The sequence below is a fragment of the Mustela erminea genome, chromosome X, assembly GCF_009829155.1.
Source record: "Mustela erminea isolate mMusErm1 chromosome X, mMusErm1.Pri, whole genome shotgun sequence".
Classification (NCBI taxonomy): Eukaryota; Metazoa; Chordata; class Mammalia; order Carnivora; family Mustelidae; genus Mustela; species Mustela erminea.
In genome coordinates, this window is record NC_045635.1 from 56723271 (window position 1) to 56784218 (window position 60948).

The following is a 60948-nucleotide window of genomic DNA, read 5'->3' on the forward strand; positions in this document are numbered from 1 at the left end:
GCCCTTATCACTACCTGGCATTTTATCTTACCTTTATTGCATATATACTTGTTTATTTATTATTTATCTTCCTCACTAGAAGATAAACTTCAGGAAGGCAGGGACTATAGTCATCTCATTCACTGTTGAAGTTCCAGTGGTTAGAAAAGTGTTTGGCAATATGATGACCCCCAAGTAAATATTTGTTTAATTAATAAATGAAATCTATAAATGGGGAAATCAAGCTCCACAAAAGGGAACAGCTTTGTCCCAAATCACACAGCTGGTCCCTGTTTCACAGAGAACAAGATACCATGTCCTTCTTTCTCTTGACTCTCAGGACAGTGCTCTCTCTATTCCCATGGAGTCATAACTGCTGCACAGTGCTTTGCTCTAAAAGCACTCTGTTGGTTTGGTGGCTAGGGCACTAGAAGAGGGACACTGAACTTGGTGGTCAGGACCAATGATAACCACTACAGTCTTGAAAATGGTCATTTGCCTTATAAGAAGGAAAGCTCTGGCATTAGCCATAAGCTAAGCCCCTGAGCCTGGCCAGATAGCATCCCCTCAGTGGTCCAGGGAACTGAGTAAGAATATGGATAACTATTTCCATACCCACTGTTGAAGGCACTCCTACCAACTGTGGATGGGCTAGCAGGGGTGGCTGGGAGTTGTTTTTCATTATTCCCCTTTTTGTGGAAGGCTGATGAGTGTGAGAGTTATTTATACAGGCTGAGAGGCCAGCCTGCCAAGATTAGGAAGCTGGTTCTACCACTTACCAAGTATATGAATTCTGGCAAACATCTCCTAACCACCTCCGTTTCCTCATCTCTACCTACCAGATAGAGTTACTGTGAGAGTTAAATGAAGTAATCCGTGAAAAGTATTTGGAGGGGTATCTGGCACAGAATAAGTACTTGATACATGTTAGCCATGATTGTCGTTATTTTGCTAGAAGGCATTATTTTACTTTCTTCTTGTTCTATTATTTATTTTATTTCACCATCCTCATTATTGTTATCATTTCTTTTATTTTGCCTTATTTTTTGTTCCATATATTCTATGTACTTTTCTTCCTCCAGCCCTACAGATTGATGGTAGATGGGGAAATGGAGGCGCAGAAGCTCCGCAGTGGTTTGTCCCAGGTTTCATAGTTTACCAAGTCACCAAGAAGGCCACACTTTCCCAGATGAGGGCTTGATTTTGATGAGTTTGGGCCTCTTGGGAAATCTTCTTGCCACTAAGTTAGGATCTGAGTCATGCTATGCAAAATGAATGATATCAAGCACAAGGAGACAGATGCTTCTGGGCTGGACTTAGCACTATGGAGGTCTATTATCCAAATGTTGCCTGAGACCCAGCCACTGTTGGTATCCATCTCCTATAGTTGAGACTTTTGATCCCAGCTGTAGGCCCAGCAGAATTCTTGGCAGCCATCCTGTTACTGGGCAACCCTAGTCTCACCTATCAGCTTCAAACATCAGAGCCTTGCTATGGCTTGGTCCTGAACCTGTGCCCTAGTTTGAGTCACTGGGCTCTTACTGATAATATGACAAAGTCTCCACTTTGCCCACCCCAGTTCTGATCCCCAGTTCCATCCTTGATGATTTGAAAACTGAACCCTGCCTTGCCTTTGCTGGTCCCCTCACAGACTGAAATCTGAGACTTTTCCTCTGCTGGAATCCTGCTGTGTGTAGACAGACACCCTCCACCTGTAACATCCCAGTTGCCCCCTAGGGTGTTTGGCATCATCTACCCCCAGACTTGTTATCAGTTGCCATGTTTTCTGCTGAGAAAGTCTGTATGAGACTGAAGACCTCCACTGCCCCCATAGATGTCCCATTTCCAACTGTTACCCAGCTCTCCAGAGAGCCTGTTCTTCCTGCCTTACTGCAGGGGTAGGAAGGCCTATTTCACACGGCCTGTCCAGGTCTTGTCTTCTGTCAGGGCATCCAGGTTTGCTTCAGCAAACTGAGTCCATGAGCCCATGACAAGGAATTTGCACCTACTAAGTCTGTTAAAGAAGTTCTCAAGTATCAGATGCTACTACCCAAGGGTCTCCCTGAGTTCCTGAGACAAGCCCATGGGCCATCCTGTGGTCTAAGGAGACATTGTCTGCTGTTTGGACTAGACTTTGTTCTCCTCCCTTGCTTGCTGCATTAACTGGGCCAGGCTTTATCTGACTCATGAGAACCAAGGCAGCAGTCATTCTGCCAGAACATTTGGAGCCACCACTTCATGCAGAAAATTGTTCATGTGCTGGACTGATAATGACCAATAATTCTGCTGATAATCAGATCCTCATGGGATTCAGCCCTCAGTTATTATCACTTCTTGTGAGGCCCTGCCAAGCCAGCTGTGGCCCTTGGGGCCATCAACCTTCAGAATGGAACCCAAGACCAAAAATAATAAAATACCTAGGTAAACTTAAGCAAGAAGGCAAAACACCTGTACTCTGAAAACTATAAAATGCTGATGAAAGAATTTGAAGACCGCACTAACAAATGGAAAAATACTCCATGATCACGGATTAGAAGAACCAATATTGTTAAAATGTCTATGCTACCCAAGGAACTTACAGATTTAATGCAGTTCCTATCAAAGTACCAACAACATATTTCACAGAAGTAGAGCAAACAGTACTAAATTTATATGGAACCACAGAAGACTCCAAATAGCCAAAACAATCTTGTGAAAGAGAACAAAGCTAGAGGTATAACAATTCCAGATTTGAAAATACACTAGAAAGTTGTAGTAATCAAAATAGTATGATGATGATGAAAAAAATAAGACATAGATCAATGGAACAGAAATAAACCCATTCTTATATGGTCAAATTATTCTATGACAAAGGAAGCAAGAATATACAATGGGGAAAAAACAGTCTCTTCAACAAACAGTGCTGGGAGAACGGGACAGCTACATGCAAAAGAATGAAACTGTACCACTTTCTTAGACCACATACAAAATGGATTAAATGGATGAAAGACCAAAATGAGAGACCTGAAATCATCAAATTCCTAGAAGAAAACATAGACAATAATTTCTTCAAAGTTGGCTGTCATAATATTTTTGCTACATATGTCTCCTGAGACAGGGAAAGCAAAACCAAAAACTATTGGGACTACACCAAGATAAAAAGCTTCTGCACAGTGAAGAAAATCATTAACAAAACAAGAAGGCAACCTACTGAATGGGAGAAGATATTTGCAAATAAATATCTGATAAAAGGTTAGTATCCAAAATATATAAAGAATTTATACTAATCAACACCAAAACCCCCCAAATAATCTTATCAAAATGGGAAGAAGACATGAATGGACATTTTCCCAAAGAAGACATACAGATGGTCAACAGGCCAACAGGCTCATGAAAAGATGCTCAACATCACTAATCATCAGAGAAAAGAAAAATAAAACCATAATGAGATATTACTTCACACCTGTCATAATGGCTAAAATCAAAGACAGGAGATAACAAATGTTGCTAATGTTGTGGAGGAAAAGGAATCTTTTTTGCACTGTTGGTGAGAGTGCAAATTGTTGGTGCAGCCACAGTGAAAAGAAGTATGGGAGTTCCTCAGAAAATTAAATGCAAGTTAAAAATAAAATTACCATATGATCCAGTAATTCCACTACTAGGTATTTACCCAAAGAAAACAGAAACACCAGTTCAAAAAGATATATGCACTCCTGTGTTTATTGCAGTAGTTAAGATATGGAAACAACCCAGGTGTCCATTGATGGATGAATGGATGGATGAATGGAGATATATATATATATATTTTCTTCATATATTTATAATCTTCATATATAGTACTTTATATATATATATATATATATATATATATATATATATATATATATTACTTCATTACTCAGCCATAAAGAAGAATGAGATCTTGCCATCTACAATGACATGGATGGACCTGGAAGGTATAATGTTAAGTAAAATAGAGAAAGAAAAGTACCATATGATTTCACTCATACGTGGAATTTAAAAAATAAAACAAATGAATAAACAAAGAAAATAAGAGAAAAACAAAACAGCAGACTCCTAAATATAGAGAATAGCTGGTGGCTCCCAGAGGGGAGGTGGGAAGGGGAATAAGTAAAATAGATGAAGGAAATTAAGAGTACATTTATCTTGATGAAATGCATAGATTTTTAAATCATATTGTATACATGAAACAAATGTAACACTGTATGTTAACCATACTTGGGGAAAAAAAAAAAGAAAGGAGTCCAAGGCTTCCCCAGAAAGGCAGAGTAGAGTGGCCCAATTTGTAGGCTGCTGGGCCTGGCTAGGTCACTGAGCTTGGTCCTTAGGGATCATGTTCCCTGCCCTTCTTCTAACTCTCAGCCTACCAGGCTGGTTGAGGTAGGGGCAACAGGAGCTAGGAGGTGCTGAGCTGACCTCTTATGGGCAGAGCCACTGTGGCAGTGTGCAGGGACACTGTGTTCCTGAGCTAGAAAGTCAATATTTCCCACCCCAGAGTTTCACTTCTCCAAGGGTCATTTAATGCCTTTTCTGGGCATCACCTTTTGCCCTGCCTCAGTCTCTGGCTGCCTACACTGATGGTCCTGTGACACAGAGAGCTCCAGTCTACATCTCATCTTCCAGCCATCCCTGGTTCCCTGCCTTGGGCAGTAAGAAATTCCTGCCAAGGCAAGGGTCATCTTTCAGCAAAGAAATGATTGGCTCCTTCCCATCTGCCAGAACTCCTCATAGTGTGGGCATTTGAAATGGGAGTCTTCTGCCACAGGGAGAATAGAAGGGGAATTCTGAAGTCTTTTGTGGTAGGCCTCCCTGGTGAGGAAACCTGGGGGACAGCCGGGGCTTAGGGATTTAAAAGCATAAAGGTATATCCTGCTTCTCCAGTATAATCAATTCTTGGGTTGGTCACAAAGAACATGGGAGGTAGAAGGACCCTTAGAACCACCCGGCCCATTGGTTTCCAAACTGAGATATTCATCAGAATCACCACAGATCCAGGCCCTCCCCCTTAAGGTTCTGACACATAATATCCAAAGAGGGGCCTGACAATCTATATTTTTAAATATAGATGTGCAGCTAGGTTCAGGAAGCATTGGTCTAATCCAGTGCACTCACGTTACAGATGGGGGAACTGAGGCTCAGAGAGGCATATTTTCCAGGTCATATGGCAACAACCTAACCTGATGTCGAAGGCCCTCCATGATCAGTTTCAATTTATCTTTTCTCATTCTAGCATTTCATTTATGCACCCTTATGGTTGCTATATAATATTCAGGATGCTAGTTAAATTTTAATTTCAGACATACTTATACTGAAAAGATTATTCATTGTTTATCTGAAATTTAAATTTAATTTAACTGAACATCCTGTACTCAAACTCACTCAATCGGGCAACTCTAAGCGTCCTATACCACAGACCACCTGAATGAACTTTGTCATATGTGCCAGATATAATTTCTGAATTTTTTCTTCTAGGCCTTTGCTTATGCTGTTCTCTCTGTCTGGAATACTCATCCCATTATTTCCCCCAAACCCTGCCCGTTCTTCAACCTTAATGCCACATCCTCTCTTAAGCTTTCTTGTTTTTTGAGCTGATCTTAATCTAGCTTTCTTGTCTCTCTACTTCTGCATCCTCATGCTCTATCTTGAATGTGAGTTCTTTATCTACTTGTCTTAACTCTCCTGTGGATCATAGATCAGCCTGCCGTCACAGCAGGGACCATATTTGAGTACAGAGTAATGTGTAAACACATAAGCTCTGGAGTCAAATGGGTTTTTCTTGAATTTCAGCTCTGACACTTACCAACTGTATGAACTTGGGCAAGATTTTTTTTTTATCTTTTTGGTACTCAGTTTCTTCATCTGTAAATGGGAATTTTAAGAGTAATTTCTACATAGTGTTGCTGTGAAAACTAAAGGAGATGAAGCTTTGAGAGCACTTAAAAGAGAGCTAGTATACAGAAACTGCTCAGTGTATGTTAGCTATTGTTATAAATCATCTCTGTAACCTCAAGGTATAGCTCAGAGTAGTTATCAGTAGAGTCTTCTCAATGAATAAATGAATACATGAATACATGAATAAAAGTAGAAGGCCTGGATATAAGATCCTGTGCCTACTGACAATGCTAGACACCAATGTGAACAGCTTTGCATTGAAAATACATGTACATTAGAAAACCATGTTCCCTCAGGAGAAAGTTTCTGCCCTTGAGGAGCTGTATATAATATCATATTCCTCTGTGGGAATAGAGATTGTTACAGTTTGTCTCTTCTATAGTACTACTAGAAGAGACAAATTTCTAGTTTGTCTCTTCCAGTGTACAGTTAATTATTGGAAATGAAAATCTAGACTTGTGCCTTTCACTCTATCTTTACCTTCCTATGAATTGCCAAGAAACTTTATTTCCATTGGGCTTTGCTCTCTCCCTTTGTTACACTGAAAATCATTGATTGGAATATTGGCAAATACTTGGAATTCTCAAGGGGGAAAAAGATGAGATAAATGCCATGTTCTGTTCAGGTTCACTTTTCTGATTCCTCACCATTGCCGACCCCAACAAATACAGTATTTGAGGGTTCATTGATTCTATGGCATTTATTAAAATGAGCATAAAATGAACAGGTAGAACTTGAAACAAAAGGAAGTGAGGTAGGTGGTTTTCTAGTGCAGTGGTATATATTATTATCATCTGAAATCACAATGACTTTTGTTAGAAGACACTGAGTATATTGCTTGATATATAGTAGGTGCCTATCACATTCCTAGTTCAACCTGGAAAAGTGACTGATCAGGCTCTGCCACAGGAACACTGCCTGAACTTTGGTGCAAGTACCATTTATAGTCACCTCCGGTAGGCTCTTGAGGCCAATAAGAACGTGGGAAGTTAGTTGGGCTAAATTTTCCTTTGTTTATGTCTAGTGATGGGGGCTCACTACTTTATAATTGTTGCTATGTTCTTATCTATGCTATTATCTTTGAGTGCTCTAGAAAGGTCTGACTGTGGCATCAATGACAGATCTGGTACTAGAACCCAAACCTCTCTATAAGTCAGACTAGGGTACTCTCCATTGTACTACCCTTGGAATTATAAAGCTATATTTATTCAGAGGTGTTGGGAAAAGAACTTTCCTAAGCAGGAGGTGACCTGGGTCCAAGTCTGAGCTCTGCCACTGACTTGCTGTGTATACTTGCGTAATCTCTTTCCTTATATGGCTCTCATATTCCCTTTCTGCACAATGACAGGTTCAAACTGGCTGATCTGTAAGACTCCTCCAGCTCACATGTTCTAGGATCCTGTAATGAGGTCTAATCAAGATCTCATAATACAGTGTATCTCAAAGTGTGGCCCCAGAATCCCTATGGATACCTGACACCATTTCCAAGGTTCAGTGAGGTCTCCCTTTTCAAACTACATAGCTGTGGAAGGAAGTATTCTTTTCATATACTTCAACCAAAACAGCATATTACAGCAGACTGAATGCAGAAGCATCTACGAGAATGCAGTTCTCTTCTATTAAGGCAGACGTTAAAGATAGTATCAAAAATGCGAAACCATATCCCTCTTCTCAGTAAATTTATTTTATCTATAGAAAATATTGTTGTTATTTATAAACTATATTAAAAGCATGTTCTAGAGATAGGGAGGAAGTTTGTGGTGGAGTAGGAGGAACCTAGGCTTGCCTCATCCCATGAATACAGCTAGATAGCTGACAAATCATCCTAAATTACCCCAAAAATCGACCTGAAGACTGACAGAACAAACTCCACAACTAGAGAGAGAGAAGAAACCACACCTAAGAAGGCAGGAACTGTGGAGATGTGATTTAGGGGAAAAATGGATCCTGGATACTACAGAGGAGCGGGAGGTGGTGGAGAAGGGCAATTGAGAAAGTGGAGCACACAGGGTATCCCACAAAGAGAACATTTCCTCATAGCCACTGGTTTGAAAAAGGAGAGTGGCTGAATCTTGTAAGTTCTTGCAGCTAGCAGGGCTTAAAGCCTGGAGCTTTAAAAAGTCAGTGGGCTTGACTTGGATAGAAATCATTGTGCTGCTCTTGGAGAGAAGGCAGGCAAACAAACCAGGACAGACAGTGTGGAAACAGTGATCTGAAGACTGCCTGGGGTACACAGTGGGGAGAGCATTTGCTCTTCTCAGAGGGAGTCCATGAGAGTCAGCATTCACAGGACACCACTCCAGGAACAAAGGAGCTGGCTGGCAACAGTTCCATTCCCCCCCTCTCAACATAAACACAGACCCACCTGCAGGAAGCAGCTTAGTGTGGACAATGGCAGCCTAACTTGCTTGCACTAATCTCCACCCCTCCCTGCACTCTAGCAGGTCTCCCCCTCTCAGTCAAACTTGATTCAGTTTCAGTGAGGTGGTCCCTACCAGAGAAGACCAACACAAACCCTTAGTCATACCACATCTCCCCAAAACAGAGTTTTGGAGGACATACTTCCAGTGGAGATGGTCACAGGTCTCATTTCACAAGCAGACCTGAGCACACCTTGTTAAAACTCAACCACATTCAGGCCAGGGACCAAACACTGCTCATTGTAGGCAAGGAGAGCCTCTTGGCCTCAGTATCCAAGAGTATCATGGAGTATCCAAAACACAACAGCAGAGCACACATAGCCACACTGGATGCACTTACTGAAGCATCAAGCCCTGGGCACTACATGACCTTTCCTTCTCAGGACAGTACTTTCAGGAGAAGGAGACACAACAGGCTTTTCTAAAACAGAGAAGGCAGAGACTTAGACAAAACGTGAAGATGGAGGAATTTATCCTAAATGAAAGAACAAGATAAGGCCACAGCCAGAGATCTAAGTGAAACAGATATATAAAAAAATGCCTAATGGACATATAAAGCAGCAATCATAAGGATACACACAGGGGTTGAGAAAAGAATTGAAGAGTGGAGACCCTTACCAAAGAAATAAAAGAATTAAAAAGAATCAAAGATAAAGAGTGCAATTAAGGAGATTAGAAACATGCTCCATGGAATGAATAGCAGGTGGGAAGAAATAAAGGAACAAATTAATGACCTGGGAGACACAGTAACAGAAAGCAATTGAGCTGAACAAAAGAGAGAAAGAATTGTAGAACACAAGAATAGACTGAGGGAACTCAGTGGCTCCATCAACTATAGTAATATTTATATTATAAGAGTCCCAGAGTCCCAGAGAGAGAAAAGAGGGAAGAAAATTTATTTGAGGAAATAATAGTTGAAAACTTCCCTAATTTGGGGAAGGAAACAGACATCCAGATCCAGAAGGCATGGAGAATTTCCATCAAAACCAACAAAAAGTAGATCCACCTAAAGACATATTGCCATTAAATTGGCAAAATACAGTGATAAAGACAGTCGTAAAAGCAGCAAGACAAAATAAGTCATTAACTTATAAGAGAAACCCCAGAAAGCTAGCAGAGGATTTTTCAGCAGAAACTTCCCAACATAGACGAGAGTGGCATGATATATTCAAAATGCTGAAAAGAAAAAAAATTGCAGCCAGGAATACGCTATCCAGCAAAGCTATCATTTAGAATAGGAGATAGAGAGTTTCCCAAACAAAAACTAAAGGAGTTTATTACCACTAAAACGGCCCTGCAACAAATATTAAAAGGGGCACTTTAAGTGCTAAGAAGAGAGAGTATAAAGGCAGGAAACATAAAAGCAGTAAAATAAATATTTCTGTAAAATATCAGTCAAGGAACTCATAAAAAAACAAAATATAATAACATATACCTAAAACATGGGGAGGAGAGGCATAAAGAATGTATTCAAACTTAATTGACCATCAACTTAATAGACCACTATTTGCAGAAGAGGTTAAATACTAACCTAATGATAACCATATATCAAAAACCACTAATAAACATGAAACGAATAAAGAGAAAGAAATCCAAATATATCACTAAAGAAAATCACCAAAACATTAAAGAAAGAAAGACAAGAAAAGATCAGAGAAAATATCTAGAAACAACAACAGAACAATAAAATGGCACTAAATACAAATATATGAATAAATTGACTAAATGCTCCAATCAAAAGTCATAGGGTGGCAGAATAGATTTTTTTTTTTTAAAAAAACCTACAAGAGACTCATTTTAGACAAAAAGAAACCTGAAGATGGAAAGTGAGGGGATGGTGAAACATTTATCATGCAAATGGATATCAAAAGAAAACTGGAGTAGCAATACTTATCTCAGATAAACTAGACTTTAAAACAAAAATGGTGGCAAAAGACAAAGAAGAGCAGTATATTAAATAGTAAAGGGGACAATCCAACAAGAAGATACAACAACTCTAAATATTTATGTACCCAATATTGAAGCACCCAAATATATAAAAATGATTAATAAAAAACATAAAAGAACTAATTGATAACAGAACAATAACTGTAGGGGACTTTAAGATGCCACTCAAACCAATGGACAAATCATCTAAATAGAAAATCAAGAAGGAAGCAAAGGATTTGAATGACACACTGGAACATGAGCTTAACAAATATATTCAGAACATTTCATCCTAAAACAGCAGAATACACATTCTTTTCAAGTACACATGAAACATTCTCCCATATAGATCACATATTAGGCCACAAAGAAGGCCTCAACAAACAGAAAAGACTAAAGTCATACCATGCATCTTTTCTGACCATAACGCTATGAAACTAGGAGTCAATCAAAAGAAAAAATATGGAAAGACCACAGATACATGCAGGTTAAATAACATGCTACTAAACAATGAATACATCAACCAGGAAATATAGGAATAAATTAAAAAAAACATAGAAATAAATGGAAATGAAAACACAATTGTCCAAAACCTCTGGGATGTAGCAAAAGTGGTCCTAAGAGGGAAGTATATAACAATACATGTGGACCTCAAGAAGCAAGAAAAAAATCTCAAATAAAAAACCTAACCTTACACCTAAAGGAGAAAAACAAGAACAAATGAAGCCTACAGCCTGCAGAAGGAAGGAAATAGTAAAGATTAGAGCAGAAACGATATAGACACTAAAAAACAAACAAAACAGCAGAACAGATCAATGAAACCGGGAGCTGGTTTTTTGAAAAAAATTAAGAAAATTGATAAACCTCTAACCAGACATACCAAAAAGAAAAGAGAAATGATGCTAATAAAGAAAATCATAAATGAGAGAGGAGAAATAACAACCAAAACCATGGAAATACAAATGATTTTAAGAGAATATTATGAAAAACATATGCTAACAAATTGGACAACCTGGAAGAAATGGATAAATCCCCAGAAAATATAACTACCAAATCCCAAACCAGAAGAAATAGAAAACTTGAACAGACTGATAACCAGCAAAGAAATTGAATCAGTAATCAAAAATCTCCCAACGAACCAAAGTCCAGGACCAGATGGCTTCACAGGCCAGTTCTACCAAACATTTAGAGAATAGCTAATACCTATACTTCTCAAATTATTCCAAAAACTAAAAAAGGAGGAGAAACTCATTTGATGAGGCCAACATTACCATGACGCCAAAACCAGATAAAGACACCACAATAAAAGGGATGATAGGCCAATATTTCTGATGAACATAGGTTCAAAAGTCCTCAACAGAATGCCACCAACTTAATCCAACAGCACATTAAAAAATATTCACCAGAATTGAGTGGGATTTATTCCTAGGTTGCAAGCATCTTTCAATATTTGCAAATCAATCAATGTGATACATCACATTAATGAAAGAAAGGATAAAAACTGTATGATCACTTCAATATATGCAGAAAAAGCACTTGATAAAGTACAACATCCATTCACGATAAAAACTCTTTAAAAAGTAGGTTTAGAGGGCACATACTACAACATAATAAAGGCCATCTATGAAAAACCCACACCTAACATCAGGTCAGGAACAAAACAAGGATGTCTACTCTTACCACATTTATTCAATAGAGTACTGGAAGTTCTAGTCACAGCAAGCATACAATAAAAAGAAATAAAAGGCATCCAAATTAACAAGGAAGAAGTGAAACTCACTATTTGCAGATGACATGATACTATATTTAGAAAACCCAAAAAACTTCATCAAAAAATTACTAGAACTGATACACAAATTCAGTAACATCACAGGATACAAAATTATGTACAGAAATCTGTTGCATTTCCATACACCTATAATTAAGAAGCAGAAAGAGTAATTAAGGATTCAATCCCATTTACAGTTATACCAAAAACAATAAGATAGCTGGGAATAAACCTAACTAAAGAGCTGAAAGATCTGTACTTTGGTAATTATAAAACACTAATGAAAGACATTGAAGATGACAAAGAAATGGAACAGCATTCCATGCTCATGATTTGCAGGAACAAATAAGTTTAAAATGTCTATACTACCCAAGGCAATCTACATACTGAATGCAGTCCTTATCAAAGTACCAACAACATTTTTCACAGCGCTAGAACAAACAATCCTAAAAATTCTATGGAAACACAAAAGACCCTGAGTAACCAAAGCAATCTTGAAAAAGAAGAGCAGAGCAGGAGACATTATAATCCTGGACTTCAAGTCATATTGCAAAGCTGTAGTAATTAAAACAGTATGGTTCTAGCATAAAAAACAGACACATAGATCAATAGAACATAATTTCAAAAACCCAGAAATAGACCTACAATTCTATGATCAATTAATCTTCAACAGAACAGGAAAGAATATCCAGTGGGAAAAAGATAGTTTCTTCAACAAATGGTGTTGGGAAAACTGGACAGCAACCTGCAAAAGAATGAAGCTAGATAGCTTTCTTACACCATATATAAAAATATATTCAAAGTCGGTTAAAGACCTAAATGTGAGACCTGAAAACATAAAAATCCTAGAGAGAGCATAGGCAGTAAGGTTTCTGACATCAGCCAGAGCAGCATTATTTTTTTTAGATATGTCTCTTGAGCAAGGGGAATAAAAGCAAAAATAAATTGCACAGCAAAGAAAACAATCATCAGAACTTTTAGGCAACCTGAAGAATGAAAGAAGATACTTGCAAATGGCATATCCAATAATAAAATGTTAATATCCAAAATATATAAGGAACCTATACAAATCAAAACCCAGAAAACAAATAATCCAATTAAAATGGGCAGAAGAAATGAATAGACATTTCCCAAAGAGGACATCCAGATGGCCAAAAGTCAAATGAAACAATGCTCAAGATCACTCAACATCAGGGAAATGCAAATCAAAACTACAATGAGATATCACCTCACACCTGTCAGAATGGGCAAACGATGCAAGAAACAACAGGTATTGGTGAGGATGTGGAGAAAGAGGAACACTCTTGTACTGTTAATGGGAATGCAAAGTGGTGTAGCCACTCTGGAAAACAGTATGGAGGTTCCTTAAAAGGTGAAAAATAGAACTACCCTATGATGAAGCAATCACACCCCTGGATATTTACCCAAAGAATACAAAAACACTAATTCAAAGAGATACCTGAACCCCTGTTCATAGCAGCATTATTTATAATAATCAAGATGTGGAAGCAGTTCAAATGTCTGTTAATTGATGAATGGATAATAACAAAATCAAAGAAACACATCAACAATAATACAATAATAGTAGGGGACTTTAACACTCCCCTCACAGAAATGGACAGATGATCCAAGCAAAAGATCAACAAGGAAATAAAGGCCTTAAATGACACACTGGACCAGAAGGTCATCACAGATATATTCAGAACATTTCACCCCAAAGCAACAGAATACACATTCTTCTCTAGTGCACATGGAACATTCTCCAGAATAGATCACATCCTCGGTCCTAAATCAGGACTCAGCCGGTATCAAAAGATTGGGATCATTCCCTGCATATTTTCAGACCACAATGCTCTGAAGCTAGAACTCAACCAAAAGAGGAAGTTTGGAAAGAACCCAAATAAATGGAGACTAAACAGCATCCTTCTAAAGAATGAATGGGTCAACCGGGAAATTAAAGAAGAATTGAAAAAAATCATGGAAACAAATGATAATGAAAATACAACGGTTCAAAATCTGTGGGATAAAACAAAGGCAGTCCTGAGAGGAGAATATATAGCGTTATAAGCCTTTCTCAAGAAATAAGAAAGGTCTCAGATACACAACCTAACCCTACACCTAAAGGAGCTGGAGAAAGAACAAGAAAGAAACCCTAAGCCCAGCAGGAGAAGAGAAATCATAAAGATCAGAGCAGAAATCAATGAAATAGAAACAACAACAACAAAAAATAGAACAAATCAACAAAACTAGGAGCTGGTTTTTTGAAAGAATTAATAAAATTGATCAACCCCTGGCCAAACTTATCAAAAAGAAAAGAGAAAGGACCCAAATAAATAAAATCATGAATGAAAGAGGAGAGATCACAACTAGCACCAAAGAAATACAAACTATTATAAGAACATACTATGAGCAACTCTACGCCAACAAATTTGACAATCTGGAAGAAATGGATGCATTCCTAGAAACATATAAACTACCACAACTGAACCAGGAAGAAATAGAAAGCCTGAACAGACCCATAACCAGTAAGGAGATTGAAACAGTCATTAAATCTCCAAACAAACAAAAGCCCAGGGCCAGACAGCTTCCCGGGGGAATTCTACCAAACATTTAAAGAAGAACTAATTCCTATTCTCCTGAAACTGTTCCAAAAAATAGAAATGGAAGGAAAACTTCCAAACTCATTTTATGAGGCCAGCGTCACCTTGATCCCAAAACCAGACAAGGATCCCATCAAAAAAGAGAGCTATAGACCAATATCCTTGATGAACACAGATGCAAAAATTCTCACCAAAATATTAGCCAATAGGATTCAACAGTACATTAAAAGGATTATTCACCACGACCAAGTGGGATTTATTCCAGGGCTTCAAGGTTGGTTCAACATCTGCAAATCAGTCAATGTGGTACAACACATCAATAAAAGAAAGAACAAGAACCATATGATACTCTCAATAGGTGTTGAAAAAACATTTGACACAGTACAACATCCCTTCCTGATCAAAACTCTTCAAAGTGTAGGGATAGAGGGCACATACCTCAATATCATCAAAGCCATCTATGAAAAACCCACCGCAAATATCATTCTCAATGGAGAAAAACTGAAAGCTTTTCCGCTAAGGTCAGGAACATGGCAGGGATGTCCATTATCACCACTGCTATTCAACATAGTATTAGAGGCCCTAGCCTCAGCAATCAGACAACAAAAGGAAATTAAAGGCATCCAAATTGGCAAAGAAGAAGTCAAATTATCACTCTTCGCAGATGATATGATACTATATGTGGAAAACCCAAAAGACTCCACTCCAAAACTGCTAGAACTTGTGTAGGAGTTCAGTAAAGTGTCAGGATATAAAATCAATGCACAGAAATCAGTTGCATTTCTCTACACCAACAACAAGACAGAAGAAAGAGAAATTAAGGAGTCCATCCCATTTACAATTGCACCCCAAACCATAAGATACCTAGGAATAAACCTAACCAAAGAGGCACAGAATCTATACTCAGAAAACTATAAAGTACTCATGAAAGAAATTGAGGAAGACACAAAAAATGGAAAAATGTTCCATGCTCCTGGATTGGAAGAATAAATATTGTGAAAATGTCTATGCTACCTAAAGCAATATACACGTTTAATGCAATTCCTATCAAAGTACCATCCATCTTTTTCAAAGAAATGGAACAAATAATCTTAAAATTTATATGGAACCAGAAAAGACCTCAAATAGCCAAAGGGATATTGAAAAAGAAAGCCAAAGTTGGTGGCATCACAATTCCGGACTTCAAGCTCTATTATAAAGCTGTCATCATCAAGACAGCATGGTACTGGCACAAAAATAGACACATAGATCAATGGAACATTATAGAGAGCCCAGAAATAGACCCTCAACTCTATGGTCAACTAATCTTCGACAAAGCAGGAAAGACTGTCCAATGGAAAAAAGACAGCCTCTTCAATAAATGGTGCTGGGAAAATTGGACAGCCACATGCAGAAAAATGAAATTGGACCATTTCCTTACACCACACACGAAAATAGACTCAAAATGGATGAAGGACCTCAATGTGAGAAAGGAATCCATCAAAATCCTTGAGGAGAACACAGGCAGCAACCTCTTCGACCTCAGCCGCAGCAACATCTTCCTAGGAACATCGCCAAAGGCAAGGGAAGCAAGGGCAAAAATAAACTATTAGGATTTCATCAAGATCAAAAGCTTTTGCACAGCAAAGGAAACAGTTAACAAAATCAAAAGACAACTGACAGAATGGGAGAAGATATTTGCAAACGACATATCAGATAAAGGACTAGTGTCTAGAATCTATAAAGAACTTAGCAAACTCAACACCCAAAGAACAAATAATCCAATCAAGAAATGGGCAGAGTACATGAACAGACATTTCTGCAAAGAAGACATCCAGATGGCCAACAGACACAGGAAATACAAATCAAAACCACAATGAGATATCACCTCACACCAGTCAGAATGGCTAAAATCAACAAGTCAGGAAATGATAGATGCTGATGAGGATGCGGAGAAAGGGGAACCCTCCTACACTGTTGGTGGGAATGCAAGCTGGTGCAGCCACTCTGGAAAACAGCATGGAGGTTCCTCAAAATGTTGAAAATAGAACTGCCCTATGACCCAGCAATTGCACTACTGGGTATTTACCCTAAAGACACAAACGTAGTGATCCGAAGGGGCACGTGCACCCGAATGTTTACAGCAGCAATGTCCACAATAGCCAAACTATGGAAAGAACCTAGATGTCCATCAACAGATGAATGGATCAAGAAGATGAGGTATATATACACAATGGAATACTATGCAGCCATCAAAAGAAATGAAATCTTGCTATTTGCGACGATGTGTATGGAACTAGAGCGTATCATGCTTAGCGAAATAAGTCAAGCAGGGAAAGGCAACTATCATATGATCTCCCTGATATGACGAAGTGGTGATGCAACATGGGGGCTTAAGTGGGTAGGAGAAGAATAAATGAAAGAAGATGGGATTGGGAGGGAGACAAACCATAAGTGACTCTTAATCTCACAAAACAAACTGAGGGGCCTTGGGAGAAGGGGGAGTGGGGTTATGGACATTGGGGGGGGTGTGTGCTGTGGGGTGTGTGGACCTGGCGATTCAAGGACCTGTACCCCTGGGGATAAAAATATATGTTTATAAAAAATTTAAAAATTAAAAAAAAATTGATGAATGGATAAGGAAGAAGGGATGTGTGTGCGTGTGTGTGTGTGTGTGTGTGTGTGTAAGTATATACATATATATGTATATGTATATATACATATAATGAAATATTATTCAGCCATTAAAAATAATGAAATATTGCTATATATAAGGACATGGAGAGACCTATAGCATAATGCTAAGCAAAACAAGTCAGTCAGAGAAAGAAAAATGCCAAATGATTTCACTCATATGTGGAATTTAAGAAATGAACAAATGAACAAAAGGGAAAAATGAAGAGAGAGATAGACAAACCAAGAAACAGACTCTTAACTATAGAGAAAAAACTGATCCTTACCAGACGGAAGGGGATGGGGGGATAGGTTTAGTAGGTAATCGGGATTAAGGAGCACATTTGTGATGAGCACATGGTGATGTATGGAATTGTTGAGTCACTGTATTATACACTTGAAACTAATATAGCACTCAATGTTATCTAACTGGAGTTAAATTAAAATGAAATGAAGTAAAATACAGACATGTTCTAACATATGTCATTTATGTTAACATGTCTAAATTCTAAATATGTTTTTTTTTAATTTTTAAGGATTTTATTTATTTGTCAGAGAGAGAGAGAGAGTGCTCACAAGCAGGGAGAGTGGCAGGCAGAGTGAGAAGCATGCTCCCCACTGAACAAGGACACCCATTGTGGGACTTGATCCCAGGACCCCGGGATCATGACCTGAGCCGAAGGCAGATGCTCAACAGACAGAGCCATCCAGGTGTCCCTTAAGTATGTTTTTTAAATGAATAAATCAATCAATAAATATTCTTTAAATGTCTCAGTTTTAATTTCTTTTTTTTAAATTATTTTTATTTATTTATTTTTTTTAAAATTTTTTATTTTTTATAAACATATATTTTTATCCCCAGGGGTACAGGTCTGTGAATCACCAGGTTTACACACTTCACAGCACTCACCAAAGCACATACCCTCCCCAATGTCCATAATCCCACCCCCTTCTCCCAACCCCCCTCCCCCCAGCAAACCTCAGTTTGTTTTGTGAGATTAAGAGTCACTTATGGTTTGTCTCCCTCCCAATTCCATCTCTTTCATTTATTATTCTTCTACCCACTTAAGCCCCCATGTTGCATCACCACTTCGTCATATCAGGGAGATCATATGATAGTTGTCTTTCTCCGCTTGACTTATTTCGCTAAGCATGATACGCTCTAGTTCCATACACGTTGTCGCAAATAGCAAGATTTCATTTCTTTTGATGGCTGCATAGTATTCCATTGTGAATATATACCTCATCTTCTTGATCCACTCATCTGTTGATGGACATCTAGGTTCTTTCCATAGTTTGGCTATTGTGGACATTGCTGCTATAAACATTCGGGTGCACGTGCCCCTTTGGATCACTACGTTTGTGTCTTTAGGGTAAATACCCAGTAGTGCAATTGCTGGGTCATAGGGCAGTTCTATTTTCAACAATTTGAGGAACCTCCATGCTGTTTTCCAGAGTGACTGCACCAGCTTGCATTCCCACCAAAAGTGTAGGAGGGTTCCCCTTTCTCTGCATCCTCGCCAGCATCTTTCATTTCCTGACTTGTTGATTTTAGCCATTCTGACTGGTGTGAGGTGATATCTCATTGTGGTTTTGATTTGCATTTCCCTGATGCCGAGTGATATGGAGCACTTTTTCATGTGTCTGTTGGCCATCTGGATGTCTTCTTTGCAGAAATGTCTGTTCATGTACTCTGCCCATTTCTTGATTGGATTATTTGTTCTTTGGGTGTTGAGTTTGCTAAGTTCTTTATAGATTCTGGACACTAGTCCTTTATCTGATATGTCGTTTGCAAATATCTTCTCCCATTCTGTCAGTTGTCTTTTGATTTTGTTAACTGTTTCCTTTGCTGTGCAAAAGCTTTTGATCTTGATGAAATCCCAATAGTTCATCTTTGCCCTTGCTTCCCTTGCCTTTGGCGTTGTTCCTAGGAAGATGTTGCTGCGGCTGAGGTCGAAGAGGTTGCTGCCTGTGTTCTCCTCAAGGATTTTGATGGATTCCTTTCTCACATTGAGGTCCTTCATCCATTTTGAGTCTATTTTCGTGTGTGGTGTAAGGAAATGGTCCAATTTCATTTTTCTGCATGTGGCTGTCTAATTTTCCCAGCACCATTTATTGAAGAGGCTGTCTTTTTTCCATTGGACAGTCTTTCCTGCTTTGTCGAAGATTAGTTGACCATAGAGTTGAGGGTCTATTTCTGGGATCTCTATTCTGTTCCATTGATCTATGTGTCTGTTTTTGTGCCAGTACCATGCTGTCTTGATGATGACAGCTTTATAATAGAGATTGAAATCCGGAATTGTGATGCCACCATCTTTGGCTTTCTTTTTCAATATCCCTTTGGCTATTTGAGGTCTTTTCTGGTTCCATATAAATTTTAAGATTATTTGTTCCATTTCTTTGAAAAAGATGGATGGTACTTTGATAGGAATTGCATTAAACGTGTATATTGCTTTAGGTAGCATAGACATTTTCACAATATTTATTCTTCCAATCCAGGAGCATGGAACATTTTTCCATTTCTCTGTGTCTTCCTCAATTTCTTTCATGAGTACTTTATAGTTTTCTGAGTATAGATTCTGTGCCTCTTTGGTTAGGTTTATTCCTAGGTATCTTATGGTTTGGGGTGCAATTGTAAATGGGATGGACTCCTTAATTTCTCTTTCTTCTGTCTTGTTGTTGGTGTAGAGAAATGCAACTGATTTCTGTGCATTGATTTTATATCCTGACACTTTACTGAACTCCTACACAAGTTCTAGCAGTTTTGGAGTGGAGTCTTTTGGGTTTTCCACATATAGTATCATATCATCTGCGAAGAGTGATAATTTGACTTCTTCTTTGCCAATTTGGATGCCTTTAATTTCCTTTTGTTGTCTGATTGCTGAGGCTAGGGCCTCTAATACTATGTTGAATAGCAGTGGTGATAATGGACATCCCTGCCATGTTCCTGACCTTAGCGGAAAAGCTTTCAGTTTTTCTCCATTGAGAATGATATTTGCGGTGGGTTTTTCATAGATGGCTTTGATGATATTGAGGTATGTGCCCTCTATCCCTACACTTTGAAGAGTTTTGATCAGGAAGGGATGCTGTACTTTGTCTAATGCTTTTTCAGCATCTATTGAGAGTATCATATGGTTCTTGTTCTTTCTTTTATTGATGTGTTGTATCACATTGACTGATTTGCGGATGTTGAACCAACCTTGCAGCCCTGGAATAAATCCCACTTTGTCGTGGTGAATAATCCTCTTAATGTACTGTTGAATCCTATTGGCTAGTATTTTGTCGAGTATTTTCGCATCTGTGTTCATCAAGGATATTGGTCTATAGCTCTCTTTTTTGACGGGATCCTTGTCTGGTTTTGGGTTCAAGGTGATGCTGGCCTCATAAAATGAGTTTGGAAGTTTTCCTCCCATTTCTATTTTTTGGAACAGTTTCAGGAGAATAGGAATTAGTTCTTCTTTAAATGTTTGGTAGAATTCCCCCGGGAAGCCGTCTGGCCCTGGGCTTTTGTTTGTTTGGAGATTTAATGACTGTTTCAATCTCCTTACTGGTTATGGGTCTGTTCAGGCTTTCTATTTCTTCCTGGTTCAGTTGTGGTAGTTTATATGTTTCTAGGAATGCATCCATTTCTTCCAGATTGTCAAATTTGTTGGCGTAGAGTTGCTCATAGTATGTTCTTATAATAGTTTGTATTTCTTTGGTGTTAGTTGTGATCTCTCCTCTTTCATTCATGATTTTATTTATTTGGGTCCTTTCTCTTTTCTTTTTGATAAGTTGGGCCAGGGGTTTATCAATTTTATTAATTCTTTCAAAGAACCTGCTCTTAGTTTTGTTGATTTGTTCTATTGTTTTTTTGGTTTCTATTTCATTGATTTCTGCTCTGATCTTTATGATTTCTCTTCTCCTGCTGGGCTTAGGATTTCTTTCTTGTTCTTTCTCCAGCTCCTTTAGGTGTAGGGTTAGGTTGTGTACCTGAGACCTTTCTTGTTTCTTGAGAAAGGCTTGTACCACTATATATTTTCCTCTCAGGACTGCCTTTGTTGTGTCCCACAGATTTTGAACCATTGTATTTTCATTATCATTTGTTTCCATGATTTTTTTCAATTCTTCTTTAATTTCCCGGTTGACCCACGCATTCTTTAAGGATGCTGTTTAGTTTCCATGTATTTGGGCTCTTTCCAAACTTCCTTTTGCGGTTGAGTTCTAGCTTCAGAGCATTGTGGTCTGAAAATATGCAGGGAATGATCCCAATATTTTGATACCGGTTGAGTCCTGATTTAGGACCGAGGATGTGATCTATTCTGGAGAATCTTCCATGTGCACTAGAAAAGAATGTGTATTCTGCTGCTTTGGGATGAAAAATTCTGAATATATCTGTGATGTCCATCTGGTCCAGTGTGTCGTTTAAGGCCTTTATTTCCTTGCTGATCTTTTGCTTGGATGATCTGTCCATTTCAGTGAGGGGAGTGTTAAAGTACCCTACTATTATTGTATTGTTGTTGATGTGTTTCTTTGATTTTGTTATTAATTGGTTTATATAGTTGGCTGCTCCCACATTGGGGGCATAGATATTTAAAATTGTTAGATCTTCTTGTTGGACAGACCCTTTGAGTATGATATAGTGTCCTTCCTCATCTCTTATTATAGTCTTTGGCTTAAAATCTAATGGATCTGATATAAGGATTGCCACTCCTGCTTTCTTCTGATGTCCATTAGCATGGTAAATTGTTTTCCAACCCCTCACTTTAAATCTGGACGTGTCTTCGGGCTTAAAATGAGTTTCTTGGAGGCAACATATAGATGGGTTTTGTTTTTTTATCCATTCTGATACCCTGTGTCATTTGACAGGGGCATTTAGCTCATTAACATTCAGGGTAACTATTGAGAGATATGAATTTAGTGCCATTGTATTGCCTGTAAGGTGACTGTTACTGTATATGGTCTCCGTTCCTTTCTGATCTACCACTTGTAGGCTCTCTCTTTGCTTAGAGGACCCCTTTCAATATTTCCTGTAGAGCTGGTTTGGTGTTTGCAAATTCTTTCAGTTTTTGTTTGTCCTGGAAGCTTTTAATCTCTCCTTCTATTTTCAATGATAGCCTAACTGGATATAGTATTCTTGGCTGCATGTTTTTCTCGTTTAGTACTCTGAAAATATCATGCCAGCTCTTTCTGGCCTGCCAGGTCTCTGTGGATATGTCAGCTGCCAATCTAATATTTTTACCATTGTATGTTACAGACTTCTTTTCCCGGGCTGCTTTCAGGATTTTCTCTTTGTCACTGAGACTTGTAAATTTTACTATTAGGTGACGGGGTGTGGGCCTATTCTTATTGATTTTGAGGGGCGTTCTCTGAACCTCCTGAATTTTGATGCTCGTTCCCTTTGCCATATTGGGGAAATTCTCCCCAATAATTCTCTGCAGTATACCTTCTGCTCCCCTCTCTCTTTCTTCTTCTTCTGGAATCCCAATTATTCTAATGTTGTTTCATCTTATGGTGTCACTTATCTCTCGAATTCTCCCCTCGTGGTCCAGTAGCTGTTTGTCCCTCTTTTGCTCAGCTTCTTTATTCTCTGTCATTTGGTCTTCTATATCACTAATTCTTTTTTCTGCCTCATTTATCCTAGCAGTGAGAGCCTCCATTTTTGATTGCACCTCATTAATAGATTTTTTGATTTCAACTTGGTTAGATTTTAGTTCTTTTATTTCTCCAGAAAGGGCTTTTATATCTCCCGAGAGGGTTTCTCGAATATCTTCCATGCCTTTTTCGAGCCCGGCTAGAACCTTGAGAATTGTCATTCTGAACTCTAGATCTGACATATTTCCAATGTCTGTATTGATTAGGTCCGTAGCCTTTGGTACTGCTTCTTGTTCTTTTTTTTGTGGTGAATTTTTCCGTCTTGTCATTTTATCCAGATAAGAGTATATGAAGGAGCAAGTAAAATACTAAAAGGGTGGCAACAACCCCAGGAAAATATGCTTAAACCAAATCAGAAGAGATCCCAAATCGTGAGGGGGGAGAAAGGGAATAAAAAGAGGTTCAAAAAGGGAGGAAAAAAAAAGAAAAAAAGAAAAAAAGAAAAAAGAAAAGAATTAAGAAAAAACGAAAACAAATAAAGAAAAATATAAAAAAGAAAAAATATATATATTAGATAAACTAGTTAAAAAAGGTTTAAAAAGAATAGGGTAAAAGTTAAAAAAATATTTTACCAGAAGGCAAGAAAAAAAACAAAAAATGAAAAAGAAAAAAAATTAAATTAACTGTAAGACTAAAAAAAATCACAGGGAGAAAGCCATGAGTTCCGTGCTTTGCTTTCTCCTCCTCTGGAATTCTGCTGCTCTCCTTGGTATTGAAACCACACTCCTTGGTAGGTGAACTTGGTCTTGGCTGGATTTCTTGTTGATCTTCTGGGGGAGGGGCCTGGTGTAGTGATTCTCAAGTGTCTTTGCCCCAGGCGGAATTGCACCGCCCTTACCAGGGGCCGGGTTGAGTAATCCGCTGGGGTTTGCTTTCAGGAGCTTTTGTTCCCTGAGCGCTTTCCGTAGAGTTCCGGAGGACGGGAATACAAATGGCGGCCTCCTGGTCTCCGGCCCGGAGGAGCCGAGAGCCCAGGGCCGCACTCCTCAGTGCGTCCTCAGAGAACAGCGCCCAGTTACTCCCGTCTGCCCGACCTCCGGCCGCGCTCCGAGCTCACCGAGCCTGCGACCGGTTCAAGGTAACACCGAGCTGTGAGCTTACTGTTGGCTCTGTCTCTGCAGCCGGCTTTCCCGTTCCAATACCCGCAAGCTCTGCGACACTCAGACACCCCCGATCCTTCTGTGACCCTGCAGGACCTGAGGCCATGCTGACCCCACGTGGGCTTCGCCCCGGTTTAGCCTCTGGAGCGATGTCCCTCAGCGGAACAGACTTTTAAAAGTCCTGATTTTGTGCGCCGTTGCTCCGCCGCTTGCCGGGAGCCGCCCCCCCCCCCCCCCCCCCCCCCCCCGGGGTCTATCTTCCCGTCGCTTTGGATTCACTTCTCCGCCGGTCCTACCTTTCAGAAAGTGGTTGTTTTTCTGTTTCCAGAATTGCTGTTCTTCTTCTCTTCGATCTGCCGATGGATTTGCAGGTGTTTGCAATTTTTAGATAAGCTATCTAGCTGATCTCCTGGCAGCTGAAGTAGTCTCAGCCTGCTACTTCTCCACCATCTTGACTCCTCCCCTCTCAGTTTTTATTTCTAATATGGTACATATCCATAGATAGAGCCCACATAAATAAAATTTCTGGTCTCTAATAACTTTTAATAGTGGAAAAGTGTTTGGAGAGCAAGTTTGAGAATGGCTGTTCCAGTATGTCTCTGACTTCCTGTCTTCATTTGGTACAACCTTGTCCTTCCAGTGGTTCCATTTGTGATCTGCTCAATATCTGGCAGAAGGATGGACACAATTACCTTGAGAGGAAACCCATTCTTCCTAACTCACAGGTCTCAACGATACCAAGATTTTCTTCTCTTTTACCTGGGTTCCTTCGCTTAGACTGGTGATCCTGGCCTTAAACAAGACACCCTATCACAGGCAGTGCCACTTCCTGGGTAAGGAAATAGAGCAGCTAGCCTGGTGAATGTTAATGTGATAGATAACTCCCCCCACCACCTGCTTGTCTCCCTGCCCTAAATGCTGCACTTTCTATAACTCCAAACCCCTTCCCTGACATCCTCCCAATGACCACCCCCTAACCACCATCAAAGAAAGCAGGCTTCATGTCTGCTATACTGATCTTGGGAGGTATTGGGTGTGAGGCAAGGGAGGCACCCATAGATTCAGACTCCTTATGGAGTGCAGGAGGCAGAAGGAAGAAAGAGAGGAGGGAGGATTCATGCTAACTGAGAGAACCCAGTACATGTCAGGTTCTTCATGTCTCCCATTCCAAAGCTGGGAGTTGAGTAAATATTTTTATCCTCATTCTCATGTTACAGCCAGGGAAACAGTCCTGGAGACAAAGTGGCTTGCCTTAGATGGTACACAGTCAAAAAGTAGCTGGGTGTGAATCTGAACTGAGGTTTGGATGATGCTTTACCAGAAGCAGGGAGAGTCAGGAACATCCAGGAGAGGAAGAGAGAGAGCAAGGGAACTAATAGCTATTGAACACCTACTATGTGCTGAGTGTGCTAAGTATAAATAGGTATTATCTCATTGACACCTGGCAGTAGCCCCCTTATGTAAACAGTGAACCCACAGTTCACGGATGAGGCACCAGGCTTTGAGAAGTGAAGTGTGTTTCCTAAGGGAACCCTGCTAGAAGGTAACAGAACCAGCATTCAGATCTAAGTCTGTCTGGTCCCAAAGCCATATATTCTTCAATAATAACAAATAACATCTATTGAGAATTTACTTTATGCCAGGCATGATACTAAATCTATACTAAATGCTTTAACTCATTTAACTTAAACCTCCCAAGTAGATAGGTGCTGCTATTATTCCCCATTTTACAACTGGGAAAACTAAGGCCATAGCAAGCCCGAGGTCACCCAGTTAGAAAGTAACAAAGCTGCAATTTGAATCCAGGCAGTCTACCTCCAGAGTTCATGGGCTTAACACTGTTTTCTAATATCCTCAAAGCTAAACTGGTGTGAGAAACCCAGAACTGAAACCAAACTCCTGGCCTCTCAGGTCACTGTTTTGTGCACTATTGCCTCTACAGTAAATGTCCAAAGCCCCTTCCTCCCAGTAGCCTGAATCTAAAGAAGGAGATAGACTCCAGGGAGCAAGAGTCATGTGGCCATCCTTGGAGGTCTGTTCTCCTGCCATTCAGCCTCTTCTCCAAAAGTTGGTTCATGGTTCTCCATCCTCAGGTCCCTGGCTGTGGGGGAAGAGGGCATATTCTCAGAAGAGGGCACAGTACTCTGCTCTGGGTCTTCATGTTACTCTCCCACCCTGTGCAAGGGGCTTTACCTTATAAGACTGTGTCCAATGGGAGGTGAGTGGGAAGGAGCCAGTTGTCTTGTCTATGGCTGACTATCATCCTGACAGGGCCCAACAGAGCAGACATCTGAGGCACCACAGAGGCCAGAGCTAGAGAGAAGATGAGAGATCAGTTATTGTAACCCCCCCAGGAGACAAATGGGGAAACAGAGGGCCACAGAGTACATTGTAAGCAGAGCTGGAAAGATTCTCACAGACTCTTAGGACAAACCTCTGGACCAAACCGCTAATGAAGAAAGTCCTCAAAGAAGCAGTGGCGTCCTCAGAGATTCCCAGGATTTGGTCTTTTGCCCAAACAGCTGGGGTCTCTGAAAGGGAAGTGAGGTCAGGGGGAGTTAGTTATTCTGGGCCTTGTGATGACACATGCCCCCAGAGATTCATGCCTGGCCCTTTGCCATGGAGTTCCTAGGAGCCTTCTGGCTGCCAGCCACAGCACCCTGCCTGCTGAGCTTGGGGGAGGGGAGAATCACTGCTTCTTAATGGCTTCCTGCCCATAAAGCCTCTAGAACTGCCTGGTGCCAACTTTATTTTTGTTGAAAGAACTGACTTCAGTGTTTCCAGGAGGTTCAAATTCAGATTCCAAGCTGAACTTCTGGATCTGTTCAGCCTGGAGTGCTCAGGTTTCTGAGCATGGAAATAGATGAAGGAGGAAAGCTATCATTTCCTCAGATGTTCAGAAAAGGGCATACACCTGGGTGATCCAAGGTAGGAGAGAGTTACGATGGCCTGAGGCAGGTAGATCAATGAAATGGCCTTTGTGGACTCAGATTCTCTTTGGAACACTACCTGACTTCTTACAGGCAGCACAGGAGGTCTAAGAGGAGCTGTAATTATTGTCCAGAATGCAGTTTCTTCTAGACTTGCCCAGTACCTAACCCCCAATGGGAGTCATACAAAAGACCTGAGACTTAGACAACTGTGACCCTGCCTCTCACTGCACAGCTGGGAAAACTGAGGTCCAAAAAGGAAAGTGCCATCCCATGGTGCCAGAGTGATTCATGATTCTTAACTTGAGAGTGGGGGTTGGAGAATGAGAATGACCCAGGGACCAAAGGCCCAGAGTCTCATGGCTGAAAAAGTTTCCCAGGCTCATAGCTTTTGTGCTTCAACCAGCTGTCTTCACAGTTGCCTAGGTTCTGCTTGGGTTGACTGTTGGCCTCCCTGGGCTCTTTTCCTGGCACTCTTTCCACAGCCCCTGTGTGGTTTTGGTTGTACACAGAGACCCCCAGGGAGAGCTGGTGTGTCATTCAGCAGGAGGCAAGAAGGCATGCATGCCAGAGTGCAGGTGGCAGAGTGACGGGGGAGCTAGCAGGCAGGACAGACTCCTCCAAGCTTGCAGACTGTTATGTTCAATGAATTTTGACTGGCATTGCTCTCCACTCCCAGCCAACCGGTTAACGGTGCTGAGTTTGAATCAGTGACCCGCCTCCTGGTCCCTCCTCCTTAGCTAGCCTCTCTCTCCCTCCTTCCCTCCCACCTTCCCTCCCTGGGGCCCTCTGGGAGGCGCCTGAAGAGGAGGCAAGCAGAGCTCAGGCCAGCAGCCGCCGCTCTGTTCCTCTCTCCTTCTTGCTGGTGCACTGGTGCAGTAGATGGAGCGCAGGGCCGGGGCTGATTCTCACGAAGGCAAGCATCCTCTCCAGTCTAGTCCCTAGAGAGAAAAAGGCCTGTGCCCAGCAGGCCAGCTCCCTGCACCCCACCATGCCTCTGCTGGATGTTTTCTGGGCTTGCTTCAGGGAAGTGAAGGTAAGTGATTGCACAGACCCAGCCCGCTCTGCTGCTCAGAGAGGAAGGAGGCAGCTGGGGACCACTGAGTCCCAGCGGGAAGGCAGCTGGGCTTCTGAGACTAGCTTGGAGCTGGAAAGAATTGATTCAAATCTTGTTTCTGTCACTTTAACCAGCTCTGTAAATATCTGCTGTTTTCCCATGAAAGTAAGTCGACTAGCTGACTATCATAAAACCTGCCTCCATTGCTTCCCAGGCCTTGCCACAAAGGCAATATTCTTAACTCCTTTGAGCCTCAGTTTCCTCAGCTTTAAAATGAAGCCAGTAGTGGTACTAACCTATGTAAGGTGATGAGGTTGGTATTATTGTTTATATATGAAATGTTTGCAAATAAAAGAGATAATGCGTGTTAAGTTCCTAGCATGATGCCTTGCATATAGCATCCATACGAGTAACAATTACTATTATTATGATTATTATTATTCATTTCCATCAACATATATCAAGCTCTATGTTAGGCACCATAGGAGTTCCATGAAGACAAAAAGGGACATGGCTTCTGTCCTCAAAGATGAGGTAAGAAAAGTGACAGATCTTTATCAAGCACCAGTAGTGCTAGACACTATGCTGGATAGTTGGTCAGTAAATATTTGTTGAGTGCCTACTGTATCCTGGGCATGAGGAATAAATGAGCGCAACAGGACCCACAGGGATTTGCAGGGCATAATTTCTGCTCTCAAGATCCTAGGAACTGATATTTATTTAGTATCTGCTATATATCGGACAGAGGCACTTTCAGTTCATTAACTGTGGTGGTAATCTTTACCAAAACCATTGTTTTCCTGTTCTTATAGATGCAGAAGGGACACTGTAAAAGATTAAGGAAGATCACTCAGCTATGCCTGACAGAGTTAGGATCTGAACTCCTAAGTCCATACCTCTCTTGAGACTGTGTAGCTTCCCACAATTTAATTCAGGAGGGAAACTTTTAACTAACTAGCCTGACTGAGGGAAGGCTAGGACCCTGGGAAGGAAAAATCACTTCCACCAGAAGGGACTTGGAAAGGTTTCGCCAGAGGTCACATTTGGGCTGAGCCTGTGGCTTGAAGGAGGAGAAGACTTTGTCAGTCCAAAAATCGGGGAAGGGCATTCCAGGCATGCCTGGCAGAGGGACATTTGTGAGCAAGAGTCTGGAGGCAGTCAGATGGTGGTGAGTTTAGGGGAGGGCTGGTTTCGTGGCATCCCTCAAGTACAGGGTCTAAAGGGAGAGAAGTTAGAGAGGGGGAATGGGGCTGCCTCCTGTAGGGTTTGCAATTGATCCATGAGGCTGTGGTCTTCACCTAGTCGGGGGTCCTAAATGAGATTTTCACCCATCTGCGGTGAAATGGAAGAAAAGTGGGAATAATGTACAATTTTCAGAAAGCTAAATTAATTCAATTCAAAAGACTGTTCTTTATTTAGAGATTATTATGTCCTTCTGATGGGGTGGGGTTCAAGAGCAAGATATTTTAAAATATGAGCAAATAAAAAGTTTGCAGCAGTCTGTTCCCTTATCTGTTTATTTAAAAATTGTCTTTCTCATCTATGAAATTCTGAAGTCCAGAGACTGTTGTCTTAAGGGATTGGGAGGATTTCAGTAAAGTAGGGATATAATTCAATGGACACTTTTAAGAAATGCACTCCAGGGGTGCCTGGGTGGCTCAGTGGGTTAAAGCCTCTGCCTTCGGCTCAGGTCATGATCCCAGGGTCCTGGGATTGAGCCCCACATCGGGCTCTCTGCTCATCAGGGAGCCTGCTTCTCCCTCTCTCTCTCTCTCTGCCTGCCTCCCTGCCTACTTGTGATCTTTATCTGTCAAATAAATAAATAAAATCTTTAAAAAAAAAAAAAGAAAGAAAAGAAATGCACTCCAGCAGTCTTCCACTCCGGTGTGGAAAGGCCCAAGTGATGATGCCGAGGACAGGAAGGTAGGTGTGATGGCAATGAGGCTGGGTGGGGAGGAGAGGATGGGAGATGTATAATGGTAAAGAGAAGGCGGGGGGGGGAAGCAAAAATGTCTGTGAGATTTGACACCTGATTGGTACCACTGTCCTCTACTCCAGCTAACCATTCTGGGTGCATGGTAGGGATTGAAATCACTTTGCAGTCATTACCTCAGTCTTTCAGACTCCCAGCTAACACTCCCTGCCCATGTCAGCCTCTTAGAAATCGTTAGGACAGGAGAGTCCCCCAAAAGGCTTGGAGACCTCTATCCCTGTCCCAGACAATAGCATACACACACACACACACACACACACACACACTCACTCACTCACTCATTCATGCATGCCCACAAACACAGGATATACCCATGTGTATTTGTTTATAATTACACACTCATGTGCATAGACACACCATTCAAGTGTGCACACACATGCATAGCAAGACAAACACATACACGTACATGTTCACGCACAGTGCACATCCCCAATTACATAAACTCATGCACATATGCCTGCATACACATACAGAGACAGGTACACAGGTACACAAAGAGACACCCTCCCTTGCATAAGCATGCAGACACACACAGACCTAGACATGTACGCAAAATCACGTAGATGTACAAAAGTGTGCACATGGCACAGAGGTACATGTGCACGCATGCCCACACACAGGGCTGTGGCAGATGTTATATCTCAGGGTTAAGAGGCAGCCTGCCACACCCACCTACATGCGGCTTTGCCAATGCTACTGCTTTGAGGTCCCAGTCAGATAGGCAGGCCTTTTGGGCTTCTAAGCCTGGTCAGGGGCATGGGCTGTGCTGAGCCACCCTCACTTTCTGAGGCAGGTTCCTTGCGAGCAGACACCTGACTATGGGAGACCTGACTGCAGAAAGGGGCATAACTATAGCCAAGCTGGCCATGCTGAGAGGGATCTTTTGTATTGTCTCATTCAAACTTCTTTTGGTCCTAACAGAGAAACCGAGCCCCCTATCTTCCCATACCATGTGGTGCTCTCGATCAGCTGAAGAGGTGTGAATGGGGGTGGAAGCAGAGAAACTTAGGTTTGAATTACATCCCCCTGATACACACACACACACACACACACACACACACACACACACACACACACACTAGCTTTGTGCCTTTGAGCAAGTCCTCTCTGAGCATCTGTTTCCTTATCTTAAAAAAATGATACAAATCAGTGCCCGCCTTACAGAGATGCCATGAGGATTTGGGGAGGTTGTGTCTTTAAAGTGCTTAGTATGGGGAAGGTGGTCAACACATGACTTGTTAGAAGCATATTTCCAAACTGTACACTGGGGGCACTGAGGCAAAGAACAAGGATTATTCTCTATTTGGAAACTCCAGGGTTAAGATCTCATGGAACTCTCTTTGTATCAGGTGGGCATATCTTTTCTTGGAGGGCACTGACCTGGAAGGTGGAGAATCTGACTGGAGCTCCATCTCAGCCACGACCTACCCGTAGGTGACTTTGAGAGGGTCAATTCTTCCTGCTGTATCTCAATTCTTTTCTCTTAGAACAGATAGTCATAAAATACCAGAGATGGAAAGATCCCCAGAGGTCACCTGTTCCTCCCCATTCCCTCCCTCTAAACTACAGATGAGACACAAAATGGAAAGATACATGCTCAAGGTCACAGGGAAGGGGGGCAGCCAGGACACGGCTGGGTCCACACATGGTCTATGTAATAGACCATAATCTCCTTCCTTCCACTGCGGCAAAATCCAAACACAACTTGTCTGCAGTAGAATCTAAGGGCAATACCGGGTGGGACTTTTACACACATATCACATATACATGTACACATAAGCATACATGGTAATACCCATATCTCACCCAGGAGGCAAAGCAAATTATGGACAGAAAAGTCCTTCGTAAACTGGGAAGCCTTGGAGAGTTTAGCCATTCAGTCATGGTCCAACAAGCAACACCATTTTTCCCCAATCACTATACTCACATACTTAGTCATGCATATGAGTGCATAGGTGCACAAGGGCTCTTTTGATTCACCCAAGGACATATTCTCAAGCACCCTGTCCTGTGAGTGCACTGCCAGAGTGTACAAGGGACTTGTATGTAGCTGTTCTCACCAGACTCTTAGGTACCTTTTCACACTCCCTCCGCCTGCTCATTTTTATGTACCTACATACACTCACAGGAACACACATACTCATGTGTGCTTCTTCACCCTGGGGCTTTTTCTGGTGCCAGGCCAATTCACAACTCCCTAGTCTTTGTGCAGAATCAGCCTGGCAGAATATGGTGTGAAAGTGTGATGGGAACTGGGTGATTCAGCTGTTGTACTCCCAGCCTCCAGCATGTCTCTGCTTTTCCAGGCCTTTGTCCTTATTGTCCCAAGGGAGACCAATTTGCCACATGTACTGTGTACTCATTGTGGGAGAGGCAGGAAGGAGTGTAGAGAATTCAGGAGAGGATATGAATGTATAGAAACTCTTAAATGCTTCTGGATGGCAGTCCCACATCCCATGTAGGAGTCCTAGCACATCTTGCCAAAAGGATGGCCAGATATTGTTGCATGCCTCCAGTGATGTAGAGCTAACCACCTCTTCAAATAGGCTGTTTCTTTTTTCTAAGGTTTGTTTATTTATTTGAGAGAGAGAAAAGGGGCAGAGCGAGGGAGATAGTGAGAAAGAGAGAAAGAGAATCCAAAGCAGACTCCCCAGTGAGCATGAAGCCTGACTTGGGGCTTAATCTCACAACTCCAAGATCATGACCTGAGCAGAAACCAAGAGCCAGATGCTTAACTGACTGCACCACCCAGGAACCCCTCAAACAGCCTATTTCATCTGAAGACACTGTCACGGGTCCCTTAACCAGTGTGTGTGTGTGGGGGGGGGGGGTAGGTACATCTACCTCAGATGTACCTCTCAGATGTACCTGTACATCTGAGACTTGTACATATAGTCACCTCCCAATTACTGGATTCAAAGACAAGAATTATGACATACTCTCAGGTCATGGGAAAACCACTTAACAAGTGCAGGGCAAGGCCTTATACCCCATAGAAGGAGTCTTCACCCTCAGGATCTCTCTTTGCAGTTCCACAGTTTAGTCAACTTGAGTGGTAGGTACTGGCTCCTGACATAGGTGAAAAATCCACACTATGGTTTGCCCCTGTGTGGCTAATGGAAAATCGCCAAGTTGCTGGCATATGTCACATATTTGTGAGACACAAATCAATAGTCTGAAGTAAAAGAAGAGGTGTGCTAACATTATTGGCACACATGGACTTAAAGAGAGTTTTGAGTTGGTTTCTGGGTGATCTAGAAAGCTTTCTGGGAGGAGATTTCTGACTCAGAACAGAAAGCAGATGTGCGGAAAGAACACTGGACATGGAGTCAGACTGGCTTGGATGTAATGCCCAGCTCTGCCATATCTAAGCTGAGTGGTCTTGGGCAAACCGTCTCTCCTCAGTGGATCAGACTTAGTGGAATTGCCAATGAAATAATGTGTATACAAGCCCAACACATAGTAGGTGCACAATTGGATCAGAATCTGAAGAGTAGGGAGGATTCTTCAAGAAGGAGTAAGTTTGGAGACCCAAGAAAGAGGAGGCACAGAGCCAGGGGGCTTGCCCTGGATATAGATATTGGGTGTGGACAGTTATGGGAGCAGGGGTCAAAATGAGAGCAGGCGTCAAATTTGGGTGGGGAGTTCGACTTTACTGAGGGTGCTCTTAATGCAGTAAAAAAGCCAGGGTCTCTACAATAACAAAACATGGAGTCAAGCCCTTCACTCTCTGAGCCAAAACTTGCTAGCTGTGTGAGCTGTGTGACTTTGAGAAAAGCACTTCACCATTTTGAGCTTTAGTTTCCTGCTCTGTGAAATAGAGGTGATAATAGTGCCCACTTCATAAAGTTGTTATGAGGCTTAACTGAGTTAACATATATAAAGCACCTGACACCCAGTTAGTGAGCATTAACCATTTTTATTATTTGTACACTGGGGAAAATTATAACTCTTAACCTCATGAGGTTGTAGTGAGGATCACGTGAAATAATGACGGCAAGACCTATTGACATGTTTATTTATTGTTATCTTGAAGAAAATGGGAAGTTTCCTTGAACTGGGTACAGTCTTGAGGAATTCATTCCTTCACTCATTACCAAGCAATATTTATTCAGGGCCTACTATGTGCCAGACACTGTGTCAGGCCCTGAAGAGATAGACAAGCGTTAACAAAACAGCTTTGGGCCTCTAACCTCATGGAACTTACTGTCTAGTGGATATAAAATGAGTGTTTTTCATACTCACAATCCCCAAGTGCCCTGTTGGTGGGAATGACTGATTCAGTCCAGAAAATGCCAAGGTATTAAACTGTTCACTTAACAATTTTAGTCTATCTAGCACCAGTGCATGACAATTCCCATCTAGTCTTCAAGGCAAAAGAATGGCTAAGCTGGAGTCCCAGGTACTTCCTGCAACAGCATAGCCAGAACCATCTTAAAAGTGGGTCCAGACTGGAGATGGAGATAGAGACCTCCAGAACTTGCCTGATCTGAACTCTTAACCCTGGTTCCTCTCTCCCAGTTGCTCATTTCAGCAGAATTGATACTGTTTGATCAAGTCATCAAGAGATTGGACAATATTTTTCTGAGAACTGGGAGAGATGGAGGTGGGCACTGGGGAATTGAGATGGAATGGGAAGCAAAGCTTTGACTTTGACTTATGTCTTGGACACTAATTCTTACTTTACCTTTAGTTTCATTGGCACCAAAAGGAGTATGAGTGGGGGGCTGGTGGGAGTGGAAGACATATCTGACAATATGGCTGGTGAAGACAGAAGTAACTGGAAGAGGTTGCAGATTGGCAATGCCAGGTTTGGGTTTTTTTCCCCTCCAAAGTACTACAGAAAGTTATTCGCTAACATTTACAGAGAACACATTATGTGGTAGACATGGTAGACACTGTTCCATGCCCTTCACATATATTAACTAAGTTTATCATCACAATAACTACAAGGCAGTTATTTGCATCATCCTCATTTTACTGAAACACAGAAAAGAACTTAGGACAACTAACCCAAGGTCACACAACCATTATTGGGATTTTAAACCCATGTAATCCAGGGCCAAAGTCCATGTTCTTATCCACCATGTTTATGTAATCTCTGCTCAGTTTCTGCACCTATAAAGTGACTATGTTAGACTGGTTTATCTCTGTGAGTCTTTCCAGCTCTTTCACTCTCATCATTTTTCATATATAGTTCTTTCAACTTCCAAGCAAAATGGAAAGCAAAACTGCCCGCCAAATGTCAGTGATGTCTACTCAAGGTCCCTGGGGAAGGGGCAGGGAGCCCAGGCTCAGGAAAATGAGCCTGCCCTGGAGGTTGGTCCTCCCAGCAGCCAGCAGGGCCTGAGAACAGCTGGAGGCTTGGCAAACTCTGGGAGCCATGGCCTGGCCTGCATTTCCAAGTTACTAGGAACAATAAGAGGGAGCAGCAGCCCAAGTGGCCTATGCTGGGATGTGGGATCGAGGTTTCACAGAGGGGTGGAGGAGTGGAGTTCCTTGACCCCAGCTCTCTGGCCCACCCCTCAAGCTGCTGCTGCTGCTGCTGCAACCTGGGACCTTGGAGTCCACTTCAACTGGCATTTCCAAGGCTTGGGTTACCAAGGGGCAGAAGAAAGGAAGCCCTGGACTTGGGGAATGGGGTTTGACGTCCTGAAAATTGGTGTGGGCTGACTTTCCCTGGACTCTTCTCTGCCCTGGGCTGGGTCACCCTTGGAGCTTGGGAGAAGAATATGGTATAATATTAATATAATATTATAATATAATATAATCCAGTAGCTGCTGGAAATGGGACACTACTCTTCTAGCCCAGGTCAGCATCTACTTCCCCTCTCCAAGCCCCTGCTTCCTCAAGTACCACATGGGGAGGATATTCTTTACTTCAAAATTAATTACAATGATTACATATATGGAAGGGCCTGCCATACAGTAGGAGCTCAGTAAATCTGAATTAAATTTGAAGATAGTTGATTGGATGTTCTAGGTGATACTGGACCTATGGTTTGTGCTCTGAGTTTCCTCGTCTGAAAAAATAAGATTTACCTGCTTGAGGAGAGCCTGGATTCAGGAACATCCTCTAGAAGTAAAGATAATAGGAAACCTGATGTTACTTCCCCAAGGCTCAGGAAATGGGCTATTTAGGTGACTCCCTTCTTCTCTTCTCCCCACCTCTACTCCGATCCCTTGTTGAACTAGATGTAGAGTCTGTAAAAAAGGCTTTGCTTCACCCTGGACTACTGTGTCTCTCCTCCTCTTCAGTCTTTCCCTGCACTCACTCCATCCAAGGCCCCTCTCCTGGAAGGACTCTCAAGCTCTGGACAGGAAGAAGGGTCCCTGTTGGCTGGTGGGAAAGTCAAGCCTTGAGATATGACATTCCTGAGATTATCCAGAGAACCCCTGGGGGTTGCAGCTGTGAACTCACTCTCCTCCCTGGCTCTCTCTCGCCTACTGTGGAGGCAGAAGGACAGGAAGGAAGGACAGAAGGACAGAAAGAGCCCCAAAGGCAAAGAGCTGGCCCTGGAACAGCCCTGCTGACCAGGTGAGAAATGGGGAGTGAGAGAGAAGGAAAGGAGGCCCTTCCACAACTGGCAGGAAGGAATTAAGGTGAAAAGAGTTCAAGGCAGCAAGAATTGCTGTCATGGGAGGAGTTATAAAATGATACACAAATCAGCATTCCTGAGGCTACAGGTCAGATACTTTCTTGGGGGGGTTGGTGAGGTGAGTTGATATGAGACCACCATAGTTCTGGTGGCTAGGAAAGGACAGTCAGGCTTTCTAGGGCCACACTCCTAGCAAGCATAGGACACTTTGTACCCTCAGAGAGGGCATAAAGGAAGTAGACCCTCTGGGGATTCCTCACAAGGCTGTCCCAGACTCTGTTCTACAAAGATCTAGAAATTATGTCTTCTATTGCCCCTTCCCTGCTGGGATTGTCCCTTGCCCTCCTCCCTGTGATGGGAGGATGAGAATTATGAAGGACTCACCTATCATTATAGGCAACAAAGAATTGGAGGACCAGCAAAGAATTGGTCGAAGGCACATGGTCAGGCCCAGAATGCCTGTGTGGGTCAGTCTTACTCTAAATTAGGTCTCCTTTCCTCTTTCCAGGAAAGAGATTGGCATCCTTCAGGGCTGTAGCACCCTTTCTCAACAGACATCACACCATGAACGGGAGCACATGTCCCCAGGCCTCCAGGATGGGGTTTAAAAGTGGTATCATGACACCAATGCTCCAATTTAGGACCTGGTGGCAGGATGATTCTAGACTCTGCCCACACAATGCCCTTCATTACCCAGATGTCTCCATACTGGACTCCGTGCTCCTCTAAGGACCCAGCCTTTGTCTTACCCACCCCTGTGTCCAGCTCCACACAGCCCCTATTCTGGGCCTAGCCTAGAGGGACTTGACTGAGTGTATAGGACATACATACATACTCAGACACATACCACTGGCCAGATCCACTGCACCCCATCCTAGCAGAGAAACCCTAAGATGCAGAGATGTCAGCTCTGAGAAATCAGAAAACCCTGCTTCCCACAGTGGCCACAGTCTGTGTTGGCAAAACACCAGCTGGGGCTGAGCGGAGGTGGTGAGGGCCCACTGTGGAGGCCAGGAGGGGCAGGCTGTGAATAGGGTTCTGTGTGGCCTAGCTGATAGGGCTGGGGGAGGCTGGAATGTGAAGAACGTGCTCTCATGACTGGCCCCGAGCTTGGGCCTGAGGCACAGGGTTGGCCAGGGGATGAGGGGGAGCAGAGAAACCAGGCAAATAAGGTTTGAATAGTCTCCAGGCTTGCCCTCAGATAGCAGGGCAAGGGCTGGTCACAGGACTTGCAGGCCCAGCAGAGAAGTTGCTGGAGAGAGTGAGGTCCATTTCTGCTGCTTATGGCTGAGGACTCCTCAGGTTTGGACAAGGTCTGCCTTTGCAACTTGTCTCCAAACCACCCCACTCAGACCTCCCACCTTCTCACCCAGCAGCAAGCTTTCTGTTCCCATCCCCTTTTTAGCTCATGTTCTCTCTTTTTCACACTTTCAACGTGATTTCCAGTTTCAAAAACTCCTGATTTGTCTTTTTATTACCCCCTAGACTGCAAGCTCCTTGAAAGGCAGGGACTACATCTGCTTCTGTGGGACTTTGCATCTGTGGGTCTACCACAGTGCCTTCTGGAGAGCTCTGAGCAGATTCTCCACAGACCCCTCAAATCCAACAAGTTCAAAACCGTGATTCATTATAAAAGGAAATTCCCCTGTCCCCTACCCCCAACTATGTCTTTTCCTCCCTTCCTGACCTCAGTTAATAGCCCTGTTATCCACACAGTTGCATAGGTCAGAAACTTTGGATTCATCTTTGACTCCATTTTTATATTTCTACATCCTGTCATTGACTTTGGTTTTACCATGTAAATAGTTCATATATTTGTCCTCTCCTTTTCTGTCCCAAAGGCCATTGCTGCAATCTGCTCTGGCCTCTCTGTCTCTAGTTTTGTCTAACCTCCCCCAGTCCCATTCCCAATCTATTTTCACCCATATAAATCTGACTGTGGTACTCTTCTCTTTAAGCCCCTTCAGTGGCTCCCCAGTGGGCTCTGGATAAGGTTCAAGCTCCTTCACATGACCTACAAGGTCCATAATCTGGTCCCTACCCACTGTTCTAGACTCATTTCTTACTCTGCTCTCCAGCCAGACTATACACTTGCACAAATCACATGCTTTTATACCTCCTTGCCTTTTCTATGCTCTTCTTTCTACCTGCTGTGCTCTTTGCTCTCTTGCCTGCCTCATAAACAACTGTTCATCTTTTTTAAAAAAAGATTTTATTAATTTATTTGACAGAGACAGCGAGAGAGGGAACACAAGCAGGGGGAGTGGGAGAAGGAGAAAGAGGTTTCCTGCAGAGCAGGGAGCCCAACATGGGGCTCGATCCCAGGACCCTGGGATCATGACCTGAGCCGAAGGCAGAACCCCAACCAACTGAGTCACCCAGGTATCCCAACTATTCATCTTTTAACACCTGTTCCAAATATTTCTTCCTTCATGAAGGCCCTCTTGACAATGCATCTGCATTCCCAGCACTCTGTTTGCTGATATCCACAAGGTTTCATGCTTTCCAATAGCACTTACATGGAACTGTGATGATTTGTGCATGTGGCTTCCCCTCCCACCCACTTGGTTGTGATTTGCTCAAGGGCAGGGAATGTGCCCAATTTGTCTGAATCCCTGAATACCTAGCACAGAGGCTGGCCCTGACAAAGCCTGTAGGGAGTGAATGAAGGAATGAATGAATGAGTGATTGGAACACTGTCACTATTAATCCTGGTCCTTTTCCAGAGTGGCTATCTCTGTAACTGCTAGGTTCCCAGGTTCAGAACAGCCCCAAGGACGGGGAATATGTTCTACAACAGGAAACAAAAAGAGCCTACACTCTGTAGCAGAACACTCTGATGTAGAAGTTTATGCCTCACCTTTCCCTGTAAAATTCTCAGCCACTAAGATCAAAATCCAAAGCAGAGTGGAACTCATAGTTCTAGCCCAGTCTGGGTTATCTGGGTCCCCACAGAGAAAAAAAATAGCATACAATAAAATTGGGAGCTCCATAGACCTAAGGCATAAACTTGGTTCTGACATTTGGATAAGTCATTTCACTTCTCTGGACCTCATTTTCCTCATGTGTTACATGAGAATAAAAAAAAAAAAAAACTTACCTTGTGGAATGTGTGTGACGACCAAGTCACTTATTTGTAACCTGTAAATTCCTGTGTAAAATTGAAGCCTAACTAGCACCTGAACTATCTTTAATTCTGTCACACCCATGATGGGTTGGGAGATAGGGTGGGAGAAGAGGGAATTGAAAGTGCATAGAAGAGGACTGCAGAGTGACAGTCTGCTCCACCTATCACCTCTCAGTTCATCTCCTAATTTCTCAGAATGGTCACATTTAAGACCTCACAGGGGACTGCTTCTTCCTTCTCTCCCACTCCTTTATCCTTTTCTTTTACTCCCCTTTTGTCCACCACTGAGAATTACATTAAATTACTTAATCATAGGTCTCATAGCTTGTAGGGGAATACTGTATCTGTCCCTCTTGATTGGTCTTTCCCCTCTTTTTCCACCTATCTCATTCTATTATTTAACTCGCTCATACTAGCATCCCTCAAGGTCCTTGTCAGTTAACACTGGGGAACACCATCCATCCCTCTCATCTCCTGTGGCCAATTGTAGGTTGAAGATTCACCAGATTATTTTGTGGTCTACCAAGGTGGAGCTGAACTTTATCCATTTTAAAGTGATGTAGGGCTGAGACTAATCTCCTAAGACTAGCAATCATTGTAGTCAAGGGTCTGCACCTGGTGTGGCAATCACTCTTCAGGGGATAGGAGAGATGACAAATAACTATGACAACTCCTTTCCTGATAAGCTTTTGATTGGCTGCATCTCTTCTTTCAAATTAACATCCCAACATTTCCTGAACTACTGCAAAAGCCTCCTAAAAGTTCTCCCTGCTTCCACTCTAGCTCCACAATGCATTCCCCACACAGCAGCCAGAGAATGATCTTTTTAAAGTGAAAATCAGATATTGTCATTCTCCTCTACACCCTCCAATGGCTTTATAATGCAATTTAAATCAAAGTCCCAGTTATCACCCTGGCCCTCAAAATCCCTTGCCTCTCTCTTCAACCTCTGCCTGGAATATTCTGCACCAAGATTGTCACAAGACTCGCTTTGTCTTATCATGCAAGCCTCTGTTCAAATTTCAGAACCTCTGTATAATAATAAAGGGGACAGTCTGACAAGAAGCTGTAACAATTGTAAACATTTATGCACCCACCGTAGGACCACCAAAATACATAAAACAGTTAAAAACAAACATAAGCGAACTTATCAGTAATAATACAATAATAATAGGGGCGTTGAACACCCCACTTACATCAATGGACAAATCATCTAAACAGAAAATGAACAAGAAAACAATGGCTTTGAATGACACAATGGAACCGATGGATTTAACAGATACATGCAGAACTTTCCATGCTAAAACAACAGAATGCATATCCTTTAAAGTGCACATGGATCATTCTCCAAAACAGATCACACATTAGGCCACAAAACAGTCATCAAAAAGTTCAAGAAGATCAAAGTCATGCCATACATCTTTTCTGACCATAAAGCTATGAAACTAAAAGTCAACCACAAGAAAATCTCTGGAAAGACCACAAATACATGCAGATTAAATAACATGCTACTAAACAATAAAGGAAGAAATAAAAGTATATGGAAACAAATGGAATTGAAAACATAAAGGTCCAAAGCTTTTGGGATGCATCAAAAGTAGTTCTAAGAGGAAAGTATATAGCAATATGGGCCTACCTCAAGAAATAGAAAAAACCCCAGGGGCGCCTGGGTGGCTCAGTGGGTTAAAGCCTCTGCCTTCGGCTCAGGTCATGATCCCTGGGTCCTGGGATCGAACCCCGCATCGGGCTCTCTGCTAGGCGGAGAGCCTGCTTCTTTCTCTCTCTCTCTGCCTGCCTCTCTGCCTACTTGTAATCTCTGCCTGTCAAATAAATAAAAAATCTTTAAAAAAAAAAAAAAGAACTTTAAAAAATAAAAAAAATAAAAAAAAAGAAATAGAAAAAACCCCAAATAAATAACCTAACCATACACCTAAAGAAGCTGGAAAAAGAAAAACAAACAAACCTAAAATCAGCATAAGAAAGGAAATAAAAAAGACTACAGCAGAAATAAATGATACAGAAACTAAAAAACAGCAACAAAAAACCACAGTAGAACAGATCAATGAAAACAGAAGCCAGTTCTTTGAAAAAAAATCAATAAAATTGATAAATGCCTATCCAGACTTATAAAGAAAAAAAAGGAGAAAAGATTCAAATAAATAAAATCACAAATGAGAGAGAAGACATAATAAACAAAACCATGGAAATACAAATAATTCTAAGAGAATATTATGAAAAACTATATGCCAACAAATTGGAAAAACTAGAAGAAATGGATAAATTCCTGGAAACATATAAACTACCAAAACTGGAGCAGGAAAAAATAGAAAATTTGAGCAGACCAATAACCAGCAAAGAAATTTAATCAGTCATCCAAAAACTGTCAAGAAACCAAAGATAGCAGATAGCTTCACAGGACAATTCTACCAACATTTAAAGAAGTGTTAATACCTATTCTTCTTGAACTATTCCAAAAAATAAAAAAAGAAGGAAAATTTCCAAATTCATTCTATGAGGCCAGCATTACCCTGATGATACCAAGATACCAAAACCAGATAAAGACTCCACTAAAAAAGAGAACTACAGGCCAATATCCCTGATGAACACGGATGCAAAAATTCTCAACAAAAACTACCAAACCAAATCCAACAATATATTTTTAAAAAATCATTCATCATAATTAAGTAGGATTTATTCCTTGGGTTGCAAGGGTGGTTCAATATTTACAAATCAATCACTGTGATACATCACATCAATAAAATAAAGGATAAGAACCATGTGATCATTTTAATAGATGCAAAAGAAGCATTTGACAAAGTATAACAACCATTCATGATAAAAACCTTCAAAAAAGGAGGGCTAGAGGGAACAGACCTCAACATAATAAAGGCCGCCTATGAAAAACCCACAGTTAACAGCATCCTTAATGGGCAAAAACTGAGAATTCTCTCCCTAAGATCAGGAACAAGACAAGGATGTCCATTCCCTCATGTATTCAACATAATACTGAAAGCCCTAACCACAGCAGTCAGACAACAAAAAGAAATGAAAGGCATCCATATCAGTAAGGAACAAGTGAAACTTTCACTATTTGCACATGGCATGATACTCTATATAGAAAATCTGAAAGATTCCACCCCAAAATGGCAGCAGCTAATACATGGATTTAGTAAAGTCACTCAGGATACAAAGTCAATGTACAGAAATCCGTTGTCTTTCTATATACCAATAATGAGGCAGCAGAGGAAGAAATTAAGAAAAAAATCCCTTGAACAGTTGTACCCAACCAACATAAAGAGAGAGATACCTAGAAATAAACCTAACTAAAGGGGTAAATAACTGTACTCTGACAGCTACAAAACATTGATGAAAGAAATGGAAGATGACACAAGGACATGGAAAGACATCTTGTGCTTATGTATTGGAAGAACAAATATTGTTAAAATGTCCAAAATACCCAAAGCAATCTACGCATTTAATGCAATCCTTATCAAAACACCACTAGCATTTTTCATGTAACCAGAACAAACAATCCTAAAATTTGTATAGAACCACAAAGACCCCAAATAGTCAAAGTAATCTTCAAAAAGAAAAGCCCAGTTGGAGGCATCAAAAGTCCAGACTTCAAGTTATATTATAAAGCTGCAGTAACCAAAACATTATGATACAGTCACAAAAATAGACACATAAATCAATAGAACAAAATAGAAAACCCAGAAATAAACCCACCACTATATGATCAATTAATCTTTGACAAAACAGTAAAGAATATCCAATGGGAAAAAGTCTCTTCAACAAATGGTTTTGGGAGAACAGCACACCAACATGCAAAAGAATGAATCTGGACCACATTCTTATACCATATACAAAAATAAATTCAGAATGGGTTAAGACCTAAATGTGAGACCTGAAACTGTCAAAATCCTAGAAGAGAGCACAGGAAGTAGCCTCTTTGACACTGGCCATAGGAACTTTGTAGATGTCTCCTGAGGCAAGAGAAACAAAAGCAAAAATAAACTATTGGGACTTCATCAAGACAAAACATTTCTGCACAGCAAAGGAAACAATGAACAAAAATTAAAAGACAGGGGCACCTGGGTGGCTCAGTGGGTTAAAGCCTCTGCCTTCGGCTCAGGTCATGATCCCAGGATCCTGCGATGGAGCCCTGCACCGGGCTTTCTGCTCAGTGGTGAGCCTTCTCCCCCGACCCCCCACTGCCTGCCTCTCTGCCTGCTTGTGATCTCTGTCTGTCAAATAAATAAATAAAATCTTTAAAAAAAAACCTAAAAGGCAACCTACAGAATGGGAGAAGATATTTGCAAATGATGTATCTGATAAAGGGTTAGTATCCAAAAAAAATATAAAGAACTTATGAAACTCAACAACCAAAAAACATATAACCTAATTAAAATATGGGCAGAAGCATTGAACAGCCATTTATCCAAAGAAGACATACAGACAGCCAACAGACACATGAAAAGATGTTCATCATCATTTATCATCAGGGAAATGCTAATCAAAACTACACTGAGATATCACCTCACACCTGACAGAATGGCTCAAATGAACAACAAAAGAAACCACTGGTGTTGGCGAGGATGTGGAGAAAAAAGAAACTTCACACACTGTTGGTGGGAATGTAAACTGGTGCAGCCACTCTGGAAAACAGTAAGGAGGTTTCTCTAAAAGTAAAAACAGAACTGCCCTATGATCTAGCAATTACACTGCTCGGTATTTACCCAAAGAATACAAAAACACTAATTCAAAGGGATACATGCACCACTATATTTATAGCAATATTATTAACAGTAGCCAAATTATGGAAGCAGACCAAGTATCCATTGACTTATGAATGGATAAAGAAGATATGGTGTGTGTGTGTGTATATACATGGTGTGTGTGTGTACACACACACACACGCACACACATACGAATATTACTCAGCCATATATAAGAATGAAATTTTGCCATTTGCAATGACACAGATGAAGCCAGAGAGTATTATGCTAAATGAAATAAGTCAGTTAGAGAAGGACAAATACCATGTGATTTTACTCATATGTGGAATTTAAGAAGCAAAACAATAAGCGAAGGGGGAAAAAAGAGAGACAAAGAGACTCTTTATAATGATAGAGAACACCCTGATGCTTACCAGAGGGGAGGCAGATAGGGGTGATGATGGGAATGAAAGAGGGCACTTGTGGAGTTGAGCAAAGGTGATAGATGGCATTGGTGAATCACTATATTGTACACATAAAACTAATATGTTAACTAACTGGGATGAAACTAAAAACAAACAAAAAAATTCAGCTCTTCCGACACACCCTCTCTGTCCACCTTTTCTAAAACAATTATCCCTATTATCCCCCCCCCTTTTTTTTTACCCTATCACTTCCTACCTCATCCTGTTTTTTTAGTTTCACCTTCTTGGTTCTAAGTGATGTCTGAAAATTCCTTATTTGTTTTTTTGTTTGCCTATTCATTGTTTGTTCCTGCTCTATGAGAACAGGGACCTTATCTGTCTAGATGATTGCTACAGCTTTAGCATAGTGGGTAGTGCTCTACAGGGTACTGGTGCTCTATAAATATTTATTGAATGAATGACTCTAAAGTGTGTTTTATTTTATAAAGTGCTTTCATGTAAACTGATTTCTCACAAAGCTTATGAGGTTGGGATTATTACCATTGTAGTCTTAGGGATGCAGAAACTGAGATTCAAGAAGGCATGTCTAATATTACATAATAAGGTAGCCCTGAACTTGAGCTTTCCAATTCTAAATACTGCTCTTCCCACCAACATACCATGTTTCTAACCAAGGATGGTATGTGCAAAGCAGCTGTTAACTGATTCTTTGATAATCCTTACTGTTGGTTCTTGGAACAGCCTTGTGAGCTGTGCAGACTGTCTCCACTCTCCTGACTTAGGGAAACTCCTCAATCCATGAGAGTGAAGTGAACCAGGGGAGTCAGTGGAGTGGGAGAAAATATTATGGATCAGGCAGTCAAAAGTCTGGGCTTTTAGGCTCTACTTGGCTTCCCATTGTACTTCATTCTCCTTTTCTGTAAGACTCAGTGTATCTTTCTGTAAAATGAGTAGATTGAACTTGCTGATTTCAAAGATTCCTTCCAGTTCTGACACTGAGTGGGTCTCTGCAATGTATTGACTTCTCTGTTTCCTTTGCAGTGCTTCCCATTGCTGCAGAGGAGGAAGAATACCGGTAAGTGTGTGAGGTGGGGGTCACAAGTGTCATGTGATGGGGCAGAGCTTCTCAGTGGTACTCATGGCCTGGCTGATCTTGTTCCTGAACAATGGACTAGATTCAAAAATCTGGATACATCCTCTGTCTCCCTCCAGTGGGCATTTTCTGACCTCTTTCAGTTTTTCCTTTTGGAAGGGAGTGAGCTTGCAGAACTTCTTTATTTCTCAGACAGAGGGTTTTCTCTAGTCAGGGAGCCAGGGAGGATTTTCCTAAAGATCTATCACCAAGTATACCCATCCATATGCTTCCCTTGTTCCCAGGTGCCTACTTCCGACCAGGATGTATATTAGGGGTGGGAGGTATGTTGGGAAAAGGAATAAGTAAGTGGAAGATAAAGGAAAGAAACACGACATTTAGAATTCAATGTCTGTGATATTCCCAACACTTTCTTTATCTTAAAGGCTTCTAGGAGGTTTAGTTAGGATGGAGGGAATATACATAGCCTTTTTCTAACAAGTTTCTTTGAGCCCGACTACATATTTGCCTTTTGTCGCTGGTGTCCTACTTGGGTGTGGGCAAGTTAGTGGCATTCTGGGAACAACTCCCTTTCATTGAGGAGGACACAGTTGTCTGGAAGGGATACCTGGTTTGGGGAGGAAGAGAAAGAAGGATCCTGGCCAGGAATGAATTTGCTGCCAGAGTCTGAACTCTGGGTATTGGCTGAGCTTTGCTGAGGTCATTTAGGCCATCCTCGGAGCTCTAGCCCGACCTCAGCCATTCCCACTGCGTAGTTTTTCAGGATGAGCTCAGGACTTGACTGAGCATCGTTTCTAGGTGGAAGTTAGGGCTGAGGGTCACAGAAACAGAAGGCATCAATGAACAAGTGGCATGCTAAGGGCCTGTGTGAGGCGCCTTAGGGAGACTTTAGAAGCGACCTGATCTCTTGCTCCTGAAGACCTCCCCAAGCAGTTGGATCCAGTTTGGGCACAGTTTTACCTGAAAGCAGAAAGGGGATCTAGTGACCTTCCAAATATCTTCCCACCTTAAGATCTTGAGTTCTTGGGTAGTGGCTGCTAGAAAAAAAGAAGAGTTGTCAGGGCGAGGTGTTTGTTTGCATTGCCATGACAGCAGATGAGAGAGGACCTATTTTGAAGTAGGATCCCTGCAGTGATCAGCACAGAGCCTACATCTGCTCTTCCACTCCCCACCTCCTCCCCCATCACCATTCCAGCATTTCTTGCAGAGCACAGTTCCTGCTTTGCAAAAGCGACTTCTGGGTACACAAGATCTGTGAGCTGTCCATCCTGGGAGAAGAATAAACTTCTCCATTTCAGATACACCAGCTGCAGAAGCTAAAAGGAAGACCCTAAGACCCTGAAATAATGACCCTCTCAGATGAATACACTTGCTGCTGCCAAGTTAGAATGTCTGTGCCAAGCTCAGTCAACCGGGCTGAATCCTGGAAGGGTGGGCACCAGGTGGCTGAGAGCCTGTGGCTTCCTGAGGAAGAAGAAGAGTGTCTTTTAGGGGGTGGGCCCAGGCAGAAGAACTTGCCACCTGCAAAGCTTAGCTAGTACTAGTTTTTGTCCTACTTCTTTAGGTTAAAGTTTGAAAATGACTATTGAAGGGCAAAGTCAATCCAAGGACCATCTGGCACAAATTATGACTTTATGTGGATGTGGCAACAGAAGCAACAAGGCACTGGGAATCAAAGGACCTAGATTTTAGTCCAAATTTCATTACCAGTTCACTGTGTGAGCCCAAATAAGGAACTCCCTATCTCTGGACCAGTGTCCATTTTATAGATGAACTATTCTATAGTTCATCTATAAAATGGAACTTAGTGCATGAAGCTCTTGTATGCATCATACAAGATAGTGCGTTAAGAGGTCAAAATGCTGAACAAATGTTATTATTTCTGAGATCTGGCTCAGGGAAGGAAGAGAACTCTTGGGATTTTTATTCATTTATTTTTGGAGTATGTAATACCTTCATATACCTCAAACTTCAAGAGATAGGAAAATAAAAATTCTTTCCACCCCTGTCCCCCAACCATCCAGCAGTCCTCTTGGAGGTGGCAAATGTTACCAGCTTCTTGGACCCTTGAGGAGTTTAAAGGTCTCAAGTGAGTTTGCTAGACAGGATGTCAGCAGAGGTGGCTGCCTGATTTGGGGTCGGGTGGCGGGGCGGGGTTGGGGGGGTTCCTGATGAAGGGAATGTGTGGAAAAGGCAGTGGAGAAGGAACTGTGGAGGGGAAATGTGGGGCAGTAGTGGAAGAAGCACGAATATGGATGCCAGGAGGTCTGGGATCCAGTCTTGACTGTTCCAATCATGGCTGAATTATCTTAAGAACCTTCCCTTCTCTGACCCTCAATGTTCCATCTGCACATGAAAACTATTGTGTTCTCGTATGCCATTCTGACAAGTTCCACAGGAGTTGAACAGATATGATTGAAGAGAGGACCAACTAGGGACACTGTAGAAAAGAAAAAGCCAACTCAAAGTTGACAATTGAATATGATTTACGTGTCATCTTCTTCATATTGAGATCAGCCAATTGAAGGTTTCTCTGACATGCTATTGCTTTTGTTCTGGTGATCTTACTGACAGAGGAAACCTTTGGCACTGTCTTCACAGGAAACTATTAGGAATGTCCAACTGACTTTAACATATGTAGTGCTGCCCAAGCCCAAGAGGATGAGCTGAAGGACCTTTGATAGCTGTCAAGGAATCCACCAGCACAGTGTTTCCCAGATTTTACGTATTTGTGAATCAACTTCACAATTTTTGCCATCACTTCATCCTGTGCCAGTTCATACTTAATTTTTTCTTTATATCAATCAGATTTTAAACAATAACCTTACTCAAAGCCATAATATCTATGAAATTAGTGTTTGCAGTACTAGTTACATCTTTCTTAATACATGTTGAATTCAGTCTATATCTATCATGATTCAAAATGTATCACTCCAAATTATCCTGTGCATTGGAAAACACAGAGGTAGCCGTAACACAACCAGCAGGTCAGAAGGAGGTTCAGGCCTTCAGGGCCCACTCCAAGACTCACTAATGCTCTTGGGCTTCCTAAAACACTTCATACTCCTTCCAAGACCTTGTATCATGTTATGCAAGCATGAATTGCTCCTGAGATAGAAAAAGGTTCTGGAGGCCAAAAGGAGCTCCCTACCTCCAAACAAAATGTATAATTCTAAATGGCCTCACAGGTGCTGAAGTGAGGCCATTTGACTAGGGAACCAGGAGCTCTAGGTCCAGTTTTGGCTCTGCTGTTTGCTAGCTGTGTGACCTTGGGCCTGTCCCATTCCCTCTCTGGGCCTTAGTGTCCCCAACTATAAAATGAATAATTTGGTCTAATGATCTCAAAGGTATCTTGCTGCTCTGAAATTCAATGACTTTTTCACTGGTACCCCATACTTCTGCTTACCCATTGACTCCCAACAGCTTGCAGAGGTGAGAAGCTGCTGAGCTGAGCTGAGCTTCTACTACCTCTGTGCCAAATCCTCCCTCAGGTCCCTTGCTCCCAGTGCGCAAAGTCCCTTTTGTTGCCTGAAGCCATTCAGGGCTCCTCTCCAGGCTCCTGCAGAAGTGACTGAGGTGACCTGGTGGGTAATAGTTGGCCTGTAACAAGAGTCTGCTTCCCCAACCCCGCTGGCTCTGGCCTGGCTGCAGGCTTGGCCTTAGCACTAGATTCTGTGTATCAGTTGCCCCAGACCCCTCCCTCGGGCTCTGAAGGAGCAGGGAAACCAGTTAAAAGGGGAAAAAATATAAACAGATACATTAATTTAAGTGCATTTATTTAAGCTGCTAGTTGGTATCACTTCAAGTCTCAGGAGGGCAGGAGACTGAAATACTGAGCCAAAGAAAATCAATAATAATGTTTCAATTAACTTTCTTTCTTTTGAAAATGACCAAATCATTCTTGTAACAAACTCTTGACAGACTTGGCCATTTGACATTTGCTATTTCATGAAGAAAATTTGCAGGGTATAACTTATTTAGCATTTGACAAACAGCTTATCCAGCAACTTTGAATAGTATAAAGATCTACTTAGTTAGGGGATATCTGGAATTTATTATCATTTGAAACAGGAAACCTTGCAACCATGACCTATAATGAATTCAGCCAATGCAAAAATACTGGACTGTGAGTTGAGAATTCCAAGATCTAGTCCCAGGTCGGACATTAGCTCTCTTTGTGACTTTGACTTAGTTGTTTCTTTTCTCTGGGCTGCAAATTTCTTGTCTGAAAAATAAAAAGGTTGAAATAGAAGGTCCCAAAGTCCTTTGTACTCTGTTTCTGTGTCATCCTTGACCACTGCCAGAGTCAGAGTGAAAGGAGGGAGAGGTTGAGATAGGGTCAGTAGAAAGGGCAATTTCAAGATGTTCTTTGGGATTGGGGGAAGGATTTACAGACCTGTGGAGGAGTGTAACAGCTTCCTTCTGGGTCAAAAGTGGCTGAGAAGCCCAGGTTCCCAACACTTGTTTTCAGAAGTGCAAAACAGGAAGTCAGGCCAAGGCTTACAGACATAGGTCAGGCAAATGTCCTGAAGCACAGCCTAGTGGGACATTTTTATAGCCTGGACCAATCCAGAATATAAGAGCAAGGGCTGGATGGCATGGGATAAATACCCAGGGGCTAGGAAGGGAATGAGAATTGCAGGAGGAGTGACAGGTCTGGAAAAGACCTGGGAAGTGTTATTGGGCACTTCTACCAGAATATCCCATAAATCCTTCAGACTCAACAATCAGCATCATTATTCATCATCATTCTCCTGGAAACCTTCTCCTTCTACAGGACTCCCTTTCTTGATTAATGCACCATCATCATCCACCCAGTCAAGCAAGAATCATGGGAATCATCTGGACTCCTCCATCTCTCTCATTTGTTGTCATCCACTTCTTTGTGATGTTTCCTACTTCTGCCTCTTTTTTTCCACCCACACTAGGATAGCCCTCCATCTCAGTCCTTAGTAGCTCTGGCATGGAAGGTTGCTATGGCTTCTTAACTGGTCTCCCAGCCACCATGCTTTCCCTTCCAGTCCATTTCCCATACTGCTGCCAGAGTTCACCCTTTAAGAGAACAATTTGGTTACGCTCAAAAACTTTTCATTGTTCCTTACCTTTGGTCAAAGTCCAAATTCTTTGCAGTGGCATTCAAGAGCTTTCACAACTTAAACAACCTATCTTTCTTTCATCTCCTGCCACATCCTCACATTTCTGAGCTCCATGGGCCAACTCCTTATTTCCTATACATACAATGAGTTCTCATATTGGACTCTTCACTGTAAGTGTCTTTGATAGCACCCCCACACACAAACACAGAAAAACACTTGGCCTGTTAAGCCATACTCTAGACTCCCTTTCTGTCAGTTCTACATCTCTATTATAACACCTTATGTTGTTCCTCATTTGACTCCTTTCTTTCCTATACCTCCTACAGACCATGAGTGTATGAGAGGTATATCTGACTGACCCCTGTAGTCCCAGAACTGAGCATGGGGCTTAACACAAGCAATGAATCTGGCAAGGACTGTCTTTTATTTTTGATGGCATAGCAAAAGAACTGCTGGTAATCAGGCTAATGACTTCTCAGCAGACTTTCTTCTCTGTCATTTCAGCTCTGCATTAGATATTATAAATTGACACACAGACCCCGCTGTCTCCAGATGACAAATTGTCTGGAGATGAGGCCCTGAGGTTCCTGTAGTTCCAGCTAATGGTGCAGATTCATGTAAAACACATCTCTACCAAAACCTGGAAACTTTGAGGTTGCCTTACATATCAATGCAGGAAGGGCACTTAAGGACCTTATTAACCAGTTGTTTCAAACCAAATACTGAGGGACTCTAGAGTTCCCAGAGAGTCAATGGGGTATGTGAAAGGGGGAGAGAGTTGAGGGTACTTCATTTAACCAAATATATTTTACCTTTTGGGGATTTCATGAGGATTTCATTTGGAGACTGGAGTTGACCACATAAAATTAGATGTTGGAGACCACTGCTCTAGCCCAGTGCTTAACTGCTAATAGCCTCCCTTTTATACCATTCCTGCTATGCATCCACTTGGGCTTGGACCAAACTCTCCAGCTATGGTCAAGTATCCCTTTTTGTTCTGTCCTTAGTGGAAAGTTCTTATTTATGTAGAACCAGAATCTGCCTTACAACTTTCACCCAGCTGTCCCATTTTCACCCCCTTGGAGTCTCACAGAAGTTGTTTCTTCTTCCCTATGACCAATCTACTGGCATAGAATTTCTCAAAGTCTTAGATGGAAGTGACTCTGTAGTTCATACAGTCCAGTGTCTTCACTGTGGTTGGGGAGCTTAAAGCCCAGAGAAGGTGGGGATTTGCATGACAAAAGACAACTCATCAGTGGTAAAACTGAGACTAGAAGCCAAGTTCCCATTCCCACTCATCTATAACTCATTCCCACTCATCTATAACATCTTCCCCTGAATCTGTCTTTCCCCATAGTAAATAGCTCCAACTCCTAAAATGATTTCTCACAATCCCGATGACTATGCCCTAAACTTGTTTCTGATTGACAGTAACCAGTGCTTGAAGATCAGCAGCTCAGCTGGTGAAAACTCTATGGTTCCCAGGCTTTTGTTGGCCTGGGGTAAGGGCAAAGGCAAAGGAAAGCAAACTGCCATCAAAAAACGAGCTGTGCCCACTGGGCAGTCTGAATGCTATTCTCCTCCTCTTTCCATAGGACCAAATTCCATTCAAACAGTGCTCCTCCCATGTCAGGGCAGCCTAGGGACAATTTTCAGAGGCCCCTTCTGACCTGTTCGCTAGAGGGACCCTGCTGTGTGACCTTCCAACATCCCAAACCCAGAAACAGGAAGAGCTGGTTTGGTTTACAATTTGAGAAGAAAAATGAAAACATAGGAAGTGGGGCTCCTGAGAACAGAAGCTTCCAACTCTGTGTCCATGTGCCCCTGGAACAGGATATTTCAGAGAATACATTCCACAAGAGAAGGGAACGGCCTCCTTATTAAAAACAAAGCACAAAGCCCTTCAAGGTTTGGAAAGAGAAAAAGGCCAAAAGGAGACTCTTAAAGAGAGGAGGGGCAGCCGGTTCAGAATCTCCAACCCTTCTCCCCTATCCAGCACTTGGAACTGTTGTACTTTGATCTTACTGCTGTTATCACCACATCTGGTCCACAGAGATCCCCCTTCTCTCTTTAACCTATGGCCCAGAAGAAGGTCTAAGCCTCTTTTCTTGTTTATCTGAGTATCATCAAAGTAGGCTCTCACTCAGAACCTTCCTTTATAAACCAAGAAACAGAAGACATAAATTAATTACACAACCCACAAGCAGCAGAATAATATTCAGGCTTTACAAAGTAAGTGCCTCTTGTCTTAAAGCCAGCAAAAGGAGGGAAGCACTTTACCAGTCCCCATATATCTCCCAGGATCATTGCTTCATCGCTCCACATGAACTGCTGTTAAGTTTGCCTGGCTTTCTCCCCTCTCAGCTCTGTCTCTGGGAGGCGGGTTCTCTCTTGTTTCCCAAGTGCAATTACCAAAAGAGCCAATGCAAAAAGTCTTTTAGAAAATAACCTCCCACCCTTCCTCCATGCTCCTCTGTTTTGATTCTTAAATTCCACATATGAGTGAGATCATCTGAAAATTATCTTTCTCAGACTGACTTATTTTGCTTAGCCTAATACCCACTAGTTCCATCCATGTTGTTGCAAATGGCAAGAGTTCATTTTTGACAGCTGAGTAATAGTCCATTGTATATATTAAAACAAGATGAAATCAGAAAGGGAGACAAACCAGAAGAGACTCTTAACCATAGGAAACAAACTGAAGGTTGCTGGAGTGGGGGATGGGGTCATTGGGTGATGGACATTAAGGAGGGCATGTGATGTAATGAGCACTGGGTGTTATATGCAACTGATGAATCACTGACCTCTACCTCTTAAACTAATTATGCATTATATGTTAATTAATTGAATGTAAAAAAAATTTAAAAAAAGAAAAAAGAAAAGGAAAATGCCTTCCAGAACCCCTTAGGTCCTTTCCAGTTCTGGTGTTTGCATCTAGGAACATGATTAGTTCACAGGTAGTCAGCAGGGTAAAATTGTGGCATCTGGATGCCAAAGGAACATGGTCCTACAAAGAAACAGTGCTGGTCACCTCTGGAGCTTCCACAAGCACACACAACCACGTGTTACACGCATCTATGTGCACACACACACAGCATCTTTACCAAAAATCTTAGTTTTGCAGAGTAACAGCTGCTTTAAAACACAAAACTGTACTCCTGTCTCTTGCTTCTCAAAGGGGACTATATGTCCCCTTGGGCCAGGGGTAAGCAGAGCCTCTTCATGGAAGATGAGTCCAAGACCATCTGCTTGGAATGGCTCATTCTCCTTAAAAGATCCAGGTTGGAGGGAGCATTATTTTTATATTAAAACAAGCATAGATATATGTTATGGAATAGCATGCAAAATTCACATGAATTTGTGAGCTAAAAGTGGAGCCTTCAAAGGAACTTTGCACCTGTGGATGACTACATGGGCTTCTCCATCTCCTTGGGGCCAGGTGCAGAATGGGTCTTTTTCAGTTCAACCATTTGGTATTTGGGTGCAAAAGTTTGAGAAGCACTCACTGGAATGGTGGGCTTCCTGAAAGTGGAAACTTCATTTCGCCTCTCTCTGTATCTTCATGCCCAATACAAAGCAAGCCACAGACAGCGTGTGTTCAAGAACTATTTGCTTCATCTTTCCATCTACCCATCGGCCCATTCGTCCTTGTCAAGGAACAAGCAAAAAAAGATAGCCTTAAAGTGGTGGAAAGAACTCAGTTTCTGGAGAATCCAGACAGCTCTGGGTTGGATTCTGACTCTGTCACTTATTAGCTGCGTAATGACTTCTCTGAGCCTTGGTTTTAAAATGAGGATCGAAATACCCATCCCCTGGGTTGTTATAGGAACTAAGTGTGGTAGTGGGTGTAATAGTGCTCTATGAGGCTCCCAGGCAATATGCAAATCATAGTTATTAGGATTATAAAATGACCACCATGCCTATCCCAGGCAGGAGGGTAAGGGAAGGGAGAGATGTTTTCTGCAGCCCAGAAGTCTGAGTTGAGATTAAGAAGACAGGATTTGAAGCCTCGGGAATGAGCCCCTGGGCCTCTGGGATGGGGAGGGTGGATGTTGAAACATGGCTCTAGAGCCCCACCCCCCCCACTTCAGGGAAGCAGTGTGCAGGCCAGAGGGCAACTTCTTCCACTGGAGTGATGGAAGGGTCAGATGTACCGGATAGACCTCAGCTCTTCAAAGGCTAGATGCGCTTGTTTCTCATGTCTGCCGAAGAGCTCCTAGGTGGCCCAGCTCACAGCAATGGTCATTTGTCAGTAGAGCCTAAAGTATAACCAGGCATGATGATTTGACTACTAACAAATTCTGTGACCTTGGGTAAGTCTTCTTCGACATTAAAATGAGGAGATTGGAGAGGGTGGGGTTCGAAGGCCCTCGATGGCCTACACACTGTGGTTATGTGACCTCTAACTGAAAAGGTGTTTGACTTTCATTCTCAAAAAAAAAAAAAAAAAAAGTTATCAATCTGATCACCTGATAGTTTGATACTGGACCCCAGTTTAAAAAAAAAAGAAAGTTGGGCGCCTGGGTGGCTCAGTGGGTTAAGCCGCTGCCTTCGGCTAAAGTCACGATCTCAGGGTCCTGGGATCGAGTCCCGCATCGGGCCCTCTGCTCGGCAGGGAGCCTGCTTCCTCCTCTCTCTCTCTGCCTGCCTCTCTGCCTACTTGTAATCTCTCTCTGTCAAATAAATAAATTAAAAAAAAATAAAATAAAATAAAAAGAAAGTGAAAAGTGGTGTGGGGAGGCCTTGCTGGAACCCCCTTCTGTTTCTAAGGCTGCTGGTCCTTCTGCCTGTGTCAGGCTGAACTGGCACTCTAGGATAGCAGCCCAGGTGAGGGGTGAGTGGATAAAGCAGGTGTTTCCCAAGCCCTGGGCTCTGACCCAGGTACCCTACAATGTAAAATGAGGAAAGGGAAGAAAACAGGAAATCCTGTCCACTATACGCACCTAATTGTTCAGGAAGAATGCCTTCTAAGCCGGCATGTTGTCTCAGAAGTCAGCAACAGCTGCTGAGCTGTAAAGCTGACTGTTGTGGTCTCTGGGACTCTGGGACTCCCCACCCCCATCTTAGCCTGTTTAGAGCTTTGCCATTCTTCCAAGTTCATTTCCAATACTGTTCCCCACCCCTCTTCAAATCCCTAGCATACTATGTGTGTGTCTTCTAGCATGGATTGTATTCTACCTCACATTGGAGCTATTTCCTTTCACATGTGGATAAGAAATAAAATACATTCCCCAAGGAAAGATTTCAACCTGTAATCTAGATACAAAATGGAGAACCCTAGTCCTATAAACCCTCACTCCCACTTTCCAGAACTAACCACTGTTTGGAGGTTTCCTCGCAGCTTCACAGAAAGCTCCTATTGTTGAAGTGACTGAAAAGGCCAGAGCCTGATGCTTTGGACAGAGTGCTGGCTCTGAAGACTAAACACTTGGGTTTGTGCCTCAGCTCTCCATTTGCTGATCAGATAAGCTTGGGTAAATTCGGTCTCCTCTTGAGTCTCAGTCTTCCACTCTGTGAAATGGGATAACAATTCCTCTCCTGCTATCTCCCAGGACTGTTGTAAAGACCAAATGAGACAAAAGAAATAAAAGCATTTGGGGAAACTATAAGGGGTGCTCTGTTTCTCTCCATGCTTGTGTCTGCAGCTTGAATGTAAGCACCTTGAGCACAGAAGTCTTTGTCGCTCTGGGGCTGGCTTTCCATTGCCCTTAGTCCAGACGACTTGTCTCTAACATGCAGGTAGTGAATAATAGGAGATAGGGAACTGAATTCTGGATGGTGGGCTATACCTAGATGGGTTGGTGCTTTGTTCCTATCCTGCTTCTGGGCTCATAGTTCTTGACCTTCCTTTAGAGATCAACCCAGCCAAGAGGACCATTATTTTGTAAAGTTTACTTGGCTTTATTTTGAAAATCCTGCAACTGTTATTTCCAGCCTCTACCTCCCTCAGCTCCCAGTTCCTCAGACTCTGGCCCAGCTAAAGCTTTTGGAGTTCTCTCTCTCTCTCTCTCTCTCTCTCTCTGTGTGTGTGTGTGTGTGTAGATATCGATACAAATATAGGTGAGCGATAGAGAGAGCTGACTAAGAAGATTCAATTCTTTATTTTTTATGACTTTTAAATTTTTTTAAAAGATTTTATTTATTTATTTGACAGAGAGAGAGACAGTGAGAGAGAGAGAGTAAAAGCAGAGGGAGTGGGGGGAGGGAGAAGCAGGCTTCCTGCTGAGCAGAGGAGCCCAACGCAGGCTCCAACCCAGGACCCAGGGATCATGACCTGAGCTCAAAGGCAAAAGCTTAACAGACTGAGCCACCCAGGCTCCCCAAGAAGATTCCATTTTTTAAATGGACCGCCTGTAAATGGTTGGAAATGAGAGCTGGAAAGCTCCTCAGGTGTCATTTAGTCCAATCACTAACCTGTAACCTCTATGAAAACGGAGGCCCAGAAAAGGGAAGGGATTTTCCTAGGAGGCTAGTGGCTCTGACAGCCAAGTTACGGAGGAAAAAGGCAAGGCTCTGGGCTGAGGGCACTCAAGTTAAGGGAACTGGCCTGGAGAGAGTGTGTGGGGCCCCAAAAGAGATGAATGTGGGCAGGGGGCAGGGCATCAATCAGGGGAAGCAGATGGGACCATCTGCAAAATTCCCCTGGAAAGTGGAAATATAAGAAACACGAGGGGCGTGGTTTAGCAAGTTATTAGGAGTCTGGCTGAGCAAGGAGGAGGAGAAAGAGAGAGAAAAATAGAGTCAGAAGGGGGTGGAGAAGGAGAAGAAGGAAGCCTAAACCAGGCAGACGGAAAATATTTAGAGTAGTAGGCTCAGTAAGAGCTGAACATAGCACGTCAGTAGTGTTTTGTGGTGTGTGGAACATCTAGCTATCTTCTAAGTTCCCACCAGCTCGGCTGCCTGACTTCTTTTAGACTCTCATCATGCAAACTAGTCCTTATTTTCTCAGTAGATGCAGGAGTTTTCCATGGCACTGTTTGCAGAAATGGTCCCACACTGTAGGTGTGGCCTCAGATGTGGCAGGTGAGGGCACTGTATGTACAACCTGGATCAGTCGTCAGAGCGGGACTGCACCGGCTCTGGGGCTGCAATCCCATTTTAGGCACACAGTCACATTGTGAGGTGAACTCAGCCCATTTTTCCAGATGAGGGGTAACACCATTTGTCAGTGAAAATTATAACCAAAAAACCAATACAGATAACTACGTATGTATTGAGAACCCATAGTTCATCATAGTTGATGAACAATGAGGGCCCCAGAAGCCCCACCACCTGTATTCTAATGCCCAATGCGCCTCTCATCCGTGGTGTGAGCTTGGAAAATTTGCTTAACCTCTCTGCCTCAGTGTCCTTATCTGTAAAGTGAGGATAATGATAATGCCTTCTTGAGAAGATTTGTAAGGATTAGGTGAGTTGACTCAGGTACAGCCTTGGCACAATTCCTGGCACCTAGTTTTCTGCAAATGAGGGTTACAGTTGACATCCTCATTATGGCTGGGCATGGTGCTAAGTGTTTTACTTATATCATGGTGTATAATCGTCACTTGGGAGGTAGCTGAGGCCCAGGTGCAGGAGGAACACTGGCCTTTAAATTTTCCTTAGAGGCAGACTCTTTTCCCTGGCCCAGACTGAATTCTGTGTAGAACTCTGATATATAGAATAGATTTAAAAAGCAGCACTGCTCTGACTGATGCAGTCGGGTAGGAGTGGGAGTTAGAGCCTCCAGCCTCAATCTTCCCATGTTTTCCCCTCCCCCAACATCCCCAAGGATGGCCTTGAGGGTCTTCTCTGGTCACTGTGAGGAAAAATCTGCAAGCCCACTGATGTAGTCCATCCCACCTTGTTATACTCAGATGAAGATATCATGAACCCTGAAAGGGTGGCACAGCTAGCCAAAGGCAGAGGGGGGGCACAGGTGGCACTACTGGGCATGGAGTAAATAATTTAGTTGAGGAGAAAAGCCTCCTCGGTTAAGCTAGAACACAGAGACTGCTAGGCCTGGGCAGAGAACAGCTAGGAAAGGAAGGTGAGCAGGCAGGGATGGGAGGCTGAGCCAGAGGCCTTGCCCCTGAGTTCTAGATGTGAATAGACCCTGGGAACCCTCATATCCTATGGGAGCCACCCTAGATCTCAAGACAATAAGACAGCACCCTACCATCATGGGACCTCTCACAGGCTTTGGGGATCTGTTTGGCAAGGGACATAGTCCCTGAGGTCTCTAGTCTGTGGGATGCATCTGCCGTGGGGCTAACTTTTACCATTCTGGCTGGACTCTTGGCATTAGCAAGGCATTTTTATAAGGCTCCTTTGCCTCCAGGAGTCTGGGAAGGCAGCCTGGCTTCCAATGCACTAGAATGGCCCAATGCTCTGCCCCTCTTACAGCTGTGCTTGCGGGTGCCCGTCTCTATTCAAGGTGTGATGCTCCTGAATCTAAGAACCTGTGTGTTGCCAACTTTTATTTCCAGATTTCAGCACGGGTTACCTGAGGACACCACATGGAGGAGAAATTACAGAAGTTCCTCCCAGAGAACCTTGGGACTTCTCTGGAAATCCCTTCTTCTGACCTAATCTCTTGAGCAACTCAGGCCCCATGAGAGCTCTGGAAGATTGAATCTTCCAGAGGCAAAAACTGGAGGGCAAAGCCTGAGGGAGGGGCCCTGAGTCGCTTGCCCTCCCTGGATAGGCCTCAAGATCTTCATCTGGACCACGAAGGAGTGGAGCAGATGTGCTCTGCGGGCCCACCAGCTCCAGGCTAGTCTTCTGTGGAAGTCCCCCCCCCCCGCCCCAGACTTGGCTGCTCCCTCATGCGCTGGTCTAGAATCTCCAGGGAACCCACCAGGCAGTAAATGCATAAATAAATCTTGCTCCCTGCCACGGTTTGCTGGCCCTTTGGACCAGTCATAAGAAGGCATGGATGCAGGAGGCAGATTAACGATCCCTGACTCGCAGACTACTCCTCTGACATAAACGCAAGGCCAGCTGCTAAATGGACAGAGCCCTCAACCCCTGAGCCATAGTGCAAGATAAGCATTACCATGGGGCTGGTGGTGCACCCTGCCAGAGGATGGGAAGAGGAGGAGAGGACTCTGTGAGTTTTGACCAGGATAAAGGTGTAGGTACTAAGGCTGGGGAGTGGGGGTGGGGGGATGGCCAGGGGTGGACCCAGATAAAGGCAGAAAGAATTGTTGAAGTTTCAAATCTGCAGCCTACATGATTCAAGGGCAGGAAGAAAGACACGAAGCAGGGTGAAGGGCTAAGGGGCAATCCTGTCACTCATAAAGACATATCACTGACACTTGCACTTTTGATCCCCATAACATTTTAGGGAGGTAGGTGTTATTGTCTCCATATAACAAGTGAGGAAACTGAGGCCCAGAGAGGTGATATAACATGTCATCAAGTGTTCAGGCTGGCATTCAGGGGAGCCCAGGGGTCTCAGTTGGTTAAGCTTCTGCTGTTGGCTCAGATCATGATCCCGGGGTCCTGGGCTTGAGCCCTGTGTGCATCAGCCTCTTTGCTCACCTAAGAGTCTGCTTCTTCCTCTCCTTCTGCCTCTCCCCCTGCTCATGCACTTTCTCTCTCTTTCTCTCCCTCCCTCCCCCTCTCTCATGCTCTCAAATGAATAAAATCTTAAAAAAAAAAAAAAGCTGTTTTCAAACCCAAGGGTGCTTTGAGAGTTGCAAAGCAGAGTTGCTTCCCATCCAGCAACCTGCTAAGACTTGGCCTCAGGGGCCTGATAATGATCTTTCCCATTTTACAAAGGCCCGGAAAAGGTTGATTGTCATACAGGAGTCATACTGAAGCAGGGTGAGAGAGGGGAGAGGCTGAGGCTCAGGTCCCTCATCTATCTGCCTTCAACTGGAAAACTGCAGAAAGCTGCTAAAAGCAGTCCTCCTACTGTCATTTTCTCCACATCTGGTCATGTTTCCCTTATAGAGG

General features: G+C 42.4%; 1 long non-coding RNA gene across 1 annotated transcript; it reads left to right on the forward strand.

Moving 5' to 3' along the window:
- Positions 1-27726: 27726 nt before the first annotated feature.
- On the forward strand, positions 27727-60605 carry LOC116582971. Its single transcript, XR_004282571.1, has 3 exons — positions 27727-27937; positions 45862-45895; positions 59475-60605. It is a non-coding gene; the product is annotated as an uncharacterized LOC116582971 (long non-coding RNA).
- The last annotated feature ends 343 nt before the right edge of the window (positions 60606-60948 follow it).